The 71,784-nt window shown below is 38.3% G+C and overlaps 5 protein-coding genes across 6 annotated transcripts; 3 read left to right on the top strand and 2 right to left on the bottom strand.

The window, feature by feature from the left end:
- Positions 1–4,815: 4,815 nt before the first annotated feature.
- Positions 4,816–5,848, top strand: LOC112198971 (cytochrome P450 CYP749A22-like). The gene is made up of 2 exons (XM_024340048.2): positions 4,816–5,097; positions 5,405–5,848. The coding sequence occupies exons 1-2, from the start codon at positions 4,816–4,818 to the stop codon at positions 5,831–5,833; spliced, it is 711 nt and encodes a 236-aa protein (XP_024195816.2). The 3' UTR covers positions 5,834–5,848.
- A 3,436-nt stretch (positions 5,849–9,284) lies between these two features.
- On the bottom strand, positions 9,285–15,116 carry LOC112200076 (NADPH--cytochrome P450 reductase). Its single transcript, XM_024341087.2, has 18 exons — positions 14,980–15,116; positions 14,531–14,864; positions 14,354–14,413; positions 14,160–14,236; positions 14,005–14,062; positions 13,777–13,897; positions 13,098–13,167; positions 12,795–12,992; positions 12,617–12,709; positions 12,163–12,388; positions 11,934–12,017; positions 11,665–11,816; positions 11,190–11,286; positions 10,628–10,777; positions 10,452–10,529; positions 10,221–10,343; positions 10,007–10,120; positions 9,285–9,710 (listed from the first exon to the last, which is right to left on the bottom strand). The coding sequence occupies exons 2-18, from the start codon at positions 14,795–14,797 to the stop codon at positions 9,630–9,632; spliced, it is 2,049 nt and encodes a 682-aa protein (XP_024196855.1). The 5' UTR covers positions 14,798–14,864; positions 14,980–15,116; the 3' UTR covers positions 9,285–9,629.
- A 5,787-nt stretch (positions 15,117–20,903) lies between these two features.
- LOC112200074 (NADPH--cytochrome P450 reductase 2) lies at positions 20,904–26,764 on the bottom strand. The gene is made up of 17 exons (XM_024341086.2): positions 26,201–26,764; positions 26,024–26,083; positions 25,824–25,900; positions 25,673–25,730; positions 25,445–25,565; positions 24,718–24,787; positions 24,415–24,612; positions 24,236–24,328; positions 23,773–23,998; positions 23,548–23,631; positions 23,279–23,430; positions 22,855–22,951; positions 22,294–22,443; positions 22,120–22,197; positions 21,889–22,011; positions 21,667–21,780; positions 20,904–21,375 (listed from the first exon to the last, which is right to left on the bottom strand). Exons 1-17 carry the CDS (start codon positions 26,555–26,557, stop codon positions 21,295–21,297), a joined length of 2,139 nt encoding a protein of 712 aa, XP_024196854.1. The 5' UTR covers positions 26,558–26,764; the 3' UTR covers positions 20,904–21,294.
- A 24,109-nt stretch (positions 26,765–50,873) lies between these two features.
- LOC112195969 (afadin- and alpha-actinin-binding protein) lies at positions 50,874–56,535 on the top strand. 2 transcript variants are annotated; one of them, XM_024336212.2, is made up of 16 exons: positions 50,874–51,029; positions 51,116–51,144; positions 51,247–51,358; positions 51,469–51,566; positions 51,770–51,866; positions 51,954–52,043; positions 52,150–52,212; positions 52,342–52,416; positions 52,499–52,567; positions 52,644–52,721; positions 53,624–53,734; positions 53,809–53,886; positions 53,979–54,098; positions 55,574–55,617; positions 55,686–55,743; positions 56,251–56,535. In XM_024336212.2, exons 1-16 carry the CDS (start codon positions 50,997–50,999, stop codon positions 56,263–56,265), a joined length of 1,170 nt encoding a protein of 389 aa, XP_024191980.1. In that variant the 5' UTR covers positions 50,874–50,996; the 3' UTR covers positions 56,266–56,535. The 2 variants fall into 2 exon arrangements, with proteins under 2 accessions (XP_024191980.1, XP_024191981.1); XM_024336213.2 differs by having other exon boundaries at positions 50,876–51,029; positions 55,716–55,743.
- Positions 56,536–57,590: 1,055 nt separating this feature from the next.
- LOC112198970 lies at positions 57,591–58,272 on the top strand. The gene has a single exon (XM_024340047.2). The coding sequence runs from the start codon at positions 57,679–57,681 to the stop codon at positions 58,246–58,248; it is 570 nt and encodes a 189-aa protein (XP_024195815.1). The 5' UTR covers positions 57,591–57,678; the 3' UTR covers positions 58,249–58,272.
- The last annotated feature ends 13,512 nt before the right edge of the window (positions 58,273–71,784 follow it).

Here is a 71,784-nt window from a genome sequence, read left to right as displayed (position 1 = left end):
TTGGGTTGAGTTATTGCTGCTGACAATGAGTGCAGTTGGGGAGAAAGATAAGGGAGAAAAAAGATAGGTAGGGAAGGGAAAATGGGGAAAAAATATTAGCCAAAAAAATTTATGGGTTGTGTATGATGCAGTGCTAAGAGCAAGTTCACCCGTTGAGTCACCGGGTCACCTACTATTCATTACTTTTTAATATATATTTTCATTCTCTGGGTCACGAAATACACTATGCAGGTCACTATGGTGAACCAGAACACTGTACAGGGTGACCCATGGCACGAAATACACTGTGCTCGTGACCTAGAGGGTGAAATTAACAATAAAAATAGTGAATAGTTGGTGACCTGGTGACCCAACGGGTGAACTTGCTCTAAGAGATAGAGAATGATTTCTGGGTTTTATTTCATTGTTTGACTTAACGTGACTAGGATCTTTGATTAATAAAAGCTATAACATTTCCGGGTTTTGTTCAGTTTGCTTCTTGGAGGTGACGGGATGCGAGTTATTAGTGAAGTAATTGAAAACATTGGTACTTTGTTGGAGATGGTGTTCAATTTGCTTCGGGCATTTTAATATTTTAACCCAAGTGAATTAACTATAGGCCTCGTTTGGTTCACGGAAAGGAAAGTAATTCTTTTGTCTTTCCCATGGGAAGGGAAATGAAATTTCCCAACAACTTTCCATTATGATGTTTGGTAACATAAGGAAAGTTATCAGGAAAGTTGTTAAAAAGTTTGTAAATAATATAATAAAATAATATGTTGTGAGTAATAAATGCAAGGAAAGAAGGGGGAAAGTGATTCCTTTGAGATTTGGAAGGAACCACTTTCCCCCTTATTTTCCCTTCCTTTAGGAAACGATTTCCTTTCCTTTTGCATCCCAAACGCAGGAAAGGAACAAGTTTCCTTTCCTGATGCTTCCTTTCCGTGAACCAAACGTGGCCTCTTTGTTTTTAGAGAACAAGTTTTAATGATCTTCCACTACCAGCCCTCTTTGTTTTTAGAGGGCCTTAGAACAGAAAGGCCTCATATTTCTGGAATTCCAAGTTATGGTATCGATCAAAACATCAAAATATTCTTCGACGATTTATTCTACTCTCAAGGAAGAGAGAACCTTAAGAGAGAGAGTCCACTTGTCCGGCTGCGCCGCCATGCTTGCCTTGGCCTCTGGCCAGGTCGGCGTGTGTCGAGTGCGGCCGGACGGGATATGTGTGTAGATGATCTGAGATGGGGGTTGGGTGGCCTTCCTTTTCATTGTTTTCAGGTGGCAGTGGTGGTTGCACAGAAGAAAGGTGTGTGGCCGAGGGTGGTTTTCCGTCGTGTGGCTGAAGGGTGCAATTGGTCTGGATTCCGGGTTTGTGGATGGATCCCGCTGGATACGTCACAGATCATGTGGAGTTTGGGTGTGATGTGGTTTTGGATCGCATAACAGCAGGGGGCGGAGGGAGTCACAGCGCAGCGATCGTTCTGCTCGGGCTCTCGAGGGATGGGATTGTGGCGGTGGGTGATCTGCTGGTGTTCTACAATCATCTGGGTCCGCAAGCAACGGCACGGTGGTCTGAGAGGTGCGATGGTGGTGGATGGGCTGGATGTGAAAAATTGTCGTGGGCTGGGGTCGATGCTTGGACCCTCCCGGTTTTGTTCCAAAGGTTGTTTTTTTTCTGGTGCGGCGACGAAGATTGTCTGTCAAGGGCGGCGTTGGGATGGTGGTGGTGCATCTGGATCGGGTTTGCCTTGGTGGTGGGCTTGGCTGTCACTAGTGTTTGGTTTCTCTATTTGGTTTTCATCAATAAGTCTTTTGTAGGTTATTTAGTTGTAGCTGTCGGGTCGCACTGCAATTGTTGGTATAGACAATCTTCTCTTCGCTGGTTGAGAGGTCGTTCCTGTTCTGGAGTTGGGTCAGCAGCGGTGCCAAAAATGTCTGGCTATAGACAATCATCCTTGGCCTTTTAGTGGGTCCTTCCTGTCTGAGATCGGATCGAAGGCGATGGCGATTTGGAGCAGTGGTGGATGGATGGTGTTGACAAGAGGGTGGTGATGGTGTTGAGTTTTTTAGTCCCAGGTCTGATTGTCTGGCAACCTTTTTGGTCAGGTTTAGGTCACAATGAGTGTTGGCTTGGTCGATCAAACACTGGTTAGGCGGACTCTGGTGGGTGAGTTTAGTGTCGACACAACTAAGTTGTCTAGTTTAGAGTTCTTACTGGCTGGACGAGAGGTAAGATGTCAAGGATTCACTGCTCCTGCGCTTTTGTCTGTCATACAGTTGTAGTGCAAGTTTAGAGTCAGTCATAATAGATTTGTAGGGCAAGTTTAGAGTCAGTCATCATAGATTTCCAGTGTGAAGTCTAGAGGCCATTTCTGAGTAAGAGGTGTCGCCTATAACTCGTTGTAAGCAGTTTCATTATTAATGAAGTTCTTATTTGATAAAAAAAAAGTTATGGTATCGATCAACCATTACTAATCAGTTTTTTTTTTTTTTCAGTCGTGTTTTAAATACATGTTACTAAGTTGGAGAGAATTATCTCAAAAAAATAAGAAACTTGTCAAGAAGGGCAAAATAGTGATTTAAATTTATTTGTTTTTAAATATGGGATGTATAAGAGGGGGTGTATAGAATTTGTCAATGGATTGCTTTATACTCTTATATATATGAAATGAACCTAGTGGTCTCCATTCTGTTAGAGATATTTACATGTATACGTGTACGTAATATGTAATCTCCCATACACTTCATAAACGAAGAGAATTAAGGCCAGCTAATGAAGAGTTCAATATAAGTCGCCATTCCCATATCCATTATAAGCAGATAATGATACTATAATATCAACATTAGATGCAAGAATTAAACTCAGATAGCGCATGCCCTGAGTCGAATTGATACAGCCAAGATTAATTACGAAAAAAAGGAAGAAGAGAAGAATTATGAGTTGGTTGGGAGGCCAAGAAGGGATGATCACCCTTCCAAGCCTTGTTAGTCTATTCTTGATTCTCTTAACATTCATCATCAACATCCTTCGCAAACAATGGTGGACTCCGACTCGCTTACAGAATCTGATGGCTTTGCAGGGAATCAAAGGTCCTTCTTACAGACTTATTCATGGAAACACCAAAGAAATTTCCAACATGAAAAAGGAAAGGAGCAGCAGTACAGCCAGTAGTACTCCTTATACTACTTTATTCTCGCACAATACATTTTCTCAAGTTCAACCTCATATTCAGTCATGGACCAAGACATATGGTACCTTACGGTCTCTCTTATTAATTATACATAGGGCATGACGTTCCTAAACATCATTTCTATTCTGAAATCTGAACATTTATGCATGCAATTACTACATGCAGGGAAGAATTATCTTCAATGGAATGGTCGTCAAGCTCAGTTGGTGATTACGGAACCTGAGTTGTGCAAAGAGATACTAGAAAACAAAGCTGGAGCATTTTTGAAGCCGATGCCCCCTAGCTATATAAAGAAGCTGAAAGGAGAAGGTCTCCCAAGATCAGTAGGTGCAAAATGGGAAAAGTTGAGAAAACTAGCAAACCATGCCTACCATGGAGAGAGCTTAAGGGTAAGTCTTTACGGTTATTGGACACATATATATAATAATTAATTGGCAATGCAATTAACCATCGAAGCCGTACATTCTCTATTACTTTACAAAAATTAAACCATGCATAATGCTTCCAAGAAATCAGATTGATAATCATTTTAGCCTTCATTGAAGTATGGTATTATCAAAAATTTAAACTAGCTAAATTTGGAAATCATTTAGCTGTATACATATAATAAGTTATATTAATAATTATAAATGGTCAGTATTGAAACTTTGTGTTTATCTAGTCACACACTCACACTTATGTAATCCCTTATCCACTTGACCGCTTCAGCACTCATCAAAATTTATCATTAAAGTAAATAAAATCCTCACTAATTAAAGTACGTAAAGGAGATCTCAATCAAATACTGGAGGCCTAAAAATAGTAATTTGCATCTATCATGACTGTGTTAACATTCACTTGAATTTTCCTAACAATACTTGCACTAAAAGGAAGAAGCATATGTACTTTGGTGCATATATACAGTTCCTACGTTTTTTTCGCATGAGCTACAAAATACTTTTAAATTTTTTCTATTTTTATTAATTTTCAAAAAACAGTAAGGTATATAGTGTTTCACATTGGCGCGCGGTTTGGTTAGAATTATTTTCTAATTGCATGCTTGTTTTACCAGAGTATGATTCCAGCAATGATAGTTAGTACTGAAAAAATGCTAGAAAGGTGGGGAAATCATGAAGGCAAAGAGATTGATGTGTTTGAAGAATTTAAGTTGCTGACATCAGAAGTGTTTTCGATGGCAGCATTTGGCAGTAGCTATTTAGAAGGATTAAGCATTTTTGAGAAGACAATAAAGTTATTCTCCTATATATTCAAGAGCCCTTTCAAACTCAGGCTTCCTCGCATCAGGTACCTTCAGCTTTTGAATTCAATAGGAAATTAATGTACGTAGGAAGGATATTCGATACTGTGTTCAAAATATATGTCACATGTTACGGTGTAAGCAGACTAGTATTCAATGGTTCAAATGAAGAAGAGAGTGAAATTTTTAGGAGCAACAACGTGAAAATTAGATCTGAAACAGCAGCATGCGCGTGGCTAGAATTTAAAGGAGGCGAAGACACTCATTTGATGGTCAAATTATCTATTTTCATTGAAATTTTGCAGTAAGATTTTCAAAACCAGCGATGAGGTCAAATCAGAGAAGCTTGAAAAAGAAATATGCGAAACCCTACTAGATATTGTTAAGAAACGAAAAAAGAAGGCAATGACAACTGGAGGAGAAGATAACAACTTTGGCAATGATTTGCTTGGATTTCTGTTAAAGACTTGTCATGATTCGAGTGACAAAAACAGGATTTCACTTGAGGATTTGGTGAACGAGTGCAAGACGTTTTGCTTTGCCGGACAAGAAACCTTAGCTCTTCTTACTTGGACTATCTTCCTTCTTGCACTCCATACGGATTGGCAAGAGGAAGCCAGAAAGGAGGTCCTAGAAGTATTTGGCAAACAAGCTCCAAATCCTAATGACATTTTCAAGCTAAAAACTGTAAGTTTCTAAATGACTCGATCACTAGAATAATATTAAAGTCACTTACTTAAAGACACTCTTGGTTTTGTATCCACACGGAGCAAAGATTATCACTGCATGGTCATCGCAAATATAAAAAACTTCCTTGGTTTGTCATGTTATATTGTTATATACTTCAAAATCAATTCACTATTGTTTTCCAACACTTATTAAGAATGTAAAATGACTAATAATTGGGAGTAGAGATAACATTTTTATCAATTAATTAAGCTTGATATATGTCTTGGCTTCACTGTTTTGCATCTGATTTTTAATTCTCATGCAGATGAGCATGATCATCAACGAGTCTCTAAGATTATATCCTCCCCTTCTTTCCCTAGTAAGGAAGGTTGATAAGGAAGTTAGAGTAGGAAACCTTATTGTCCCTGCTGATGTTGAATTGCTCATCCCAAACCTAGCATTCCACCATGAGCCACAACTTTGGGGGCAAAATGTACAACTATTCAAACCGGAGAGGTTCTCAGAAGGGGTAGCTAAAGCTACAAGGAACAACAGAGCTGCATTCTTACCCTTCGGAATGGGACCTCGAACTTGTGTGGGCTTCAACTTCGCGACAACAGAGGCAAAGATTGTTGTGTCAATGATTCTACAACGTCACACCATCACCATTTCCCCGACTTATGTTCATTCGCCCCGCGAGTTTATTACAGTTCAACCAGAACATGGTGTTCAAGTAGTTCTGCACTCACTGTGAAATGTGAAGACTACAATGTAGGAAAGTATCAATTGTAATTAAATTAGGAGATTCATGTAATATATTTGTAATTGAATTAGGAGATCGATTACATAGAATTACATACCTTATATCAATTTCTAGATTGTATTAGGATCTTGTTCGTCATTATATCTCTTGTATAAATATCCTCCATATGAATTAATGAAAATCACCTTCAATCAATATTTTCTCTTTTTCATGGTATCCGAGCGGGTATCAAAATCCGATCTCTTCTCTTAAGCCTCCGCACTCTACTTCTCGTGCGTGATCTTATTTTTTCATCACGGAGAATGATAGTGTTCTTCAAGAAGGTGGCAAGTCTGACATCTCCAATCCTTAGTTCATTCACCACTCTGATCATCCAGGGTTGGTGTTGGTCACAAAACCTCTCAACGGCGACAAATATTTGACTTGGCGAAGAGCCATGTCAATCTTCTTAAATGCCAAGAATAAACTTGGTTTCGTCAATGGCACCATCATGGCCCCTTCATCAGAAACTAATCCTGACGGTTATGTAAGATGGTCTCGTTGCAATGATATGGTTCATTCTTGGATTGTGAACTCAATTACTTCATATATCTCTGACAGTGTGATTTACTGCACTACTGCTCACGAAGTTTGGAAGGATCTTCATGGCCGGTTTTATCAAACCAATGCTCCACGCATCTTCCAAAATCAACGTGAGATTGCTTATCTCAAACAAGAACAACTTTCTGTGGCAACCTACTATACCAAGTTGAAAGGTTTGTGGGATGAATTAGCCTCTTATACAGATTCAATATGCACTTGTGGAGTATAACAAGATCGTCAAAAGCTGATGCAATTTCTTATCGGACTCAATGAGTCTTATACTGCTGCTCGTGGACAGATCCTTCTAATGAATCCACACCCATCGGTGCGTCAAGCCTACTCTTCTATTTGTCAAGATGAGGGACAACATGCTCTTGGTATTGCTCAAGGGTCAATCGACGCAACCAATGCCGCCATGGAGGTTAGGAATGGAATCTATATTTCTCAACGAAAGTATGCATTGGAAATTATAAGTGATGGAGGTTTATTGGGAGCAACTCCCGTTGATACTCCTATGGAGCGTGTTTTGAAATTATCAAACAAGTGAGATCTGCTAATGGATGTTTCACGCTACAAGAGATTAGTTGGCAGATTGATCTATCTCACCATCTCAAGGCCTGATATAAGTTACTCGGTGCATGTGTTGAGCACGTTTATGCATGAGCCACGCAAACCTCATATGGAAGCAGCTTTACGAATTGTTCGCTATCTCAAGAATTTGTCCGGGCAAGGCATGTTCTTTTCTTCACAAAGTGATTTCAGACTTCTTGCCTATTATGATTCAAATTTGGCTGGTTGCCCCATGACTCGAAGATCCACTACGGGTTATTGTGTCTTTTTTGGTTCCTCACTAATTTCTTGGAGGTCAAAGAGATAAAAGCAGTTTCACTCTCTACTGCTGAGGTGGAATATAGATAAATGACATGAGCTTGTTGTGAGTTGACATGGTTGAGGAGTCTTCTCAAAGATTTAAATATACTTCATCCAAAGCATAAATGCTTTGTTGTATTGTGACAATAGGCTAGCTTTGCACATTGCAGCTAATATCGTCTTTCATGAAAGGACCCAACAAGCCGACATATAGAAATGGATTGTCACTATATTAGAGACAAGATTCAAGATGATTTAGTGGCTACAAAGTTTGTAAGTTCTTCATATCAGCTGGTGGATGTTTTCACCAAGGCCTTGGAAAATGAAGTTTTCCTTCCTTTGATTTGCAAGTTAGGAGCTCGAGACATTCACTCTCCGACTTGAGGGGGAGTCTAGGAAAGAATCAATTGTAATTAAATTAGGAGATTCATGTAATATATTTGTAATTGAATTAGGAGATTACATAGAATCACTTAGGCTTATATCAGTTCCTAGATTGTATAAATATCCTCCATATGAATCAATGAAAATCATGTTCAACCAATATTTTCTCTTTCTCAGTTATCAACAAACCTTGCCAATGGTGTGTGGTGTCTGGGGTATCCAAACATCAAGGTCTTGGATATGGTGTCAACCATAATAAAATACGCAGATACCGCTTGTAGATTAAATTATTTTGCAAACCAAATTACTCAAAAATGATAAACTCATCAAATGACAAATAACATAAAAACAAAACAAAAAATGAAAAGAAAAAAAAAAGAGAAAAAGAAACTAAACCACCCACATTCTCCGCCTCTAACTCCAGCACTCATTATATTCTATTACTATCATTAAGAGAATAGATTTGTCGGCCAATAAAACTGAAAATTTTTACTAAAATAATTTTAATTAAAAGACTTTAAAAAAAAATTATTATTATCAAAGACTATTACAACAATTATAAAATAACTACCCCACAACTTTTCTCTCAACGGTTATAGTATGCGGTGAGGTGCTAGTTAAGACTTCAGGTAACAGTTGTTGCTAGTATGAGTGTATGCCAACCAAAATTTGCTAATATTTTACACATAAAAGAAAAAAAGAAAATTGCAACTTTTTTGGGTTGGAAGAAAGTCTAAACCAATAATATTCTCCCTAGCTTGCATGTAGAGAGCACTCACTTGCCGACCCAATCCCCTTAAATAATTTCATATTTTTAATATCAAATTTGGACCGAGCACACTTTTCTTGATTTCTGTGGTTCCTTAACGGCAATTTTGGCAGCCTATACCTTACAGTCCAAGTAACAACTCCAAAGTTATCAATCGTAATCTCCTTGATTGGAAAGCCAATTATTAAAATCATTTCTTAGGTGGTAGCTGGCACATTGTGTAGGGTTAATACTAATTTATATGGAATGAGCAACTAAAAATGCATTATTGCAGTTGGAAGTACGTATATGTGATTGATAGATGTATCTATCAACTGCCTTAAACTTGTTATTTACTTCATTTTCAACCTCATCATGCTTCAATGCTATTTGTTGGCTCGAGGGTAGGTCAAAAATGGAAGAATGAATATATAAATAGCAACGGCAATTTTTAAGCATGACTCGAAATCCACATGGATAGCGACGGCAATTTTCATACATGACACGAAAAACTCAATTTGACATGACATGCTCTAAGAAAACGAGTTAAATTTGGCTAATACTTGATACAGACATAAAATGGCATGAGTTAAACATGGGAACGTTGGTAGAGAAAATAGTCGTCGTATTTTCTTGGATTCTCTCATTTCCATTACTTTCTTTGTTTTTAATACCATGTTTGTTCACTTCATATCCCTCTAACACCAACCATGCATGGCAGTGAACCAGTGATTCCACTTTAAATGCTTCTTTGATTAACACCGTTTTGCTACTGGAATTTCGACTGTGACAATACCCTATGTATATACTTCAGATACCACACTTCAACTACAATGATCCGTGTAATACAATTACAGATGGGACAAAGAAACAAAAATTTCTGTCATTTGAATCTTTTTGTAGGTTCTTACAACGAAAATTAGAGTCGATAAACTATTCCTACTTGCTATATATAACTGTATCTATAAATTACAAGAACCAAAAAGTCCTTCATATGGGTAGGTAGGGGGAAAAAGAATCACAGTACCAATTGCTTTAATCACAACAATTGCACTGTCAAGTCCGGAAAGGGAAGGCATCAGAAAAAGCCCTCACAAATGCGTGTATCCCAAACTTGGCCATGGCAGATGATATACATATTTTACGGATATACTGCAACTTCCCTCTTTTCTCTATGACGGAAGTAGAAACATAGATGAACTATTACCACACATCACGCAAATACCTGCCATTCATTTGCAGATTTTTCACCATGCTCTCAGCTTTGGAGCTGTCCAGAGATCCCTGAAATTTAAAATCAGCATAATTAATTTGAATGACTCGACAAATTTTCACACCACTAAATTAAAATTCCAGGCAGTGCATGAATTACAGTTCTGTATCTTATCTTTCTTTTATCCTCAAATGCCACGGGCTATTTCCTACCATATGGCTCTCTAAGCATTGAGTTGGTTGGTTCACTATAACCACAAATATGTGGTAGGTGGTTTTGCTTTTTGGGTGTCATCACCTTCATAATAGGTAGGTGACAACTGTGACCAAATGCCATAAATTCTAAGTAGCTGCCTATATTCACATACCTGCTCCTGCACGATTGTGTGAAGAGTCCGGTGGACATCCCTGGCCATGCCCTTAGCATCACCACAAACGTAAATATAACCTCCCTGAGATAGCATGTTCCAGATGTCTGAAGCCTGAACACAAAAGAAACAGGTCATTGGTGTTTCACATTAATGAAGAAAAACTGCAAACTGTAGATGTAGGCGGAGGTTGAGACTTGAGTAGGCGGCAAACCTTCTGCATCATTTTATGTTGCACATATTCCTTAGTGGGTCCCTGGCGGGAGAACACAACCACAAGCTCAGAAAGTGCACCTTTTTCTACAAAGTTGTTCAGCTCATCTTCATAAATGTAGTCCTGCAATAATAGCAGTAAATCAATTTCGTGCTTGAATGAGGCAAACAAACAAGCAAGCGCCCAATACTCATCCACCACAACCATATGGACCTTTCTAGGGAAACTTACCATTTGACTATTTCTGCATCCAAAGAATAATATGGAGGGTCCAAGTTCTGCTCCATCTTCTTTAAGAGCTAATCTTTCCTGGAAGAGGAGATCCATTATTAATTATAGTGTGCTAGAAATTGGGATTTATGAAGGAGATGAACAAAGTGAATGAACATTAGACAGCCAAGATATACCTGCAGGAAACCCCTGAAAGGAGCCAATCCAGTTCCAGGACCAATCATAAGAATAGGTACTTCAGTATCAACGGGAAGTCTGAAGTTTGATTGCCGAACAAAAACGGGTGCCCAACTACAATCATCACTTTTTGCGGAAGGCACAGAATTCTGCAGAAGGATTGAAAAGAAATGATTACTTTCAAACTTGTACAAAAAGTAAAAGTCATACATAGCAGTTTACACATCTTATATCCTTTTATCCAGGGGGATACTTATACATGTAAGGATATAAGATCATCGAAAACATAAGCGATGCTAAATTACAAACAGATAATATGCAAAACAAGTCCTCAGCATTGCCCTGATTTTGAAAGTTGAATACTCAGTTATGATATTCCAAAATCAGTAAAAGGTCCTCTGGTTTATAATCTAGGAAAATGCAGGTATACTGCATTCATTGCAGTATTTTTAGCTTAGAGAGGTCTTCTCATATCAGTTTTCCTCCACAGTTGTTATGCTCTTCAATATATAATCAAGCAACAAAGATTCAAATAAAAGAACATATAAACATATAAAATACCTTCATCCAGGTTGAACACACTCCTTTGTGAATCCTTCCTGTTGATGTTTTGTCATAAACTAGTGCACAAGTAACATGAATTCTAGAAGGTGCCATCCTGTGAAATATATTTGTAATAAGTACAGCAATCAAATTCCAAGAAATATGAATATAAAAGACATATAAACACAGATATAAAAATCAATTTCATCGAAACATTATTTGTTGAAGGAGATCATTAGATTTTTCTAATATACTTATTTTCTGGATAGCGCACTAAGATATGAGGTGGATCATATTTACCCTCATTCATATAATAATAAGACTAAATCTCAGCTGTAGAATGTTCTTATTGTTTATAAGAGAACTTCTATTCATGAAATATAGAAGGAAGAAGAATTTGATTAGAGAACTTCTATACAGTAGTATCTGGCTCCCTATTGAAGCTACGGATATAGAAACTTTTAAGAGAGAAGGAAGAAGAAAGAAAATTTACCTCGGGGATGACGAAATTGAATAGTATCTAGGCTGCAACCTTGGAGCAACTGCTGCAAAGAAGACTCCAAGTGGGGGCTTGGCTGATGGAAATTCAGCCATGACCTCAAGAAGGCTTCTCTGACTCACAACCATCCACTGAGCATATTCATCCTGCAGAAGTTACATGAAAAACATTAGAAACTAACACACATCTAAGAATAATAAATGTGTCAAGTAATGCTTCATTAACTTCGGGTACAATGGAATATCAAAGTACAAATTTACTACCTTCCCAGCAGGTGATGCAAGATGTCTTAATCGATCCGCTTCAGCTGGATCAGATGCATAGGCAGCTAAAGCCAGCAGGGCAGACTGGAAAATGATAAGAGCCAAAAGGTTACCCAAACTTTCCATTAGAATAGTAAAAAGAAGATAAACTATGAACCAACCACTCTAAAAGAAACGGACCAACCCTGTATAAAAAATATTAAAAAAACTACAAAAAATAGAGGCCAGCCTTTTTCGGAGAACTCAAAAGATCAACATATCGAGTTAGTGCTGTTCTTAATGTGCACGGTGGAAAGGGAGGCAACAACGAGCCTCCACTAAGTGGTGTACCATCATCCTTATCAGTGTGCATCGAGAAGTATGTTTCCGGTGCCAAGCCCAACAAACTTATTGCCTCTTCCACAGTTTCAGAAAGATTCTCACAGTACACACCGACATGATCACCAGTTTCGTATCTGAGAAGGGAAAAGAAAAGCAGAAGCATGCTCTGTAAGGACCATACATAAGCAGTGGATAAATTCATTCCTACTTTCTTTTTAAAGCCTCAAATAGCGGACATTCTCAAAACACGAGAATCTTAGAATAATCAGTACCTATTACGTTCATTCAGGGAGAAGTTGGAGAAAAAAAAGGAAATGAAAGCAAGAGAACAAAAGAAAAAAGGGCTGTGAAAATCAACTTACGCAAGTCCAGTGCCAGCAATATCAAATTCGAGATGGGTGCAAGAACGATCAGATGCAGGAGTATGAAGTTCCTTTCTCACAGCAACATTAGCCCTTCATGCAGCAAAAAGATACGTCAGATAAAAGAATAAGAAAACACACAAAAATTGCAATTTTTGAACATAGAGAGGTTTGTCACCTGCATGGATGCTGAGCATCAATAACAGCATGACCATTTGCAGTATTCCAGCTCTTATCCTCTACTGATACATCAGCAGCATCATTAAATACAACTCGATACTCCAAGACAGCAGCAGTGTAAGGTGTGCAAGCAGGTGTGGTTGCATCATCCTCATCGCGAAGCAACTGGTCCAACTCAGGCCACATCAACTCTCGCCTAGAATAGCATCAGACAATGTAGAAATGTATGAGATTTTAATAAGTAAAACGATAGTTTTCTGCACATTTTATCAATTACAATGGCTATGAAACTTCTCAATACCATGCAGTGAAATCATCCTCTATGCATTGATCATCATCTCCAAGGCCCACTGGAACAAGTCGCTTCCCACCTGAAAACATTTACATGTTTACTGGATAACTGGACGCAGGTGTAAAACTGAGCAAACGAAAACCATAAGCCTACCCTGCTTCTGCTACTAAACTGACGACATTAATTTATCACAAAAACTAAGGACGCCTACAAAGACATTTTCAGGGAAAAGTACCTGCTTGCTGATCAAGGGGTAGGGACCTATTTTTATAAACTTAAAAATATAAACAGTGAATGAAAAAAGAAAAGTAATTTTAGTAAAATCCCTGTTTGCATCATTGATTGCACTCATAAAACAGTGATCATATACTTGCTTCAAAATTAAGTGCCACAAGGGACATGATAAAAATTCACCACGCAGATAAGCAGTAACTAAAGAGATGCCCAAAATGGCAGTTATAACGGCAGTTAAAAAGCAGCACTTAAAATATTGCAATAACTAAGGACTCCATAAAAGTGAAGGTTCAAAACAAGGTGCAGCTACATTGGAAGCCACCAAATGCTCATGAGTGATATATACAAGCATCATAGAAACATGTCCCATCTCAAAATAAAAATCCACAGGGTTTGACTTTCAGCACAAACAGACAAAAGTACCCCCAAACAAAAAAAATATATGAAAGCATACCCTGAGCAGCGAGGAACTCATCCACAACCACGGCCACCTTGTTGAAATGCTCATACTGCCTGTTTCCAAGACCAAACACTCCGTAATGAAGATTTTGAAGCCATGCTTCCTTCTCTTTACCCTATAACCGTCATCACAGTTGCCATATTAGAAAAAGCACTCATATATTGGTCTAAAATATAACCGACAACCCCACCAACGCATTAACGAAATCTCAACGAAACTTACCTCTGTAAACCACTTGTAAAATCTAGCAGCATTATCCGTCGGCTCACCATCACCATATCTGCATTCACCACCAAATTCAAACATGTAATTTGTGAAACCAAAAATCAATATATTGCAATAACATCTTTAAACCACTAATTAAATTCGAAACTCACGTCGCCAAAAAGAAAATTGCCAGACTCTCATTTTTCAATTTCTCCTCATAGGCCTCGTCATCAGCCGCATAATCATCCTACCAAATACAAATCACCCAACCTCATTACTTCAAAAACTTCAAAACTCAATTTCAACATTAACCAAATCAACAACACTAACAAACAAACAAAAAAAAAAGAAAAATCAGCCATACCAAATCAACAACTTTGAATGTGACCTTCTCATAGCGAGCTTTCGCTTCTTCAGCAAAAGCCTACATTTCGAACCAAACGCCAATCCAATAAGTAAACCAAATCACACAAAATATGATCTAACAAAGCCATTGACATCGAAATTCATGCACTAATGTGAAAAACAGTACTAGCAGTACCTTGGCAAATCCCTCGGCAGTACCGGTTTGCGTGCCGAAGAAGATTGTGACCTTCTTGCTTCCATCGTCGAGCTCCGGCTCAGGCTCCGCGATGATCAACGGCTTAAGAGGCTGGACGACCCTGGGCTTCTGAGCGCTCGATCGCCGCCACACAAAAACGACGACGCAGCCGATCAAAACGGCAATCGAGGTCGTGAGGATCATAACGAAGTGGCGATTGTCGAGAATGACGGAGGTGACCTCGGCGGAGGCGTTGGAGGGGTCCATCGGATCGGCGGGCGCAATCAAATCTTTTTGCTTCTTTGAGCAGCAAAAAGATTTGATTGCTACTAGGCTAGGATAATTATATAAGATAATTCATGGGTTTAATCACATGGTTTGAATGAAGAACAATTACATTACATGAGTAGAATAGAGAGATTAAGAAAGAAAAAGATGAGCAAAATTACTTTGGTTAAAGTCTTCTATCTCATCAGGTCCTCATTGACTGAGAGAGAAAGCCTCTTTTACACATGCACCCTCCTTTTTTGACATTTCGTTTTTTAAGCCCTTTTTTAAACATATACATTTACAATTTTAACTTTCATATTTATTTTTCTCAAATCTTCTGGGTTGAGATGTGTTGGCTCCACTGTTTCTGGTGCATGGATTTGAAATTGAAGTTCTGTTTAATATATATATATATATTATTTTTCTCGCACACTCATCAGTTATCACATCCGCTTGGCATAGAATAGGTGGATTTAGCGGAAGGACGGCGATGAGGGCTGAAGATGTGATCAAGGATTGAAATATATGCTAAATCCCTGATATATCTCTTTTTAGAGTGACTGATATATCATAGAGAACCTATGTTATCTTCCACCATTTCTGCGAAATTTCTCCAATATGGTCAAATATTCCCGATATATCAAATATTTGAGATATATCCCAATAAAATGAAGAAATATCTGTAAAATCTGACAGGAGGGAAAAAAAAAAGTTACTCAATTATTCACAGAGAAACATACATTATAGAATATAGAGGTTATGTGGGGGTGTAATTTTAAGAACGGTTTCAAGTTGGGAAATGGCCTAATAAAGAGGTAGAACTGCCTATTTGGAAAAAAATGTCTCGAGGTGACACTCTGAAGGCGGATTTGGGTGAGGCGAAATCCCCTCAAGGGTAATATGGGTGAGGAGAAATCCCCTCAAGGCAATTCTAAGTGAGAAATGTGTAAGGATAAATCCCCTCAAGGAGAATATGAGTGATGAGTAATCCCCTCAAGAAGGATTTAAGTGAGGAGAAATCCCCTCTAAAGGAATCCAGGTGAGGAGAAATCCTCTTAATAAAGTGGACAAAGTGCTGTGGAAAACTTTGTGGATGAGCCATGAGGTAACTTCTTATTGATGACAACCTTAAAAATGTTTGGCACTATACATGACCAATGTTCAAATGGTCAATGCAGACTGTATGCTTTAGAGATGCAAAGGAATCATTTGGCACAACCATAGCAATTAAAACACGAGATACTAGAAAAAAAGGTTTGTGGTTTATATATAATTTCATTATTATAAAATGTTGATCTACTATATAAGTAACTCATTGTAGTTCTTACAATGTAGGTATTCTGCACCAAACATATCAAGAATTGCAATGCGTACTTTAGCACAAACGGCTTCTTCTTCTGTGTGTGAAAGAAATTGGATTACATTTGCCCTTATTCACATGAAGCAAAGGAATCTTCTTGCCTATCAAAAGTTGGAAAAACTTGTATGCTGCTACTACAATGTGAATCTATGACTGCGCGAAAAACAAGCAATAAATAATGTGATCAATGAAAACAACTATATCGACCTACTTCATGTTGCAAGTGAACACCTTAATAATGGCAGTGATTCCCTCCATGATTGGATTATGCTTGCACACCTCGATGATGAAGTTGGCAACTCTCATCCACAAGTTGTAGAAACTGCAACTAATGATGGAATCAATGTAGAGATGGTCTTATCTGAAGATGTTGTTAAAAATCCAGGAGATAATTTAGGTAGTGATGATGCGTAGGGTGGTATAGTAACTCTGGATAGTTCTGATAGTGATGACTATAGTGAAAGCGAAAAAGACGGTGGAGGTGAAGGGTATGAATATGGACAATCTTCTATGGGTGAACGATTGAACCAATTTACCTATGAAAGTAATTTTGATCTTGCCACCCAAGATGAACACTACAGAGTTAGAACAGCTGGTCATGGTGCTCAAGAGAAGATTGTTTATGAGAGAATGACTAGAGGTGCAACTGATGATCAAAATACAGATTTGATGTTGCTTCAATTGCCTTAAGTTTTGACTCTATCAGTTTAGGCAAATAGTGCAGTGAGACCTCAAATAACTATCATGAAGGCAATAATCAAGTTGGCCATAATGCTTATGGATATAATCAAGTTGGCCATAATGCTTATGGATATAATCAATATGGAGAAGTACATGACCAGTACTCCAGTTGGATTCATCCTTATTATCCCCTTATAGGAGAAACAATCGGCAACTCCAAAGAGATCTATGACTATCATGTTCATCACTTCAATTCATACTATATGGGTCATATGTCTTTGTCTGATTATTATACTTTCGTAGACTAGTAAGCATCTTTTTAGCCACCTAGAGTCTCTTTTTAGATATAGATGAAGTTGACATTTATATTTATTTATATGTAAATCCAATCAAATGTGTTTTGTTGATACAGCTTGACGTAAGGCTCCGATGGTGATTTGGGGCAAAATTGAGTGAAAATGTGTTTAGTTGATACCATTTGATACGGCTTAACATGGCGGGCCCGGGCCCCGAGTGTAATTTGAGGCAAAATTTGGTGAAAATGTGTTTTGTTGATTCAAGTTGATACAGTTTAATACAGCTATATGTGGCCGGCCCGGGCCTCGAGAATGTTGGACGAAATTGAGTGAAAATGTGTTTTATCGATACAGCTGACGTGGGCGCAGGCCCTTGTCTTAAGTTAGTTGACATGCTTTATAAAGAAAAATGATAGTTTAGGTAAGTTAAGTTTTATATAAAGAATAAAGGGTTTAAAAAGAAATGGGAGTGGTGAATCTGTTAATATATGGACAGACTGTTGGGTGCCTGGTCTTCCTAATTATAAACCAGTTGAGAATGTTGTAGTATCTAATGAGGTGCAGCAAGTTGGTGATTTGTGTCATCATGCTGGGGGGTGGAATGAAGGCTTAATTCGAAGGGTGTTTCCCTTGGAGGAGGCAGAAGCTATTTTAAGCATTCCTTTAAGTACGAGTGTTGTTGATGATAGAGTTGTTTGGCAATTGGAAAAGAATGGAAAATTTACGGTGAAGTCTGCCTACCGTTTTGGGTTTTCTCTTTCCAACTCTAGAAGTCCATTCCAACTTTTTGTGGGAATGAGCTTTTGGAAGAAAGTATGGAAGGTAGCTATTCCTAATTTTGCCAAGGTGCATATATGGAGAGTATGTCATGATATCCTACCTTCTTTGGAGAGACTGGCTTCAAAAAGGGTGGCATTCGATTCCCCGGTTTGTGTCCTTTGTTCTACTACCTTAGAGTCTACGTTACATCTTTGCCGAGATTGCCCTTTTACTAGGAAGATTATTCATTCTCATGGAGTGCTTAGCAGGTACGTTACAGTCCTCAAACTACACATCTTGGTTTGCTAGAGTGGCTCAGTTTTTGTGTTCATGAACTATCTCTCAAGGATTTGGGTGATTTGATCTATATGCTTTGGGGTATTTGGAAGGAAAGGAATTGTAGGATTTGGGAGACTAAAAGTGTTACGGCATCTGAGGTATTGTTCATGTCAATAGCTAGATTGCATGACTTTAGAGCTCATAATTTGAAAACTTCTATTGAGCTTTTTGTGAGAATACATCGTTGGTCTACTCCTCCTTTAGGATGGTGTAAGATTAACGTGGATGGGGCTTATAATCATTCTACAAAATGTGGAGGCATTGGTTTTGTGGTAAGGGACCGTTTGGGTTGTTTCATGGTTGGTGGAGGTAAGCCATTACAGGGTTTGCTTTGCCTTGAGCATGCCGAGGTTTTGGGGTGTAAGATGGCAATTCAGTTTGCGTTGGAACATGATTTTGTGCTTTGTTGGAAACTGACGCTCAGTTGGTGCAGAGGCAGTTAATGCATCCGGAGGACTTTAACACTTCTATGTTGGGTTGCATATATGATGATCTCTGTTCGGTTATTAAGGATCACTCCAATTTGAAGATTGTGAACATCCATCGAAATGCAAATAAGGCAGCTCACCTTATGGCAGCTCATGCTAGTAGTGCATCTCAAGAGTTTTTTTACTTTTCTTCTCCTTCATTTTTGCTTGCTGCATTAGCAGCTGAAGCTACAGTTTTGTAATCGCTCTCAAGTTCAATAAATTTCTGACCTCCTTTCCTTCAAAAAAAAAAAAAAAAAGAGGGCTTAAGAGGAACAATTTCATTTTAAAAGGGTCTTAAAGGAACTACTCATTTTTAGTGTTGTTATTTATACCAAGCACTCTAAAATCTTCCACGATCTACCATTTAACAAAAGGGTGCGGCTATTGCCACCCTACCATTTTCTTAGTTCACCCTACAAACATTTGAATTATTGAAAGACTATATTACCCAAGTGTAAAATGACTAATAAGTACAATAATTTTCTAAAATCCAAATATGTAAGAAAAAATAAATATATAAGTAATTAATTAAATACAAAGACTACTTAATTTCTCATTGGATAACATTAATCTTTATCTTCTCCACTCAAATTTGAATTTATTACTATTTTTTTGTCTTTTTGTCGCCTCCTCATCGTTAATTCGTTATTCAATTCACAAAATTATAACCTTTAACTTCATCAAAATCTTTGCAATATTCTTTGTGAACACCGAAAGTAAAAATTTAAAACACGAAGAAAAAAACATCAATCTCTTCTTCATTGATCATAGTTGTAAATTTACTAATCTTTTTACATAGATTGAAATAGAGAACATTGAAATTGAAAGAAAAAAATTTAAAAAATGGGAGTAAATCAGATTATGATTTTATTAGGAAACTTTAATAAATTTTAATTTATTTATGAGTATAAATTAAATGAGAGATTTTCGTTAAAAATATTTATTTTTTAATTGGATATGTCATATAAGGATATTCTTGGAAAGATAAATGGGTTCAATAAGTAAATTTAATAATTAAAATTAAAATATAGGGTGTAATGAGCAAGTAGGGTGAACAAAGAAAATAATAGGGTGGCAATAGTCGCACCCTTAACAAAATCCTTGAAAATCATTGAATTTTTTTACACTATTAAATTTGAATGGATATTTTAAATTATTGATCGAATACTACAAAATTGTTAAAGACTTTTTAAAATTTTAATTGAATACGCCCTCCCTTATATTTTTAACATCAAATTTGGACCAAGCATACTTGTTTTGACTTTATGTTTCTTAATGGCAATCTTGGGAGCCTAAATCTTACAGTCCAAGTAATCGCTCCAAAGTAATCAATCGTCATCTCCTTGATTAGAAAGCCAATTATTGAAACCATTTCTTAATTGGTAGCTGACTAGCTGGCTCATTCTGTAGAGGTAGTACTAATTTATATATAATGAGCCACTTAAAATGCATTACTGTAGTTGGAAGTTGGATGTTGGAATTGGAAGTATGTAATCTCTGACCGACGCAGGCATCTATCAACAAGACAACAACCTTAAACTTTATATTTACTTCGTTTTCAACCTCATCATGCCTCAATGCTATTCGTTGGCTCGAGGGTAGGTAAGAAAAGAAAGAAAGAATATATAAATAGCGACGGCAATTTTCAAACATGATTCGAAATCCACACAAATAGCGACGGCAAATTTCACACGCAACTTGACTCGAAAACTCAATTTGAATGGGAACGTTGGTAATTTAGAGAACATTAGAAATTGCCAACACACCATATGAATGGTGTGAGTTATGAGATCAAAATCTTCAATTATCTCACTCCCAATTTAATTAAGGTCTAAATTACATACTTGAATTCTGTAGGTAATTTAATTGGGAGGAATGGGTAAAATGATAAAACAGGCATGAAGGGTAGAATAGTAATAAACACAACATCCAGGGCACAATAATAAATCAATATGGGTGTAAGAGTTAGAGTTTTAGTATATGTAATAGTTGTCGTATTTTCTTGGATTTCTCTCATTTCCGTTTCTTTGTTTGCTTTTAATACCTTTGTTCACTTCTGGCATTTCTCTCTAGCGCCAGCCCTCCATGGTTATTCCAAGTTAAATGCTTCTTTTTTTAATACGGTTTCGCTACTGCAATTTCGACCGTGGCAGCATTGAGCCAGCAGTCACGAACAGATAATAAATTACGCTTACGTATACTTTAGATACCAAACGTTAACTACAATGATCCATGTAATACAATTACAGATGGAAAAAAGAAACAAAGATTTGTCTGTCACTTGAACCTTCTTGTAGGTTCGTACAACGAAAATTAGAGTCGATAAACTATTCCTACTTATCATATAACTGTGTCTATAAATTACAAGAACCAAAAAATCCTTCATATGGGTAGGTAGGGGAAAGAAAGAATCACAGAACCAATTGCTTTAATCACAACACGAGCTATTGTCCTGTCAAGGCTGGAAAAGGGCAGCCATCCGAAGAGGCCCTCACAAATGTGTGTATCCCAAACTTTGGCCTCGGCAGAAGATATATATATATTTCAAGGATACACTGCAACTTCCCTCTTTTCTCTAGGAGGGAATTATTACCACACATCACGCAAATACCTGCCATTCATTTGCAGATTTTTCACCATGCTCTCAGCTTTTGAGCTGTCCAGAGATCCCTGAAATTTAAAATCAGCATGATTAATTTGTATGATTAGACAAATTTTAACACTAATAAATTAAAATTCCAGGCAGTGCATGAAATTACAGTTCTGTATCCACAGATGAAATTTTATCTTTCTTTTTATCTTCAAATGCCAAGGGGCATTTCCTACCATATGGCTCTCTGAGCATTGGGTTAGTTGGTTCACTATAACCACAAATATGTGGTAGGTGGATTTGCTTTTTGGATGTCATCACCTTCATTATAGGTGGGTGACAATTGTGACCACAAACTTATATTCACATACCTGCTCCTGCACGATTGTGTGAAGAGTTCGGTGGACATCCCTGGCCATGCCCTTAGCATCACCACAAACGTAAATATAACCTCCCTCAGATAGCATATTCCAGATGTCTGACGCCTGAACACAAAAGAAACAGGTCATTGGTGTTTCACATTAATGAAGAAAAACTGTAAACTGTAGGATGTAGGCAGAGGTTGAGACTTGAGACTTGAGTAGGTGGCAAACCTTCTGCATCATTTTATGTTGCACATATTCCTTGGTGGGTCCCTGGCGGGAGAATGCAACCACAAGCTCAGAAAGTGCACCTTTTTCTACAAAGTTGCTCAGCTCATCTTCGTAAATGTAGTCCTGCAATAATAGCGGTAAATTAATTTCGCACTCGAATTAGGCAAACAAACCAGCAAGCGCCCAATACTTGTCCACCACAACCATATGCATCTTTCTAGAGAAGCTTACCATTTGACTATTTCTGCATCCAAAGAATAATACGGAGGGTCCAAGTTCTGCTCCATCTTCTTTAAGAGCTAATCTTTCCTGGAAGAGGAAATTCATTATTAATTAGTGTGCTAGAAATTGGGATTTATGAAGGTGATGAACAAAGTGAATGAACATTAAGCAGCCAATAAATACCTGCAGGAAACCCCTGAAAGGAGCCAATCCAGTTCCAGGACCAATCATAAGAATAGGTACTTTAGTATCAACGGGAAGTCTGAAGTTTGATTGCCGAACAAAAACGGGTGCCCAACTACAATCATCACTTTTTGCTGAAGGCACAGAATTCTGCAGAAGAATTGAAAAGAAATGATTACTTACTTTCAAACTTGCAAAAAAAGTAAAAATCATACATAGCAGTTACACAGCTAAGTTTGCTCCACATATATCCAGGGTGATATTAATACATGTAAGGATATAAGATCTTCGAAAAGATAAGTAATGCTAAATTACAAACAGATAAGTGCAAAACAATTCCTCCGCATTGCCCTGATTTGGAAAGTTGAACACTCAGTTATGATATTCCAAAATCAGTAACAGGTACTCTGGTTTATAATCTAGGACAATGCAGGTATAATGCACTCATTTCAGTATTTTTAGCTTGAGAGGTCTTCTCATATCAGTTCTCCTTCACAGTTGTTATGCTCTTCAATGTATAATCAAGCAACAAAGATTCAAAGAAAAGAACATATAAAATACCTTCATCCAGGTTGAACACACTCCTTTGTGAATCCTTCCTGTTGATGTTTTGTCATAAACTAGTGCACAAGTAACATGAATTCTAGATGGTGCCATCCTGTGGAATATATTTGCAATAAGTACGCAATGAAATTCCAAGAAATATGAATATAAAAGACATATATAAACAAATCAATTTCATAGAAACATTATTTGTTGAAGGAGATCATTAGATTTTTCTAATGATATACTTATTTCCTGGATAGCGTAGTAAGATATGAGGTGGATCATATTTACTCTCATTCTATAATAATAAGACAAAATCTCAGCTGTAGAATGTTCTTATTGTTTATAAGAGAAATACAGTAGTATCTGGATCCTATTGAAGCTACTGATATAGAAATTTTTAAGAGAGAAAGAAGAAGAAGAAGAAGAAGAAATTTACCTCGGGGATGACGAGATTGAATAGTATCTAGGCTGCAACCTTGGAGCAACTGCTGCAAAGAAGACTCCAAGTGGGGGCTTGGCTGATGGAAATTCAGCCATGACCTCAAGAAGGCTTCTCTGACTTGCAACCATCCATTGAGCATATTCATCCTGCAGAAGTTACATGACAAACATTATAAACTAACAAACATCTAAGAATAACAGATTCGTGAAGTAATACTTAATTAACTTAGGGTACCAAATAATGTCAAAGTACAGATTTACTACCTTCCCAGCAGGTGATGCAAGATGTCTTAATCGATCTGCTTCAGCTGGATCAGATGCATAGGCAGCTAAAGCCAGTAGGGCGGACTGGAAAATGATAAGAAACAAAAGGTTAGACAAACTTTCCATTAAAATAGTATAACAAAGGTAAACTATGAACCAACCACTAAAAGAAACGGACCAACCCTATATAAATAATATTTTAAAATACAAAAAATAGAGGCCAACCTTTTTCGGAGAACTCAAAAGATCAGCATATCGAGTTAGTGCTGTTCTTAATGTGCACGGTGGAAAGGGAGGTAACAAGGAGCCTCCGCTAAGTGGTGTACCATCATCCTTATCAGTGTGCATCGAGAAGTATGTTTCCGGAGCAAAGCCCAACAAACTTATCGCCTCTTCCACAGTTTCAGAAAGATTCTCACAGTACACACCGACATGATCACCAGTTTCATATCTGAGAAGGGAAAAGAAAAGCAGAGGCATGTTCTGTAAGCACCATACATAAGCAGTGAATAAATTCATTCCTACTTTCTTTTTAAAGCCTCAAATAGCTGACATTCTCAAAACACGAGAATCCTAGAACAATCAGTACCTATTATGTTCATTCAGGGAGAAGTTGGAAAAAAAAAAAGGAAATGAAAGCAAGAGAACAAGAGAACAAAAGAAAAAAGGGCTGTGAAAATCAACTTACATAAGTCCAGTGCCAGCAATATCAAATTCGAGATGCGTGCAAGAACGATCAGATGCAGGAGTATGAAGTTCCTTTCTCACAGCAACATCAGCCCTTCATACAGCAAAAAGATATGTCAGATAAAAGAATAAGAAAATACACAAAAAATTCCAATTTTTTAACATAGAAAGGTATGTCACCTGCATGGATGCTGAGCATCAATGACAGCATGACCGTTTGCATTATTCCAGCTCTTATCCTCTACTGGTGCATCAGCAGCATCATTAAATACAACTCGATACTCCAAGACAGCAGCAGTGTAAGGTGTGCAAGCAGGTGTGGTTGCATCATCCTCATCTCGAAGCAACTGGTCCAACTCAGGCCACATTGACTCTCGCCTAGAATAGCATCAGACAATGTAGAAATGTATGAGATTTTAATAAGTAAAACGATAGTTTTCTGCACATTTTATCAATTACAATGGCTATGAAACTTCTCAATACCATGCAGTGAAATCATCCTCTATGCATTGATCATCATCTCCAAGGCCCACTGAAACAAGTCTCTTCCCACCTGAAAACAATTACATTTTGTTGGATAACAGGACGCTGGTGTAAAACTGAGCAAACAAAAACCATAAGCCTACTCTGTTCTGCAACTAAACTCACAACATTACTTTATCACAAAAACTAGGACACCTACAAAGACATTTACAAGGAAAAGTACCTGCTTACTGATCAAGGGTTAGGGGACCTATTGTGGTGGCTTTATTAACTTAAAATATAAAAACATTAAATGAAAAAATGAAAAGTAATATTAGTAAAATCCCTGTTTGCATCATTGATTCCACTCATAAAACGGTGATCATATACTTGCCTCAAAACTAAATGCCATAAATGACGTGATGAAAATTCACCACGCAGATAAGCAATAAGTAAAGAAATGACCAAAATGGCAGTTATAACAGCAGTTAAAAAGTAGACCTTAAAATATTGTAATAACTGAGGACTCCGTAAAAGTTAAGGTTCACAACAAGGTGCAGCTACATTGGAAGCCACCAAATGCTCATGAGTGATATATACTAGCATCGTAGAAACATGTCCCGTCTCAAAATCAAAACCCACAGGGTTTGACATTCACATGACTTTCAGCACAAACAGACAAAAGTACCCCCAAAAAAAAAAATATATATATATATATATATATATATATATATATATGAAAGCATACCCTGAGCAGCAAGGATCTCATCCACAACCACAGCCACCTTATTGAAATGCTCATACTGCCTGTTTCCAAGACCAAACACTCCGTAATGAAGATTTTGAAGCCATGCTTCTTTCTCTTTACCCTATAACCGTCATCACAATTGCCATATTAGAAAAAGCAATCATATATTGGTCTAAAATATAACCCACAACCACACCAATGCATTAACGAAATTTCAATGAAATTTACCTCTGTAAACCACTTGTAAAATCTAGCAGCATTATCCGTCGGCTCACCATCACCATATCTGCATCCAACGCCAAAATTAAGCATGTTATTGATGAAACCAAAAACAAAAATCTAAATGATCTTTGAACCACTAATTAAATTTGAAACTCACGTGGCCAAGAAGAAAATTGCCAAACTCTCATTTTTCAATTTCTCCTCATACTCCTCGTCATCAGCTGCGTAATCATCCTACCAAATACAAAATTACCCAATCTCATTATTTCAAAAACTTAAAAAGTCAATTTCAACATTAACCAAATCAACAACACTAACAAACAAATAAAAAATAGAAAAAAGAAAAATCAGCCATACCAAATCAACAACTTTGAATGTGACCTTTTCATAGCGAGCTTTCGCTTCCTCAGCCAAAGCCTACATTTCGAACCAAACACCAATCCAATAAGTAAACCAAATCACACAAAATATGATCTAACAAAGCCATTGACATGGAAATTCATGCATGAATGTAAAAAACCGTACTAGTAGTACCTTGGCAAATCCCTCAGCAGTACCGGTTTGCGTGCCGAAGAAGATTGTGACCTTCTTACTTCCATCGTCGAGCTCCGGCTCAGGCTCCGTGATGACCAACGGCTTAAGAGGCTGGACAACCTTGGGCTTCTGAGCACTCGAGCGCCGCCACACAAAAACGACGACGCAGCCAATCAAAATGGCAATCGAGGTCGTCAGGATCATAACGAACTCACGATTCTCGAGAATGACGGAGGCGACCTCGGCGCCGGCGGAGGAGGCAGCGGAGGCGTTGGAGGGGTCCATCTTGCCCTTGAAGATCGCCGCCATCAGATCCAACGGCGAGATTTTCATCGAGCTATCGGAAGTCGACTCCATCGCCTGATCCTGAGTCAAAAACAGTCTCCGGAATCCGGTGCGTTGAAAACAATAGCTGCCGGCGGGAACAGAATGACCGGATTCCGGCGAGAATGAGCGAAGCGCGTAGAAGAAGAAGAAGAAGAAGTGTGGGAGAGAATTAAGAGAGGTAGTAATGGGAGTTTGTGGTGGGTGGAGTAGTTGGAAGAGTTCTTGAAGGATGGAGAAGGAGGGAAGGGGAGTTATATATTTTTGAGAGGAAGAAAAGGAGCGTGCGTGTATAGGAGCCAAACCAAACGCCTACCAAACCAGACTAGTCAAATCCACCTAACACACGGTTAACCAGGGTTAAGACTCATGGTCACTGCTGTATGCCCATTTCTGTCTTTTCCATTTTCCTTTTTTGTAGGGGGTGAAATGAAATAAAAAAATGAGTGAATTCCTTTTTGTGTCAGTTTCCTTTGATTGGGAAATAATAATAATATAATTAGGGAAAATCGTAGATGCCCTCGTGCGTCGTATGGGAAGGAAATATAATGAAGAAAATAGAAATTATGCATTTAATTATTATTACATGATTGTAATTAGGGTCCGTAAAAAAATTTTCCCCCTGTGGGGCCCACGGTATAAATTTTGTGCTGACGACTGTGCTGTGCTGTGCTATGCTTTTTGTTCGACTGCGACTACTTGATTTGAAAACTATTTCAACGAAAAATAACAGCATGTATTTCTATTTGATTTGTACACTATTTCAACGAAGAATAACATCATGTATTTAATTTGTACACTATTTCAACGAATTTGAGTTGCAATTAAATTTTCAGTACAATAGAGGTTATTGCCTAAAAGAAAATACGATAATTAAGTAGTCAGAATGGCTATTACAATTTTTTTAAGCTTAATTACACCTAAAATGTAAAAATAACGCTTTGAGCAACTAGTTTGAAGGAGTATTCAAAATAAACAATATCATAATGAAGCACACTCTATTTGGCAAGAAGATCAGCCATCATATTGCTTGATTTGCCCGAGCAAGCTTGCAATTTAGTAGGAGAAGATTGCCAAGAGGATGCACCTCCACATTCTCAATTTTGTAAGTATTAATGAAGCAAAACATTTGAAAATTCTAGACCAAAAATATGATTTGATAAATCAAATTAATAGCAGTATGGAGTAAAATATGTAATTTTTCTTTGTAGGGTGTAATGGTGTTGTTGTTTTCTTCTTTTGCAATCGAAAAAAATATGGAGTAAAATTGAAAAATTGGCATGGCCATGTAGCCAAAGGAAGCAAAATGCTAGTATTTGGAACACAGACCAGCTATGGTGATTGGCCAAGAGAAGAAAACAAGGTAGCACAACTCGAAGATTGCAGTCCAGAGTGGAATACTTGAGATTTGAGATTGACGCGTATCGAGCAAAGTACGTGGAGAAGATCCAGTCACTAGAATCCATTACCTTAAGGTGCATATTATAAGGTGTCTCGTCCACAATAGGGACACTTTTGGCCTCTTGCGATTTAAAGCCACTGGTTAGAATGGGAACCGGGATGGGCGGGGGAGTTGGCCTTAAAAGCTTCCGCGGTCGTGTGGTTGGTTGGTAGGTATTACTCGTTGTACCGGTCATTATTGTTTCTCAAATTAATATCAAAAAGTTTAACCTAATTATTTGGTGTGGTTTGATTAATTCCAATTCCAACGTGAATGTGTTTATCTCTAGTTTGACAAGATCTGTTCTTCCACATTGCATAGAGATGATAGAGCTAGAGACTGTATTGTTTGTTTGTCCCCCCCCCCCCTTCTTATAGCTTATTTACTCGTTTAAGATATTAAGGACGATGATCTCGTGACAGCAATTCAAAATTACTAAGAATTAATTACATATTAAAAAATAATTAATATCTTTGCGGTTTGGTTTTGCTTGGCTTTTACAATTTTTCTTCAATTAAATCGAAACCGCACTATTCGATTCAATTAAATTCATATCAGTTCGATGTGATTTATTACTTTTCGGTTTTAAAAAGTCTCACCTATTGATTGTCTTTTTTGATGGCCAAAAAAAAATTCCTCGTTGCCATATTATATTTGATGCGCTAATACACAGGAAGAAGGGACAAAACATATCCCATCAACAAAAGTATATGAAAGAGAAGCAATTAAGCAATAGGCCAATAGCACAAGGAAATTAGGGATTCGAGAAAGAAGAAAAATGTGCAAAAAGTCCTATAAAATATTTGTCCATGAAGAATCACCCACAGAATAAATTCGCGTATCATCACTTTATATTACATTATTCTTTGGTAGCATAGTCTACACAGTTTTATATTACATACTTGTTGGAAACCGAATCACCCAATAGGTCAATTTCGGCGTAGACCATCAAGTTGGATTTGACCAGCTGCATAATATATTGACAGTCCAAGCTGAACAGCGGAGGGATCAGTCAGTGATCACAGGATACAGGGCGCCTGCCCACTAAGGTCAATTCCATCGGAAACTAGGTTTTTCTTTGATTCTTTCAGATATTCATATTGTAATAGACACCGGAGAAAATAAATATATAAAAAACAAGAACAAAAAGAATTAATTTTCATAGTAGCAGGAAGTCCCTTCACAGCCTCCCTTGAGTTGGCATTGTCTTGGTCTCAAACCAGTGTGATCGAGCTGCGCGCCCACAGCACGTGAACAAGTCCCCGGCCATTCTCCTTGATTCCACCACAAGGATAAGAGATAGAGGTCAAAACCTATTTTGTTGTGAGGTAAAGACCGCGTAAAGTGTGCTCAAAGAGTTGAGACGCCGCATTGAAAAAGACTCTGTTGCCGGCCTCAAGGTGCTGAGCATTTGCAAGGTGTAGGACTCAAGAGGTTAGGGTTCATCTCCATGGGGTGAGGTGTTGCAACTTGCAAACCTGCAGGCCCGAGCGTTAGGGTTTTCCGAGAAACGCATGATGCAGAGCATGTGCAAGGTGTAGGACGCCTATAAAAGCCAATTCCTAAATTAATGTCGGTGAAAGTTTTGTTGTTGTTGTGCGGTTGTGCCTATGGTTTTGCAATGAAGGAAGGAAAAAACAGTGGGACGTCCAAAAGCTTGTGGTCAGTATTTAATAAAACAAAGCTAGTATAAAATAATAAGAGAATACAAAAAAAAAAAATCAAAATAAAAATTAAAAAGCATAGCCACTTCTCTTAGATTTTTCGACATGTCAATTTTTGTTTTTTTAATAGTGTCAGGGTATCCAAAAAAGCTTTTTAAGCTCAATAACGAATCACTCGACACATGTGAAATGCTCTAAATGTGTATTGCATCACAGTGTCTGGACACTTGGACAATTTCGTGAGTCAAACTCAAGTATGAGAGATTCCCAACCAAGACGTTCAACCACTAGACCTCTTGCAAGCCAATTTTAATCTATAACAAAAGAAAGCTGGTATAAAATTATTAGAGAATAGACTACCAAAAAAAAAACCTTATAGCAACCTCCCTTAGGTTTTTGGCGAGCTAATTTTAAACTACACCGTGTTTGTTGTTGTTGCCATGATTGTACGTTTTGCCTCTTGCCTCACATTGGCAGACGGTCAATGAGTGGTAGATCTGTACCAATTAACTTTTTTTCTTTTACTAAATAATGGTTGAAAATTTAGAGCAATTCCAACAGTTTTCCATTTTCTTTATTTTAGGGGCATTTAGTTGGACTCTTTAATTTATGGGATGAGGACATCTTGAGTTTTTGTCTATATATAAGCAGGAGTTGGTTCCTACCTCTACTACACTTCTACGTTGAGTTCATTTCCCATTAGTGAGGTTAAACAGTATTAGAAGGCAGAAGACTACTCCTTCTCATCTCTTGTTGCTGGTTGGTGCTTTGCTGTTGAAGATGTCTTCGCTTGACCAAACCATTGCTGCTGGGATCGATCATGATGTTGATGCATGTAACACTCCTAATCCTGTTAGTACTCGTGTGTGTGTGTGTATTCATCATGTAATATATATATATATATATATATATGTATGTATATGTTCTTATAAATTGATCTATGATGATTTAGCGTGTTGCATCATGTTTTAACAACAATTTCTCAGAAACACAACTCTTATGAAATGCTACTGTATTTAGTTAAAAACACTCTAGCATTGTTACAGCGCAGCGATCAACAAGACAGCAACCAACACAGCTCACATATATTAATCTATGCATGGAAACATGTTAGTTAATTATTAAGCTGTTGCATGATCCCATCAGGCCATCACATGTGACCGTATCTCGAAAGAATGAAATCTTCTGAGATGCATGTTGTATAGAGTAATATTTCCATCATATTTTTTCTGTTTTTTGTAAGTCTCATCTTTATAAATAAGAAATCGTGAGTTCGACACACAATAAATTAGTTGTTGTATATGAACAGTTTATTTAATAAAAAAATAAAAATAAAAATCCACATATATATTGTATTAAAAATAGCAAGTCATAGCCCTTGAGGTTAGCCAAGTAATTGGAGGTGGAAACAAGCTAGAAAACACAATAAACATTATTACTTGAGCCATCACGCATGACAACGCACTTGGTCTTGTGGTCTTGAAATGATCTATATGTTGTTGTCAATTTGTCATGTGAGATGGAATTTATGAAAACGACCAAAAAACCAAACAAGAAGTATTGGAGGCAAACGAGCCACATTTTAGAACAAGAAGTCAAGAACTCTATAGGCTACAAGGAATAGATCTCAATAATATAATTAATATTGGATCTCCCGGACCCGGACAACCCAATTAGGCAATTACGACTTTCAGCCATACATTTATTTGAGTGAGGCAGGAGCTTGCGTGTGGCACCACAGGGCACGCACCTACAAGGCTACAAATATCTTATATCAAAATTTTCTTTTCTCTCATTAATTGCATATAATTGGAATTGGGTTTCTTATCCAGCGAGAGGACACGAAATTGATAGAGAAATATTTTCTGAAAATATCATATACAATTTCTGATCTTTTTGAACTCAAGAAAATTCATTAAAGAAACCAAAGTACAGAATACAACAAACAAACTGAAAAGAAAGAAACTAACCCCTCCCAAAACAAGCAGGGAAGAGAAGCAAGACAACCCAAAAACTAAGTCGGAGCATGTCCGGCATCATACAAGAGAATGTGAGAGAAGGAGGAAGGTGGAAACTGAACCCATTCAGCTGGACACTGCCTCCTGCGAACTAACCAAGCAATGTGGTCTGCTGCCTGATTAGCCATTTTGCTGGTCCAAACCCAGCTGTGAGAAACAAGATCAACTGTCAAATCTCTAATATGATCCACAAGAGGCAACACAGCCCAATCTGTAGATGTAGTGGAATGCGAAAGGAGATTGACAAGTTGGAGAGAATCAACTTCAAACAGAAAATGAGAAGCTCGCAATGAAAGGGCCAAGAGTACACCCAATCGCATTGCCAAAGCCTCTGCAACTAGTGGTGAAGCAGCAAAAGTGAACATAGCCAGCCCAGAAACAAGACAACCAAAGGAATTTCTAGCCACAACAGCTAAACCAGAACCCTCCTTTGTCCAAGAAGCGTCAATATTTATCTTAATCTGAGTAGGAAGGGGAGGAAGCCATTTCGGTTTAGGGGGAGGACGCACAGGTCGATGCAAATTGGCATTTGGAATGGAACTAGCAGAAACAAGACCCAAGAACTCAGAAGATGCAGCAAAAGATAGAGAGGCTACCAATGCAGAGTTAGGTTGGGCGTCATTAAACACACAATGGCATCTATGTTTCCAAATATTCCAAAGCAAGAAACTGATATGTGTAAAAGTACTACACCTGGTTGTAAGTGAAATAGAAGAAGGGAAAGATAAGTGGAGAAACCATTTAGCTAAAGTAGTGAGCTGATGAAGGGGAGGGCGATAACCTAGAGGATGAAGGAACCATGTTTTAAGAGTCCAAGGGCAAGATAAAAGGAGATGCTCAATTGTTTCAGGAAAGAGATGACAGAGAGGACACAGAGGATCTTTTGATAATTTCCTACGAAACAGATTGGCCTTAGTGGCTACAAAGTTAGAAACCGCTCTCCAAATGAAATGCTTAATTTTTGGCAGAGATTTAAGGGACCAAACGAGCTTCCAAAGAAGGGGGTTGATAGTAGAAGATGAAGAAGGATGAGGAGTAGCGAGGACTAGATGTGTTGAGTGAGCTAAATGATAACCCGAGCGGACCGTATAAATCCCTGTCTTTTCCATAGGCCAGATCAATCTATTTTGACTATTTGGAGATGTTAAAGGAATGGACAGAATTGCTTTCCTTTGAGTGAATGTAGTAGCCCCCACAATAGCTGAGAGATTCCAAGAGTGTGATGTCCAGTTAATCAAAGATGATACTTGCAACATGTGATCAAAGGGAGATGATGTTGTAAGATGCATACCAGGAAGCTGAGGAATCCAGTTCGAGTCCCAAACTGGAATATTAATGCCATTTCCTATCTGCCACACCACATTAGGCTTAAGAAGATCTCTTCCATGAAGCATACTGGACCAAAGCCAAGAAGGAGAGGATCCTTTTCTAGCAGTGAAGAAAGTATCCATAGGAAAATACCGTGCCTTAAGAACACGAACCCATAGAGCTGTAGGATTAGTAAGAATACGCCATCCTTGCTTGGCTAGGAGAGCTTGATTAAAGTCTTGAAGATCACGAAATCCCATGCCTCCTTTAGATTTAGGAAGGCCTAGCCGAGACCAATTCAGCCAATGGATACCAGAGTCGCCTCTGTTGCCCCACCAGAATCGAGCAACCATAGAATTAATCTGATTACACAGAGTTTTGGGAAATTGAAAGCACATCATAGGGTAAGCTGGAACTGCCATAGCTATGGATTTGATTAAAATCTCCTTGCCAGCTTGAGTTAAGCATCCACACTTCCAGTTCTGAAGTTTACGATTAATGGCATCTCTGACATAGGCCAAAGCAGAGACTTTCGATCTCCCCCAAATAGTTGGGAGACCAAGGTACTTCCCAGGGTTTGTAACAGAAGTAACTCCCAAAGCAGCTGAAATAGTATGGATCAGAGAAGTATCTGTGTTTGGACTAAAAAACAAAGAAGACTTCGAGTAGTTAATTTGCTGTCCTGATGCATTGCCATAAGTTTGTAGGAGAAACAGAAGATGAGAGGCAGTAGCAGAAGTTGCTTCAAAAAAGAACAAAGAATCATCTGCAAATAACAGGTGACTGATCTTCGGTGCAGAGGGTGTGATTTGCAAAGGGATAAGCCATTGAATATCACAAGCTTTCTGAACCAAAGTAGATAACACATCACTGACAAACAGGAATAGATACGGGGATAAGGGATCCCCCTGTCGTAACCCACGAGAAGGAGTGAAGAAAGCAGACGGTTTTCCATTGACCAAAACAGAGAACGTAACTGAACGAACACAGTTCATAATAAGCATAACCCAATGAACATGGAAACCCAACTTGAGAAGCACAGCACGAAGAAAATCCCATTCCACAGAGTCATAAGCCTTTGTAATGTCCAATTTCAATCCAAGAGCTCCCAATCCAGAATTTCGAAGAAGCTTCAGATGATGAAACATTTCATGTGCAATGACCACATTATCTTGAATCTGTCGACCGGATACAAAGGCAGCTTGGTTTTCCGAAACTAAATCCTGCATAAAGGGCTTCAAGCGATTGGCCATTACCTTAGACAAAATTTTGTAGGAGTAGTTGCACAACCCAATTGGTCTAAACTGAAAAGCATGCTCTGGATGAGGAACCTTCGGAACCAGCACCAGATAAGTCTTGTTTAACTCTGATAAAAGATTCCCTGTTTGAAAGAAAGAAGTGGTAGCTTGATGAATCACCGAGTTCACAATACTCCAATAAGTTTGGTAGAAGATGCCAGGAAAGCCATCTGGTCCAGGAGCCTTAAGAGCCCCCAATCCAAAAATGGCTTGTTTGACTTCGTCCAATGTTACAGGAGCCAACAGATTATCATTCATTACAGGGGTAACAACCGGGTCAACAAGCAAAAGAATGTCAGCCAAATTTCTTGGTCCTGAGGTAGAGAACAGTTGCTTGTAGTATTGAAGAAAAGTATCAGCTATAGACATGTCAGAGTCTAGCCACAAACCATTGGCATTGCGAAGACGAAGAATCCGGTTACGCTGTCTCCGTTGAGTAGCAGATTGATGAAAAAACTTGGTATTGTTATCACCAAGTTTTAACCAAGAAATTCTTGAACGTTGATGCCAAAATTTTTCTTCCAGCACCCATAAATCTTGAATCTGTTGTGTAACATCCCGAATTTGAGAGCCTGCATCAGGGACTGAGCTATTATGTAAATGATTGAGTTGGATGAACAGAGTATCGACCTGTTTATGAGAGTTGGGGAAAGTCTTCAAGCACCAACTAGATAAGGATTTCTGACAAGCTTTAAGATTGGCCACCCAGATAGGCATTGCAAGGTTAGTTGGAGCAGATACCCAGGCAGCAGCAATGATCTGTTCACAAGAGACTACTGAGGTCCAAATATGTTCAAAACGAAAAAGTTTGGGGGTGTGAGTTTCCTTGGGATGAGAATCAAACAGTAGCGGTCGGTGATCAGAGCCGACAATCGGTAAATGGAAAACCTGAGACTGAGGCAAAGCAGCGCACCACTCAGCATTACCTAAACATCGATCCAATCTTTCCTTCAGAACCAGTTGGTTATGCTGAAAACGAAACCATGTATAACAAGGGCCCTGAAAATGTAAATCACGGAGACCAGTGTGATTTAGGAAAGTACGAAAAAGAGCCATTCTCCATTGTTGAGGGGGACAACCTCCCCATTTTTCATCAGACCAAAGAATATCATTAAAATCCCCAAACAAAGCCAAGGTAGAGAACGAGCTGAAAAGTATCTACACATGTAACACCAAAACAACTTCTTTTTATTTTCATTAGGGTTGCCATACACCCAAGATATGTTACAACGGAAATCCTCATTAACAAAGTACACCATAGTGTCAATGACATTAGGGGTATTATGCAAAATAGACAGTTGAACAGAGGAATTCCACAAAATGGCTAAGCCCCCAGAGCTAGTATTTACAGGGTCAACTACAACGTAGTTGTCAAACTGAAGCTGAGTTTTCCAAGAAGAGACTATCTGCTCCTTCTGGTGAGTTTCCATAAGGAAGATAATCTCAGGGTCATACTTACGCCATAACCGTCGAAGTGCCTTTGCTGTCAAAGATGACCCGAGTCCTTGACAGTTCCAAGAGATGAGCCTCATTCCGCACCCGTAGCTGCACCAGGCCAGCTACCTATGCCTTTATCAGCAGTGGATGAAACAAGAGAAGCTGAAATGCTTGGTGGTGCAACAGTAGAAGTACCCATGACCATTGAAGAAACAGCCTGCCCATTACCAAACCCAGAGTGGAGAGGAGGTGCCGGAATAGTTGTAAGTGATGAAGAGATGCCACCACTAACCTGGAAATCAGTAATAGAGGATGGTGGGATAGCTTGTGTAGATGCAGCTTTGCGAGGACGGCCCCGACGACCGCTGCCCCGACCCGAAACTGAAAGAGTTGATTTGCCCCGTGTGGCTTTGGAAGCAGGGATTTTGTGAGAGGTGGGTGGGAGGGTCTCTGGTTCCTGTAATTCCATGGCCTTGTATTTTTTCAACTGCCTAGTTGTCTCAGCCAAAGCATCCTCCAGACGCTTACGAACACGAAGATGTTGGAATTGATGAGCTAAGGTAGCCAAGGATCCCAAGGGAGGAAGTGATTGGGAAGGTCTCCATAAAACCCTGGGTGAAGAGGATCTGGGGTTGGGACGAAAGTGGGAACAGCAGTTGGTGGAAGGGGATCATAAAAAGGAACAGGGTGAGTGAAATTAGGGATTAAGGTTGGGAGGGTCGGATCAAGTAGCATCGGATTGGCATGGGCCGCAGGAATAGAAGGTGGGGTTGGGTAAAGAAGATTTGGATCCAAAAGCAATTCTTGATGGACCAAAGCTGACTGGAGCAAATCAGGAGCTATAGTTGGGCCCATATGCTGCATGACGTTAGAACCTGAATCAGCAGGATGAGGACCGAAGTGTTGAGAAGGATTCACCACGTCAGCTAGTGAGAGAGATATAGCCAACTGCATGTCCTCCACGTCAGGAGACATAGGGTGATCAGGCGAAGGTGGTGTGAGTGGTTGGAGCCAATCTTCAACAATCGCTTTGCCCTTATCAACAAAATTGGAGTGGGAAGGACCTGCTGCTGCTGAGGTGGCCACAGGGACAGTAGATATTGGTGGATTAATTGGCACATCTTGCCACCTGCCCTGTTGGGGGTGGGCAAGAACTAGGGCTCCCGTCACAGGCAAAGGGTTCAATGGCCGGGAACGGTAATTTCCAGCTTGATTATTACGGCGCTCAACATATCGATTCCGGCGGCCCTCAAAGTATTGATTCGGAGGCTGAACCCAGCCTCGGGGGTTGTCAGCAAGAAGGCGACGAAGGGGTGGAGCAGCCATCCAGGGTCCCAGCTTATCCGAAGAAGGGTGACAACCGAAAGTACAGGTATGGATAGTATGTCCCAGTCGACCACAACGAAAGCAGAAATCAGAGAGCCGCTCATATCGAAATTCTGCCCAGATTGCCTCCGTTGCATTACGGCTAAACCAAAAACCTGGAGAAAGAGGTGATCTAGAATCAAACTGAACACGAATTCTAAGAAAACCTTTGCTACCTGTAGGAGAGTCAGGATCTTCAACAGCCAAGACCTGACCCACACTCTCACCAATCATTATGGCAGTGGCTTCCGTCATATGACCACGATGGAGCCCATGAACCTGAATCCAAAAGGTGATCATATGAATGGGAATATCATCAAGGCGGCAGTTGAGTGGCCAAGGATGCAGAGAGAAACTACAGCCCATAACTGACCAAGGACCCCGATCAAGAAGTTGATCCGCAGCCGCTGCAGAAGGTGCCGTGATGGAGAACACAGAGGAACCACTGATGAGAGCCATATGAAAGCGTCCTATCTCCATCCAGGCATTAGTGAGAATACGGATGAGAGAAGGGGCATGCAGTGTACGGTCAGAGATGACCGCACCAACTAAGTGAATACCTTGATCCTGGGCTGGTACAGGGGTAGGGAGGTGGAGGTATAATTCTGCGCCAATCACCTCCTCCTCAGTAGGGATTGGAGGAGATGATACAGAGTAAGACTTTGGGGGTGAGGGGAGGGATTTGGACTTTGGGGGGGAGAGAGATTACAGGGGTGATGGAACTGACTGAGTCGAGGAAATAGCCATGGTGATCATATGAAACTGAAAGTGTGAAAGGTGAGGATGGTGAGGGTGGAAAGAATTCGTACATGGATTTATACGCATGCAAGGCAAATCCATGCAGACCATGCACGAAGGGAGGAAAGGACACGCATAATCGTAGGGAGATAAAGATTAGGGGGAGGTGTTACAGATGGAATTAGCGGGGAGAACAGGTGTTAAGAGACTAAAGAACAAAAAACAAAGATGAAGTGCATGAAGAACAGGTGTTAAGGAAGATGATAGGGGGCTGCCAAGTAACCTAAGGAATGATTACAGGGAAAAAATTAATCAAGAAGTGAGTGAAAGTAGAGTGTAATAATAGGTACTAAACCAAGTTGCATGAGAAAAGGTGGGGTGAAAAAAGGAGGAGCGAAATAAGCTATCCAAGTAAAAAAAGAGAAGGAATTAGCCAAGAATTAGGTAATAGGAGGAGTTGATAGGGGAACAGAAGGGAAAGTTCAGAGGGAAACTGATGAACTAAGGACAAGGAGCACTAACTACAGTGCGGGTATGCACTAGCTACAGTGCGGGTTGCTCAGTAGGGGCAAGGTGCTCTCATGCTAGAGAGAGAATTTTTTCGGGAGCCTTTTGCTTCCAAATACTTGATTTTAAATATGTACATTGATTTTATTGATTTTTGAAGTAGCCAATAACAAGTGTTGCATCTCTCGAGGCTAGGGCTCTTCTTAGTTGTTAGGATTTGAAAGACTTCATGGGGCAGCTGGCAATGGCGTAAGCAGATGGGCTATCGAAAGCTCCGTGATATTTTAATATCTAAGAAACTCATAGGATTTATACACAAACTATATCAATTATAAATAAAATATTTTTGTTCATAATTTTATATTTCTATATATTTGTTTAGAAGTTTCATAATGTCACCTGGGCTATAGCTAAGGTTTCAAATTTCTCCGAAACTGTCGAAATTTTCGTAATTTTGAAGTACTGAAATGAAATTCATAAACTATATCATTTCGGTAAGGAGTTTCCTGAAATTTTCCTTACATTTCCATTAAATTCTTAATTTCCAAAATATCTACACACACAAAATATATTTAAAAATTCACATTGTAATTTTGTCTGAAATTTCTTTGAAATTTTTATGTCACTAACAATGAATTTTTTACTTCATACTTTCATAAAGAAAATATGAATTTTTTTTCGCAATCAAGTTGAATACAATAAAAAAACATTTTTGCTGTTATCTGCTACAAAGTTGAATGCTCCAACCACAACATGATTCCATTTTTGCTTCGTCTCAAATGTCGTATGCTTCATACAATGAAACACCATATTGGGTAATTCCATAATATCTAATAAATGGATTGCATGTTGAAAGAGATCAACACACATACAATACCCATGTGATGAAATACCAGAATCATTTTCAAAATTCATGTACTTGCGAGCAGTATTGTATGATACTAAATGGAAGCAGTTCAACCAACTAGATCGAACCACATCGTAATAGCTTTTATATTCCTTTTGTTGTACTTGTTCATTTTTATTCATTGAGTTTTGGTATTATGTCCCCCAACCCGCCCCGTTTTAGGTTTCTAATTATTAGTAAAAAAAAAGGTGATGGGCCTTCCACTGGGTTCCAACCATAAAAAAAAAAAAAAAAAAAAAAGTAAATAACATTTACATTATCAATATATAGCACATATATAATTACACATTGATAAAAATACTAGTCTAGCAACTTACTACAGTACTAGTTAATTACTCATCCATATTAAATATCACAATTATATTATAAATGTATAATTTTAGGGAGGTTACATTGTAAATAAGTCTATTATAGGTTAATTAGTTTAGTTTATGTAAAAGTTTTATTCAAAAATATCATTTTATAAATGCAATTAATGTGATTTCTGTTTAATGACACATAATTTGTTTGTTTGGTCCAAACTCTGATTACTTGTCTGAGTTGTAATAGACTTAGTCTTACCGATATCTATGGAGATATTTCAATCATTGTATGATTCAATTACCTTGTAAGATGCATATTCTTTGCTTGTAATCCTCTATATAAAGAGATCTCTATTATCAATGAAAGTACAACTCAATTATCTCCCAAATTCTGATTCTCTAAAACATGTTATTAGCACGAAACCCTAACCCTGAAACCATAAAACCTTTAAACCCTAGCTATCTCTGCCGCACACCTTAAAGCCCTTGATCTCAAGAGTCCAGAATCGACGGCAGAACAGGCCAGAAAAGCACCGAACCGGGCACCAAAGTCTCTGAACCTGTCCAGTTAGCCTCGCTTGCCTCCGCTCGCGCCCCTACGCCTCCTGCCGAGCACGTTAGCCTCTCTCTACACACACCCATGCTTTAGCCTCGCCTCTGCCCAGTGCTAGCCTCGCTCAGCATCTGCGCTATTAGCCTCGCCAACCCTAATTGCCTACCCCGCGCACGCCTCGACCTGCACTACAGCACCCCGCGCCACCTGTTCAGTAGATTAGCCTCACTCGCCAAGGCTCCCGCGCAGCTCCCGTGCAGCCCTCGCACACCCCGTCGACAGCCTGCTTGCACACATAGCCTCAGCACTTCCTACGCGCACCCCTGCAGCACCCTAGGCGCCCATTGCATAGCAGCCTCTGCTTTCTGTTAGCCTCTTTATCAGCAACCTCCAACCAAGTTCCGGCCAGCAACCAGTCATCGCTGGCCACTGGCAACTTTTTCAGTCAGATTCCGGCAACCCTATTTCGAGGTATTTTTTAAGGTGTAAACAGTTCAGTCCTTACTATCCTAATTTCAGCAAATTACTCTTTAAACATTCAAATCTCACATAATGTGGTCTAAAATGACTATTTTACCCCTTACTTCCACTTATTCCAGAGTCTAATTATAGTTGTGCCCTAAAGGGAGGGCACCAAGAGCGAAACTGACAGGACCCGCCCTGAATTTCACCATGAAATCCAAAGTGGCCCTGCGGGGCCCACCTTAGAAGAAATTCTACCAAAAATTTGGCGGAACTTCCCCTAAAATGGGCTACCCAAAACCTGTAGAAAGCATTTACACTTCTAAATCAAATCATCTTTATACTCCTGGAGCCACCCTGCTCCCCAACTCAACATCAATATCCAATTCACAAAACACAAACCTCAACTTGAAAAAAACATAAATCCCTTAGGTAATCAGAGCAATTCTAATAGAAAGGTAAATAAGGACAACCTAACTCAAAGGTAAACGCGGAAGCCATGCTGTTGACTATGCCTCAACTCCGTGTACGCCCGACCCCAACTAATTCGCCTGCAAACTGGGCATTTGAAACTGAAGGGCCCAGGGGAAAGTATTGAAAACACGTTAGTGTGAGTGGACAATAAAAAGCAATTTTAAACAAAAGACATTTTATACTTTCCCACATTTAATTCATTAAAAATCTCCAGATGCATGCAATAATTAAGAAAACGAACCACGAGAAGCTCCGCTCAAGAAAAACCGACTGAAAGGAAAGATCGAAATTCCGATACTCAACAGAATAAGACCAGCCCCGCTGGTTAAACGGAAATCGGACTAGGCCACGCTAGTGAAGTAATGATAGGACATGGGGAAGAGATATCACCATACGGGCAATGGAGCCTCCCAGGCTCTACCTACCCTCGACTGCCACTCACACATAGATTGTGCGAGGAGGAGAACTAATAACCTCAACTTCCATTCACACATAGATTGTGTGAGGAGGAGAATATGACCTCGACTGCCACCCACGTGAGGAGGAGAATAAATCACCTCGACTGCCACTCACATACACAAAGTAAGTGAGGAGGAGAATAAATCACCTCGACTACCATTCACATACACAAAGTAAGTGAGGAGGAGAATAAGCTACCTCAACTGCCACTCACCAACACAAAGTCGGTGAGGAGGAGACCTAATCACATGACCTGCGTATGGTGAGGAGAAACCATCGAAAACCAGTAAATCCGTAAATCCATAAGGCTTCTCCAAAATCTCTCAAGATAAAATCCATGTATTCAACGACGTGACCCCGCACGCCAAAATAGTCTCGAAATCATAAACAAATGGGCGAGAATTAATAAATCATCATAATTTCTTTAGGAAATCCCATTTCCGATAATCTCTCAAAATCTCCAAGAAACCAACCAAATCCAAAATCCTTAATTAGGCATTCCCGATGCCAAAACCGAAGTCAATAAATAAATGAGAAAATCCAACTCCATCGAAACTCATCTCGAGAATCTTCCAGGAACTTTAATCAGCAATTAGAAATATACTTAATTCCGGAAAATTACCTCGGAAATAAGCAATTTGTCAAATAATATTATAAATCATAATCAACCTTTGAAACTCATTATTGAAAGCAAATCCACAAGATAAGCCGAAATCAAATTCCGAAAATCAATTCATTTGCTCAAAATGTAATATGATTAATATCTAGAGCGTGATTTTAAGAAATAAATGCATGCATCAATATTTAAAAATAAAAGTCCACTCACAGTACTATTCCGACGATCACGCATTCGTGTCCCGTCAACGAGCAATAGCTCGGTACGTCGTCCTGTACACAATTATATTCCGTGAATAATTCTTCAATAATTTAATACGATTCCTAAAATCAAATCCTCATAGTCACATCTCCACTTCTTCTCGGATTCAACCCAAATTATACATCTAAGACCAATTCGTTAATTTAAAGGTTCCAAGGCAGAACTGAGAGATATCCGACGGTCGGATTCTCGTAAATCGATAACCGAAACTCATAATCTTTGAAAATTCCTAATAAATTCAAAAGCTCACCAATCTTCACCAAACTTCATATATAAGCTCTACAATATTTGTAGAATTTAATGAGCTAAAAGCTGAAGTCAAATAGCAGCCGGAGGCGCCGCCACGCGCCTGCTACAGTGACGGCGCGTGGGATTCACGAGCCACCGTCGGCAGCTCCGATGGCCACCAAATTTTGGTAGCACAATCATCTCATCATTCCAAACACTTTTCTCCACTACCACAAACCGAGAAAACAACTAGAACTAGGTCAACAATTATGGAAACAGTAACCCGGTTTGAGTTTCAAAGATCAAAGTACTAGGGATGGCAATGGGGCGGGTTGGGGATGGGGATCACAATACCATCCCCATCCCCAGGGTCATTCTCTACCCCATCCCCGCCCCAATCCCCAATAAAAATATATTGGGGATTCCCCGTCCCCATCCCCACTGGGGACTAAGCTTCCAAACCCGCCCCAAATCCCCAATAAGAATTTAATAAATAAAATATTTTTTTCTCATATTGCCTTTTTTAAAATCAAAATCTACAACAAATAAATTTAAAACATGATTAAATTCATAAATCATAATTTAGTTAGTACAAAAGTCAAAACACCGTTAAAGTAAAGTAGTAAATGTATATATTTATTATTTATATTATAAAAAATAAATTCAAATATAATATATTGGGGCGGGTTTGGGGATGGGGATCACAATACCATCCCCGCTCCATCCCCAATCTTAGATAGCGGGGATTGGGGATCCCCATCCCCATTCCCCATTTGTCCCCGAATTCTCCCCCCATTAGGGGCGGGTATCCAATGGAGCTCCACCCCGCTGGGGATTTTTGCCATCCCTAGATCAAACCTTCGATCCGTCGTTTTCTTTGTGTTTTCCGGAAGAAAGCTTGGAGGGATGTGGTCTACGGCTCAAGGCTTGCAAAATAGGCCAAGAAACTCCGCCTGGGTTGGCCGGAATCTGGAAAATTTTCCAGAAAACTCGAGCTGCTACAGTAAACTTCACGGCCTCGGTTCTTCCTTTTCCGGCCACGTCGTGACGACCGACGACCACCAGCGTGATGAGAAGGAGGAGACGCGTCGGTGAAGCTTCGTTTCACGTCATTTGGTGGCCTGAGTTGAGAGAACAGAAGAGTTGCAGAGAAGAGAGAAACCGAGAGAACTCGGGGAAGAGAGAGAGAAAAATATGCGCAGGGGAGGGGGGAAAAAAATTACCCAGCCACAGTAGAAATTCGAATATATATTATCTACTTGCTACAGTAACTTTCGTATTTCCCTTATAACTCTCGCATACGAACTTCGATTTTTACATACCACATATGCACGAGCTCGGTTTAACGTCCTCTACAACTTTCATGAAGAACATTTTCTCAAATTTTAACCCGAACAAAAAGTCAACTATTTAGGGCCACTAAAGTTACCGAAAAAAAAGAGTAAAGGTAAAACAAATTGTCGTTTACTATCCAACGACTAGTAAACCGGTGAATTTAGGTTCGGGACGTTATAGAAACCCTAATCTTAGGGATACTTTTGGACGTTCTGGTCCATATAATCGCTCTATTTGATAAGGTAGCTACCAAAATAGAAGGACACAGAACCGAAGAGGTCAACGTGAAAAGAGGGAGGGAGGCAACGCCTCTAGCCATGTTGTGGCGCCACCAACACTAAGAGTCATCCTGATGAAGCTTTCAAAGCGCCTTAATCATGGGAGTCTGAGCATAGAGATGTATGTTCTCAATGTGGAGCATCCGGTCATTAAGCACACATTTGTAGAGCTCATGAGAATGTTGTCATTGCCTACAAAACATATTGTGAAGCAAGAGAAGCTCACTTTGTGGAACAAGAAGATCAAGAAGGTGATCTCGAACTAAGGGTAGAAGACTTCAAATCAGGCCTTGATCAAGAAACTGGCGATTTTGAATAAAGTCTTTATTGTTTCAAGAGATGTCATAGGCAATTGCTATATGTTTTTGTAGTAAATGTCATTAGTTTAGTTTTTCTTCAACTAGGCTCATCCAAAGTAAGTGTGAAGTCTAGGAAGATTTTAAGATAAGTGGTACTTAAGCGAGCCTTGCTCTACAGACATCTCTCTACTTAGCTGGTCACATTTATTTTGGAGTTATCAAAAGAAGTCAAAAGACTACCATTGTTTTGCATTAGCTAGTGTTTGGATTAGATTTTCTTTTGGTCAAAGAAACAATGATGTACACAGTTGGCTTGTGAATAAAACGATGGCCATTATTGTACTTAGCTCAATGTACAAGACCGGACATCTCATTTGTAGTGAACTTGTTAGCTAGGTATTGCTCTGTGCCAATGCAACACCATTAAACTGGTGTAAAAGATATATTTCAATGCTTAAGATGCACGATTGACATAGACTTATTTTATCCTTGCAGAGAGATGATAGATTCGAACCCATCACACACTAGGAACGCCACCAACTAGCCTGCGTCCTCTATCTCCATCCCAAAATGACATTTGTGTTTTAGAAGGTTTTGCTGATATTGGGTACCTCTCTGACCCACACATGGGTAAGACCACGATATCTTGGAGGTCTATAAAACAGACCATAGTCTCTATATCTTCGAACCTTGTAGAGATTATTGTTCTTCACAAAGTGGTTTGTGAATGTATATGGATTGGATCCATAATTACGCATGTTCGAAGCAATTGTGGTTTGAAGCCTATAGCAAAGGGCAGCCACTTCTGGCTCCACCCTTGCCACCGGCGATGTGTATCTTCTTGTCGTAACTAGCTAGCACATGTTGGTTATGGATGTCCAATAAACTTCCAATGTCAAAGATGTTCATCTCAGCATGCTTAACCATTTTCATAACTAGCACGAGTCAAAAACTAAGCATAAAGGGTTGAAAACTACCTCACAAGCCGTGAATTACTGTTCAATCTGAGTTGAACCAAGTTTCACGTAAATCGATCCAAACAACCACCAAAGATCGATCCAGGAGGCTGTTGCGAGCTCCTCGATCAAGCTTGATTTGAAGCTTCACTGACGTTGAAGATCGATCCAAAATACTCAGATTTTCGCCGCCTTGCTGCGCCGTCACCACTGCGAATCACCGCTAGAGGATGCCAGAGCGAGGATTGCACTGAGGAGATGAGCTGATCTGGAAAGTTTCGCCGCCGGAGACCCCCGGAGTTCAACTGAAAAGTCGGGTCGGGTTGGCCGGGTCCGGGTCGGGTCAGATGGATATCTTCGATACTGAAGGTATCAATCGAGAGAGAAGAGAGAGAAAGAAACCTTCCGGAAATGGAAATATGAATTTATGAAGATATTTTCGGATTTTCTCTATTCATACTAAAACAACAACTTCTTCCGAAAGCCATAACTTCGTCATACGAACTCCGATTGACACATTCAGCATGTCCACGAACTCGTATCGATGCGCTCCACAACTTTTGTGAAGGAAGTTTTCCCAGAATCCTAACATATAAAAAGTCAAACTACGCACAACACCCTAAACTGTAAAATTCGAATAATTATACGTACGAACACCATTCCACTTCACATACAACTTACAAATAAAGCACAATAACAATTATTCGTACAATTGGTCCATTATTAATTACCAAAATTAAATAATGGAAATCCAGGTCATCACATTTTTATTAGTCAGGCTTGGCGGGCTTTTGGCCGGCCGGGCCTATGAGTCAGGCTTGAGACTCTTAAACCAAGCCTGGCCCTTTACTCACTAGGCTTTCGTGGGCTTTTATGTGGGTCTGGCTGGACTTTTACCCATCGGACTTGCGGGCCTCTATCGACCCATTTGATCCGCGGGCCAAATGATGAGGGTACGTGGCTAGGGATGACAATGGAGAGGGTAGGATAAGGGGATTAAATTACCATCCTCATACCCGACTTCATTCCCCATCCCCTTACCCGCCCCAATCCCCATAATAAGATACTGGAGATTCCTCGTCCTTGTCCCCATTGGGGATTAGGTCCCTGTACCCGCCCCAATCCCGGTTAACAATATTACTAATTTACTATATAAAAATTCATATAAATAATTTTGGATTGTATAATATGAAGTTAAAATCAAACGTCAAAATAAAATAAATTTTTTATTTCAATCAAGGAAAATTGACATGTTTTTTTTTTTTGATCAATGGAAAATTGACATGTTGATAAAGATCTTTTATTAAAAGAATTTTCCTTTTTTTGAACATCTTTATTAATTAAGCCAATTCTCAGGTAGAATGGTTAAATTTTTGAAGTACCTATAATGCCCACGATTTATTAAAACTCCAAAAATATATAAATATTGTCCAAAGAATATGATGGTAATCTTGACAATAAAAGGCAAACAAAAATTACGGGAAGAGGATTCTGCTGTGGCAGAGGAGAAGAAAAACAAAAAAATTCCCGAGAATTTGGCGGAGAGAGAGAGAGAGAGGCGTAATCGCACACGATCTTCAGACTAGAGAAGAACTGCTAGGCCACGATCTCAACACAGACGAATGCTCAAGACGACGTGGGAGAAAATCGTTGTACAAATGGATGCATCAGGACTCATCCTTCTTCCAATTTACAGTTCATACGACAATAGAAAACAGAGAAAGAAAGAAGAGCAGAGCAGGTTTGAAGGAAGAGAAAGAGAAAGAAACAAATCGGATAAAATTATTATCAACTCGGTTGACAGTGTTGCAGATTCACTTGAAGTCAGACTTGATATTGTTATTGGGTAATTTTCAAATTTCAAATTCTATGTATTTGGGTTTTCGTTTTCGATTGAAGTTTCATATGTTAATTGCTGCATCGGGTTATTTTCAAGTTTTCACTTATTTAAGCAAACGGAGAAAGCCAGATAACCAACGTGGAATGAAGAAACGAGGAAAAGAGGAAATCAAAACCTGTTCTCTTTGAAGATTTTGCAATTCTGTGTGAGTCTAGGTGCCTTATATTTCTTATCAGTCGTGTGTTAACTGATTTCACCCACACCTCTTTCTTCACTTGCATTGAATAATGCTTTTAGTCCTCTTAATGTTGTTATTGTATCAATTGTTGCCCTTTTGCTTTTCCAAATTTAAATGTGTTTTGGGTTTTTGTTTGGTTTTCAAATCCTCATTGTTGTTAGATGCATTCAATTCCTTCTCACTTCGTTAGTCTTTTCCAAATTTTGTTTACCAAGTCAATTGTTTTTGATGGGATTGATTGTAAGGCATGCATAATTATTTACCAGAGGGGTAAAAGATGGGGCTTAGTTTAGAGATACATGCAATTGAGGTTGTTGGGTATCAGAAAGTAGGGAACTTTGTTTCTGGGGAATGGCATATGTGCTTTGCTGAGTTAGGTACAGAAGAATTGCATTCTTTGGTTTTTGGTTATTGGGTTATCAACAAGTAGCAAATTGGTTTTGATTTTTTGATTGAGATTCTATTGATCTGGACAGGTCGTTAAAAGAGCTTTTATGTTTTTCTTTTTTTGGCAGGCAATGGGTTGGGTTGGTTTTATTTTAAGAATGACAATTAGTATCGCAATAGTGGTGTAACTTTGAATAATATCAAGTTATGAACATATATAAAATGGAACATAAGCAGAGCAAATGAACTGTAAAGACATTTTGGTTTAGTTTTTTACTTTATACTGTCTAGTACTTTGGTTTAGTATGCAACTGATTTGCTATGAATGGAGAAAATGATGGATTACTTTCATGATTTTGTTCATCAGCGTTTGCAGGGGTCCATTCAGATGCAGTTGTCATGACCGAAACAGAAAGAGGAAGACTTTGAGAAATACAAAGGTAAGGCATGCTTATGCAAATTGCCAATTAAAGTTTGAGTCCTTGAATTGAAGGTTTAGTAATTTTCATTTTCAGGTCTGGAAGATTTGGAATTTATATAAAGGGTTCAAACCAAGTGAATCTTCGTTGACCTGTATCTTTGGTTTAATTTGGTTTGTTCGATAAGTTGCCGGAATCGATGCAGAGACAATGAGTTTGTGTACAAGAACAATGGCCAGCATTGACTAAGTGAGTTTCTCATCTTTGATATTTCTCTTCTTCATGATTGATATAACAATTAGTTATCTTTTGAACATCTTGATTTGTTTCATCAAAATTGGTTGGGTTTGCTGTGACCTTTACTTTGTTTTGTCTCAATCCCGTAACTATTGAATACTCATATCAAAATTTGTTGGTGTGTGTTGCAGATTGTGTGTTGCAACTTGCAAGGTATGCTAATCAATTTTCAAGTAACCTAATAGTTGCTTGGGGAAGAGGGAGAGGGAGAGGGAGAGATTTGGCTGGATATATGCTGTAGAGGTTTTTGTATTTCCACCTTTTGATTGTTAGTTCTGTTGCCATAACTGATAAATTTATCATGGGATGAGTTTATCCAAACCATGAGTAGTATCCAAAACTTTGCAAGTTATAGTTACAATCAGTCATGTTTATGATTTAAATATCTTTTAAGAGATTATGAATAATCAGCGTTGGATTGCAGGGATACTTTGTTAGCGTTCTTTTCTTACATGCTTGCTGATATTGTTTAGTTTTTAAGAAATTAAGTCAACCATATATATATATATTTTTAAATAATAATAAGGGATCAGGCGATATTAGTTCATCGGAGGCAGACAGTGTAGGGAACAAGTCCCACTCTCAATCCCTAAGGAGAAGGGTCTGCCACACTCTGAGAACCCACTCTCAATCCCAGTTGAGGCGATATTAGTTCATCGGAGGCGGACAATATAGATGAAAAGAAGCAAATACAAAACAGTTGGGGGGACCAAACCAAAACCCAACCTGAAATAAACAAGGAAGAGGCAAACCCTCTTGCCATAAACAATCAAAGGAAGAAAAAAAAAAAACAAATGAAAAAACAAAAGAAACCATCAACAAAACCTATAATAAAACATAGAAGACTGATCTCGCCCATAAGGACCAGCAATAAAAGATGGAAGATCATCCCACCATCTATAACCCGCATTGAGCGCCCCATGATTAGCAAGAGCATCAGCTACAGTGTTCCCCTCCCGAAAAGTGTGAGAAACTCTAAAATGAATCGTATGGGTGAAAAACAAACAGTTAGACCATGCAATCCGTAGTCTCCACGGAACCATATAGTTATCTTTGTAATCAGTAAATAATAGAGAGCTAGGGAGGCCAAATAAAAAACCAATCTCTTTTTTTGTTTTTTCCTTCTTTTAAGTAAATTGGTTTCAAATCTTCTGTTTCCTTATTCTTTTTCCCCTCCTTCCATTTGGATGCAGGACTGGCTGTTGATATCATAATTTTGGTGGAAGCTTGAAGCCTTGAAGTGACTTCAAGAAACATGTATTCACATAAATGGCATGCATGTTGCTATAATTATTCCATAGCAGGAAGGCTGATGGGGAATTGTAGTGACATGAAATCTAAAAAGCAGAGGACCGCTTTTTTTTTGTTTACAAGTTTGAGAGTTGAATACATCTGTTTCAAGTTGTAAATATTTACAATTTGTAGAATTTAGAAAAGAAAGACGACGAGGAAGAGAGAAGTATGTTTAAACAGACGCCATAATGCTTTTTTTGACCAACTCTTCTATGTGAATGTTCCTAACTAGGAAAAAGATTTAGAAATTCACACAGCAAAGGTTAATACAATGTCAATTTAAAGAAAAACAATACATAAAGATATTGCATAAATGCACGCGGCCCTTTCGCACGTGCAATAAGGCCAAAAAAAAAATACAGTAAAAAGAAAAAAGAAAAAATAACAAACTGCACGTGCATAGGAAGAGAGGAAGAACAATACGCACGCGCAAGCGTGGCCCTTCCGCACGCGCATCGCACGTGCAGGAAGGCTAGTATATATTTATTTCAGATAATTCTTATTGGGTGGGTATGAGAATGAGAATTAAAATACCATCCTTGCCCCGTATCCTATTTCAAAATTCAAATACTGAGGATCTCTATTCCCATTACCCTATTTTCCCCGAATTTCTCCCCGTTAAATTCGAATACCCGATGGAGATTTTTGCCACCCCTAGATGAGGCCCAAGAAATCTATCATTTCATCAAAATCGTGTTGTTGGTTTCCTGCATAACCAAAAATATAGAAACGTACATTATAACGGTGGGATCCACAACAGTCACTTTAGTCACTCCTTTTTTGGCATCTGGCGCCATTTACTTCAAATGCTCTACTTCCCACAAAACCACTTTACTCACCACTTCCCCAATCACACTGAACCACGCCACTGAACCACATTGACCAAACTCAAATCCCACTAATACCATTCGCTCCCTCACCAAACCTCAGTGCAACTTCACACAGGAGAACACCACTTGTCGAAGCCTAACCACCCGAGTCTCGCCCGGTCCAAAAAAATTTGAAAGCCTCCGAGTCTGGCCACCGCCTCAGATCTATCGACTCTCTCTCTCTCTCACTGTGATAGCTTGAAGAAGAAGAAGGCTCTTAACAATGCCAGCGACTGATGCAGACTTCGATCTCAGAGTACTGTTTCTCTCTCTAACGCTTAACTCTTACAATGGCGCTTTCCGTTTTCTCTCTCCTAACATCTCTTTCTCTATCTGTGACAGCCTTCTCCTCAGTCCGCGTTCGCAATCGGGTCAGTTGCGCACTATTTTTAGGGTTTGTGGTTTGATTATATACCTCGCATTGTGTATTTGTGTGCGTGTGTTGATTTCTAGGGCTTTGATTTTGGTTTCAGAGAGTACGCATTTGCCGATGTGGGGAATTTGGAGCACTGTATCAAGTATTTGAACCAGACGCTCGTTACTTTCGGATTCCCGGCTTCGCTTGATCTCTTCGCCAATGATCCGGTGCGTTTTGTTACATTTTGGTTGTTTTGAACTTTTGATTGAGGAAATTTCAATCTTTTTGTTGTTTTTGAGTTTGTTCAGTGAAGAGATTTATCTGTTGCAATTTGTAGGTTTCGGTAGCTCGGACTTGCAATTGTATGTATTCTTTGATTCAGCAGAGACAACGCGATGTAGAATTTCGAGAGTCTGCTAACGAACAGAGACAGCGGTATGATTCTCTCCTAGAGTTAATGCAGTAGTTTAAGTTTTCGTTGGGGTTTCGTGTTTCATTTTGGGTTAATTTACTATTTTTTATGTGTTCACTGAGCACATTGTCACTATGGTTATGTTTGCCCAGTCTGCCTTGACTTCGAGTTGATTTTAGGGAGATAGTTATGGTTTTTTCTTTATTTGCATTTTTCATGTTACAAGGCTATTGTCAGACATATCAAGGTTAGAAGCTAAAGTTGAGCGGCTTGAGGGGCATATTCAAGCCAAAGATAGGGAAATAGCAACAATGACACGAACGGTTAGAAACTTACATTTCTTTTTAGAAAGTGGATTCTGTATGGATTTCTTAGTTTTGCTGATTCTTCTGGAAGTTCTCTGTCATTAGGAAGCTAAAGCTACAGCGGCTTTTAAGTCTCAAATTGAGAAGCTGCAGAAAGAGCGAGATGAGTTTCAGAGAATGGTCATTGGGAATCAGGTTGGACATTTGGATTTAATGTAGTGTCTTTACTGAATTTTGGGTGCTACTATGTGAACTGGACAAATCCTGACAAGTATTAGTGATATGTTGATGCTGTCCAAAGCAAGTTAAGACTCAACAAATGCATGAGATGAAGAAAAAAGAAAAGGAGTACATAAAGCTGCAGGTACTTTATATTCTAAATCTGTTCTCTACTATTAGGACAACATTTGGGTAATTATGTTTCAAAATAAGATTTCATACATGACTGCTGACATTGATTTAAAAAGTAAGAGTCATGCTTTTATAATCTCAGGAGAGACTAAACCAAGTGTTGATGGAGAAAAAGAAGGAATCTAGATCTGGCATGGAGATAATGAACTTGCTTCAGGTACTAATCAGCTGAATTTCATACTGGCCTATACAATTTCATATTCATCCACCTAATTTTTCCTAATTATGCATGAAAACAGAAAGAAGGGAGGCAGCAGCGTGGAACATGGAACGGAAAGAAGACTGATAATGATTTTTATAAAAAGATTGTACGCAGCTTGGTCGATTTATTTAGCCTTCTATAACCACTTCCTGTCCAATGTGTGACTATTTCATTTTTGGCAGGTGGATGCTTATGAGGCCAAAAATCAAGACTTGATGGCGGAGAATTCCGATCTGAAGGCATTATTACGATCAATGCAGGTAACTCCAATCCCTGTGTACACCATGATTGCCAATCCGGGTGGGGCGGGTGGTGGTGGTTCATGATGTCCAATTTATGAGACAGCATCCTTGATTCTTGAAGCATTTTTATCGACTGCTGTGGCTTTTTATGTCCCTCCTCCTTTCTGTTTCTCTTCCAGTCAAGTCACTTTTTATTACACAGCAAGTATTATTAAAGATATGTGTTCTTGTTTCTCAGTGACACTATTGAAACTTGTCTAATATTCCTGTTCTGTGGATGAAGGGAAAACATCATAAGTTTTGCTAAAAACATAGATGGTTTTGTTTACCTACTTGATGGTTATGTTTACCTATTTTGCGAGTAAAGATCAACAGAGGACACTTCTCTAAGGATCATCAATTCATCTTCATGTACTGATATTGCTCACATATTGCGACGCTCATCTATGCTTTCTTGATATGTTATTATTTTGTTCTCTACTCACTGATGCTTCAGTTGTCATGTTTCAAAGTAGTTAGAAATAAGTAATTTAGTGGATGTCATGTCCAGCCTGACAGTTTAACCATACTAGAAAATTTGTTTCTGTAAAGCTTTGATTTGGTGCAATACCCTATGATGCTGGAGATAGTAATAAAGGCTTAAAGTTGAAAACTGCCTGTGAAACTCTTTGTTTTTCGGCATTTATCCTTGTGTCTCTGCATTTTGTGATTTGCTTTTCCTGATGTAGTTGCATATGTGCATGTGAAGTAGTACTTCAAATTAGTGAGCACCTAGGAATTCCTCCGCTTTCCAGTGTTTTCGAACCAGATTTTTTGTTGTTGTTATTTCATACTCTCAGTCATTTTAATTATGCGATGATTTTAGTTCTTGTTTCTTTGTTTGGCAATGGGTTTAAAATTGTAGACCGGTTTCCTTACAGATGGATATGCGTGATTTCATAAATCATCCAAATGGGCAGTCTAAGCAGTCTCTAGCTGCCAATGAACGGGTTGAAACTGACCACACACAATCTCCATTGGGTGGAAGAACGGTATGTTTTTCTTTATAAGTGACGTTCCTTCCATTCAAGTGCTATTTTTATCACCATCTTTATACTCCTTGCAGGATGTCTTTGATCTGCCCTTTCACATGGCCAGAAATCAAATAGAAGAAAGTCTCCGAAATAAGATGGCTTCGATAAAGGTAATTTGTTTTCCATTTACCACATGTTCATGATGTGACTGTTGTAAAAGGTGAATTATTGAAGTGTTCTGCTGATTTCATGAAATTTGAAGGAGCGTATGGGTCAATTGCAAGATGCACAAAAAGAAGCGGAGGTTACTTCTGAAGCAACTGAGAGGGAGCTTGAGCTTGAAGCTCAACTTGTTGAGGCGAGGAGCATAATCCAAGAGCAGGTCTTGCTCTCTTACTTGGATACAAGATAGATGATGACTTTAAATTTAATGCACTACATGCTTTATATATTAAGGCATCTCTGTGTGTATAATGCATCTCTTATGATGATGTCTTCATTTTAACAAAAATAATGACTGTTGTCGGACCACCCACAACGAGGTTTAGTTATCCAAGCTGCCCATTTCTTAACTTCCTTCAAGCACCAATGCAAAAGACCAACAAACTCTGAAATTGGATTTTCTTTTTTAATTTAGCAACTGTTTTCTTAAGGATGATCGTTGAACGGACATTTCATATGAATGGACCACATTGATTGTTGGACATCCATAGTGTGGTCTTTATGCTTTCAATTTCCGGGCATCCTCATTTGAGCAAGACCATATTTGTTATATATCTTAATGCTGTACCTAATGTCATGTTACCAGATTATAAATCCGGACTAGACATACATTCAAAGAAGAACCTGTTATATGATTCAACATTTCTGTAACATAATATGCCTGGCTGCTACAATAGTTTGGCACTCATTGCTTTATATCATGTAATGGTGCCTTTAAGTGATGTTAGATTGTGTTGATGTGATTTGCATGTTTGTTATCAGTTCAGTGTATTTAATTTCTGCCTGTCGATGGATAGCTGAATAACTTTTCATTTTCCTAGCCATAAATTGTTTGTTATTGATCAAGGCCATAACTTATTTGGTTTGGTACTTCTTGGACTAATCAACTTAATGTTATATAGGCATCCTGCGTTGTAAAATATGAGTACTTCAGACAGTGCAAGTTGATTTTGGTTGTGCTTAGGATTGAGTTATAGGATACAGTTGTTACATACTTCTTTCAGTTCACAACTATTGCGTAGATTGTTGCCTGTGTTTGGAGTGGTTTGGGTTGCAAGAAAACTGTATACTGGCCCCGGGTTGTCTGTGTGGTGGGGGTGGCAAACATAAGTACATTACTCTTTCCTGTTGGGCAGTGATGGCACTATTAGTGGTTGTTTAGTTGGAGAGGAATGAAACAATTTTCGCAATGGGGTGGAGGAATTTAGACTTTTAACGTCTCTTTTGTGTCAATCTTTAAATCATTTGAGGGACATTCCCTATAATGTTATCATCTTGATTGGATGGATGCTTTGTAGGTCTTTTAAACGTTTGTAGGAGACTATGCTCTGACGGATTACTTGTCCATCTTTCTTCTGCTCATTTACTTCTTCTCATTGGATGCCTCTTCATCTCTGTTTTTATCTCTTTAGAAAAAAGTCACTTGAAAAGTAATTTTAAAACAGTTGATGTGCTTAGGCATTCTGTTCTTCAAATAATTTCTTTGAAAATCTATGTCAGTTTGTAAGGGGAGTGCATTTATACTGAAAGAAAGAAAAAAAGTGGAGTGTGTTATATTGAGCAGTGCACGGGTAGAAAATTTTCCATTATTTTGATTTGGTTCAACTATAAATATGGTGATTGGTTTTATTGCAGGCGTCCATAATGTCCAAACAATTTACCAAGCCTGAGAGGCAAAGGTATTCCACTTGTTCCTTCTAATCTTTTAATGAAGTAGATATTTATATGGTTATACCAATGCATGCAGGAGTCTGAATGGCTATTTTAATTCTGGCAGGGAATCTATCATTTCGTCACCTGCGGAGGTATGAATGACATATTATATATCATTTTGTCATCTCTAGAGTTTATAATATCAAGCAAGCATACCCTTGCATCATGACTTGAATTATCATGAAAATCTCCAACTGTGATGTTGATTTGAAAATGGTGATTTGGGTATTTCATATTCAAATGTATCTTGGACAATTTCTCCAAATAATTTTCCTACCAATTCTGCACTCTTTAGAATCTTGATGAACTTATTACTTATGTATGAATAAAAAACTATTTGTTAACAATCAACATTTTAATGGTTTGGATGAGCTTGAGCTGCAAAATCTGAGGACTTTCTATCAGTAGATAATTAGACAGTAGGGTCACAAGTCACAACCATGTTTTTGTTGTGCTATCATGGAAGTGTTTTTGTGGGTGTCTTTCATACATAGAACTTTCAATTCCTTTGAATAAACAATGCAATTAAGACCTGATAAAAGTCACTTTGTTCCACAGCAAAATGCGCTTTTCTGATTTGCTTCTTGGTTGATGTTCAGGGGGTAAGAAACTAACAAGCTTGACGACATCTGAATTGTTTGGCAAATGTCTATGATTATTTGAAGTTGGTTGTATGCTGAGAATCTGAGATGAATGGCAGCTTGTATTTAAGCTATTGTATGATTTATTCTGACCAAGAGTATTCTGAACGACGTGTTCAGTTTGTAAAACCTAGAAGGCATTTAGTCTGTCTTGTCAATGTAATTATGAACTAGCTATTCTTATGAACCATGCTTCAAGTTTAGTTAATTTCTTTCCTCGGGTTGAGTTTATTTTATCCTTCATCTTTTCAATTCTTTGCTTTGTGGATGTGCTGTAGATCTCCTTGCTTCCCTAGATTTTCCAACCTATTTTTGTTCTTCTCTTATGCACCTCACTGCTTGCTCACAAGCTTTGCATACAGCATTGTTGCAGATTGTCTTGTTGAGATGATTCATTTGTTGGTTACGAATTCTATTCTCAACTTATGAATGTCTAGTATTATTTGGTTTCGTCATACTTCAGTTTCAATATCAACTTGTAGTTTTTTATTGTCATGATTAATGCTTAATACGCTTGAAGCAATTAAGTTTGGACATCACCTTCATCAGTGGAGAGGTTTATGGGATGACAGAGGTTTACACTGCTTTTGTGTAGTCCATAAGTTTTATCAATGGAGGTCGGTTCGTATATGATTCTAGTCTATTGATACTCAACTGCTTCATCCCTCTATAATCTCTTTTAATAGTATGTATGATTGATCATATATAATGTCTGGAAAACAAAACAAGATGAAAGTCAACTTGATACGTTGGATTCATTGAATCTGAACCCTCCAAAATGTCCCCTTATTTCTTTTTAAAAGAGTACAGACATGCACTTCTGATCATTTAACCAAACTAGAATATGGTACTGTTCTAACCTTCCAGCCTTCTAGGCTTTCCAACATGGCGGTGTGGCAATTTCTGACCCCAATGGCTGGTTGGTTTTATTTTTAGTCTTAGGATTTGGTAAATAAGAAGCAAAGGTGCACTACTTGTCTTAAGGATTTGGTAATTTGCACATGCGACAGAGGCGGCACCCAGAATTAATGAATGCTTAACGTAAGCTTAAGAAAAAAGATAATAATACTCCTTTTTCCTCATCATTTACTTGCCTATTATAAGATATATATGAAATTATAAATGCAAGTCACTCAAAGGAGAAGTAACAAAATCACAAGTAAATCAATTCTACTTTACAAAACAGCAGGATCATGCACCCCAAGACACCATCACATGCCTTTGAACCCGGGATTTTAAATCCTTCTGTGCATGTATAAAGAGTACCTCCCATAGACTTGAGACTCCCATATCTGACCTTCATATCATTTCCTCAAAGCTCAAATACCCAGAAAACCAAACTGTGAAACACATCGATACCGAGGATCCAAATCAGTAACAATTGAAATGGATGGGTTTTCGTTCAACAGAAGTCTGTCAAGAAACTCTTCAGTGGGTTGCTCTTCTCGGATTTATTATTGCAGGACCAACGAAGGGGTTCCATTCAATTGGGAAATGCAGCCAGGGACACCCAGGAATCCACCTAAAGAAGAAGCAATTGCACCACTAACACCTCCTCCAGCAGTGATCAGCTTAGGACTACCCAAGCCATGCATTGATGTTCGACACTCGAAGCCTCCAACAAGGCCAAGGCTTGGGTTTTGGAGAAAAAGCAAGAAAAACAAAGAAAGTAAAAATGTTACTACTGTTAACAATGTCGCCAGAGGATCAGATAAGTTTGATATGTTCGACTTCTGTAGCTCAGATTCTGAATTCATGGCATCAACTTCACCTCGGAACTCAAGCTCTTCATCCTCATCGTCGCTTTCGTTCTCGAAAGGTCGACTTTCTAGGGAGTGTTCAAGTTTGCGGAGTACTCCAGCAAGGGATTCCTTCAGTAGTAACGCTGCTGCTCATTTCAGCTGCAGTCCTTGGAATTTTAGCTCTGTTCTGATTAGCATTGCAAGGCGGGTTTGATATGTACGCTAGAAATTTATGTTTTAGGTTAAATTCCTTATGGTAACTTCTGTACGTATTATATATATATTCGTTGATACAATCATTCTTTTGCAATAAGCAGGTACTCAAATAAAATTGAACTTTTCTTCTTTTAAAAAGACGGACATAATTCATTGATTGTCAAAGAGAACGACGCATATAATAATTCCTAAGGCTCGAACCAAAACCTCTAATGTTTAAGTCAAACTAAGATTAGTATCAAGTGCCACTCAGTCTTATGAATCAAGCATGCAAGCGAATCCAAGTCTCAAAAACAGCTAATAAAAAGCTGTGGAACTTCCAATCCGCAATGCAGTTCATTGTGGTGCAGTCGAAAGTTGATAGACTAAATGTCTAAATGAATACATGAAACATGATCGCATCTGTAGTACGTATGCTAGTATGCTTAGAGAAGCGACACCACACATCTGCAATAACTTAATTTGGAAGCTCAGAGTGGTTCTCAAGGCCTCGGATGGTAGACTGATAGTGATCAACCTCCAAATCATGAGCTGGCACCATTATTGCAAACTTTTGCATCTGGGTAAAGAAAGAGCTGGGCTGAACCTGGGACTTAGGTCAATGTAGACTCAACCTCGTCAGCAACTTTTTTGTGTTGTTGGTGATATATGAGAAGAAAGCAAATACAAAAAAAATCATTGCCATGCCCAAACTCTTAAAAATATATAGAACTGTGGAAGACGAGGTTTACTACAGCTGGCTGCAAAGTGCACACTGGATATATGTTAGAACTTCGAAGTTCAACTTGGTGAATGAAATTATTCTAAAGAGACTTTTTTGACAAGCAGAAAAGAATACCAACAGAGATGCAAAAGATCAGCTACTGCAGATGGATAACAAATCATGCTTATAAAATACTCTAGCATAACTGTTAGGATTCCTTGTTTGAAAAAACAAATGCAATCATAACATTATGGACTACAAAAAGTAACCATCGACAGTAGGGTTCTTTTGCAGCTAGCATTGACGATTGTTGGAAGCTCGATCATAAGTAATTTTGGTCCACTGCCAAGGAGATCTACTCAGAGTTCTCATCTTCTGCTTCAGAAGACTTCTCAGACACCTCATCCTCCAATTCCACAAACTTCTCAAATGACTCACCATCCGAATCCGCAGACTTCTCAGATGTCTCAGCCTCAACATCATGTTCAGGAAGGTTGTTCGTCTTAGATTCTTTTAACTCATTTTCATTATAAAGATCCCTTTGTGCCGGGACACTCATTTGCTGCTGGGATGATATATCATTTATAATGGCTCTTGTTTCTACTGGTTTCTCCGGTGTAGCCTGACAGAATGCGGTACCCGCAGTTGGGTGAAAGGATAGCTCCTCGTACCTGTTAAAGCAAATACATAACCTCAGAGGGACAGACGGAGCTGGTCGGTCTATACATCTCCGATGCTTGAGTAATGTTATATATATATGTAATTTGACAGAGTAACAGTAAGAGACAAGAATTTATTACCCTTAATGGAGGTGGTTGGACTTAACTTATATACTCTTGACAAGGGAAGAGGTTTCCCTTTTCTTCGAAGTGGGATGCAATCCCTCAGTTTGTAAGCTCTGATGCAGGTTCTGGTGCATACTTTAGAAAGCCCTTCCGGGCTCAGTGTTGTTCCCTATGACCTCAGGTGTCGTCCATTGTGGACACCACCGTATAGGGTATCGGACCCTGGCCAGGTGATGGTATTTCAGTGATCCATCGTGGCACAGCTGCGGTATAAAAACTGTGTGGCAGGTCCGGAAATGTGCTTATTGTATGTACAACTCTAAATGTTGATGCATGATTATTATCTATTAGTGTTTCGTTTTCTACTTCATTGGCAGCAGGCTCCTCTGATGACAATTCTCTTTGTGAAGGAGGCACAAAAAATTGTATCTATAAGTATATTGGCAAGTTCCCATTCAACATGAATTCTCCTAAGAGCATTAGGAGATTGCGAGATCAAAGGATTAGGAGAACTCCTCCTCCAACTTTCCCGGTTGCTCTAGGAGATTGAAGATCCAGCAAAGCAGTAGCAGTAGCTGACCTGAAGACTGGTGCATTCAAGGTAGCGTCAATCAAGGGTCTGAACAACTCAACAATCTTGATCTAAGATAGTATGCATATCATATCATATTGCATGTGATTGTTGCTTAAATTGTGGGTCTAAACTGTTTGCAATCTTATCAGAATTTTAGGAAAGAGTTTTCGAAAAATCTTATCTGCATTTAGAGCTAATTAGAATGCATATCAGATAACTATCCTTAGAGATATCAATTGCATGCTATTAGCTAGGATTGATTGAGTCTCTTAATCTGTTTGAGAAATCTTTCCAAAGTTTATCTCAATCTGTGATCAATGTGATCGGATTGAGTGGGAGTCTTTTTCTTCTATAAAAGGTTTTGAAACTGCATTTCTAAAGTTAGAGTTTTAATTGAGAGAAATTGCTTTGTGTTGTGTGGTCTGCATAAACTGTTTTATAAAACTCTCTTTGGCTATTGATTGTGCTTATTACTTGTCCACTGCATCTTTCACTTGCAAAGTGCTCGAGATCAGTGAGGCTTCAAGACCATGTTGTATCAGAAGGCTTGTTTAGTTTCTTCTATCAACAAAGATCGATTATTAATTTGTGTAAGATTGTTCAGTCAGTTGTAAACAAGTTAGCTTTGTTGCTAGTCAATGTGGTTGTGTTGAATACCACTACTTGTGAACTGTAATCTCTTTGATTCATATTGGATTTGATCCTCATGTAGGCTACATTACAAGCGTCGTAGTGAAGTTTCCTCAGTGGTGAGGTTTACACTGGGTCAGGAAACAATTGTGTCAAAATTGTGTGTGTGATTGTTGCTATAAGACTGCATCTGTTGATCAGCACTTCATATTTGTTCAATTTGGTGTTTACAGTATCTTACCCCTCTGCTAATCATGGAGGATCATCTTTGCCGCTGTCATCAGGTCAGGTTCGCCACCCTTCAAAAGCTTGCTGGACGATTTTTTGCAAAGCTAAACTAGAAAGTCATTATCATCCTCCCAGTCCTATTTTATATGCTCTTTGCAAGTGCAGTTTTTAACTCGTTTCAAAACTTCTCCTATGTGTTCTGAATTCAAAGAATCTTGCAAGTTTGTGACACGTACCATGCCCTTCATGATTGGTTTGATAGACAACTTTGGGGCAGTTTGATTACACGCATTTTTATGCCAGTAATTGCATTAGAAATGCTAAAATTAAGATGATCTCCAAACTGTTTAAGGAAAAGAATGCAAAGAAGATTATAGAGAGAATTGAGAGAATAGTTGTGTCTTTCATTGATAATAGGAGCCCTTATATATAGGGAGTACAAGTACATAATCTTTGAGTACAAGGAATCCTACTCTAATTAGAGCTAGGAATGTAGAACATTGTTTCCTATTACAACTATAGAAAGTAATCCTAGTTTGGTAAGGCATACGCAATCCTGATATCCTTCAACACTCCCCCTTGTGTCATCCAAACATAATGTCATCATGACACCATGGCACTTCAAACGTTGCCTCATTAAAAACCTTGCTCGAGTAATAAAAACATGTGGGACAAAAACAACATCGAGGAGGAGAAAAAGAGTACAACACGCCCTTCAATCCTCGAGATCAAACATGTAGACATCATGCCTCTCCTTGATGTCAAGATCTCCCCTTGATTGCTACAATCATGGAAGTTCGGATATTTTCCTCATTCCGACATTCTTCACATGTTTCTCGAAAGTGGATTTAGGTAACGACTTAGTAAATAAGTCCGCTAAATTATTCTCTGATCGGATTTGATTCACTTTAATTTTTAGAAGTGTTTGTTGTTGCTGATTATAAAAGAACTTAGGCGATATATGCTTGGTGTTGTTGCCCTTGATGAAATGATAACGCTTAAAGCAAGCGCGCAATTTAACCCTGCAAAATATAGTTGTCAGTATAGAATAAGTAGGGATCGTTCTAGTCGGGGATTGAGGGTACACTTGTAATTGCAAAAACAAACAAATAATTAATTTAAGTTATTATTTACAAAAATAAAACAAAGAAAGAAATATATACAAGTAAACACAAATAGAGGGTTTTAGAATTAGAAAATAAAAAATTAAAATAAATAAAATAAAGAAAAAATAAAAACATACATATAAGGGTGGAACGCAATGCAAGTAGGGATGGCAAAAATTCCCAGCGGGGCGGAGCTCCATTGGATACCCGCCCCTAATGGGGGGAGAATTCGGGGACAAATGGGGAATGGGGATGAGGATCCCCAATCCCCTCTATATAAGATTGGGGATGGGGCGGGGATGGTATTGTGATGCCCATTCCCAAACCTGCCCCAATAAGTAGGGATGACAAAAATCTCCTGCGGGGCGGAGCTCCATTGGATACCTGCCCCTAATGGGGGGAGAATTCAGGGACAAATGCTATATAAAATTGGGGATGGGGCGGGAATGATATTGGGATGCCCATTCCCAAACCTGCCCCAATAATATGTACATATATTTAACTTATATATATTTTAATTTATTTTTTATAATATAAATCACAAATATACATTTACTACTTTACTTTAATGACTACACTTTTACTTTAATGGTGTTTTGACTTTGCACTCAATTATGATTTATAAATTTAATCATGTTTTAAATTTATTTGTTGTAGATTTTGATTTAAAAAAAAGGCAACATGAGATAAAATTATTTTATTTATTAAATTCTTATTGGGGATGTGGGTGGGTTTGAAGGCTTAATCCCTAGTGGAGATGGGAACGTGGAATCCCCAATATATTTTTATTGGGGATTGGGGCGGGGATGGGGGTAGATAATGATCCCGGGGATGGGGATGGTATTGTGATCCTCATCCCCAACCCGCCCCATTGCCATTCCTAAACGCAAGGAACAAAGATCAAAACCACATACATATGCAAAAAATCCAATTATAATTCCTATAGTTGATTATCTATGTCATGAGAAAGAAGTTGACCACGTGAAACGTTAGAAAGCAAATGATTTCCCATATTTTACTTTCCTTCAATATTTAATCTAAGTGAAAGCACCTAAATTAAACCTATTGAATATGCAATCATGGTCTAGAAAGCTAGCAAATCAAGAACACATTCAACGCATGAAGAACAAAGAAAGGATGTCAACCAAAGTGCACAACCTAGTATGAAAAAGTTCATCTATTTGCAATCCTTCTTAATTAATTTCAACTTTTGTCCAAAGCCTTTACTACTTATGAAATAAGTTCACAAAACTATTAGGTGAATTGTTTACCTAAATCTAGCACCAATTACATGCATATATCCTAAGTTGGCCACCAAAGAACACATACATATAAAAGTTTTCTGTAATTCAAAATCAATCAAGCAATCTCACATAAGCAACATAGATATTAACATATAGAAATCACAACTTTATTTCAAAACATATAAATGGGCTTTAAACTTTGCCTTTAACGTAATGTTAAGTAGAATTCATAACTATAAGAATCAAACAAAGGAAAACAAAAGAAAGTATGAAATACACCGTGAAAGATGGATGACAAGCCTTGAGATGAAGAACTTGAAGATCCTTGAAAGCAAGCAATCTTCTAGGGACGACACAAGAGTGGATGACGGTTAGGATTTTGATGTATTGCATGACTTCTCCTCTTTGCTTGAAGACGCAGTGCTTCTGAACACTAGAGAATGGAGAGAATATTTGTGTGTAGAATTGTGGGAGAAGTGGTGTGTTTTTGGCTTCAAGAATTGGTGCTATTTATTGTGGAATCTTCCTCCTTTGTGATGCAGTCATGGCTAATCATCTAGAGGTGATTTCTTATCCAAATTTCCTTGATTTTCTCATGATAGAGTCTTGAATTTTCTGATCTCTTTCCCCTTAATGACTCATGGTATAATCCTTGAATAGTGACCAGATACATCCCTTATTCCTCTCCTTTGAATTGCACTAATTTCTTGCAAGATTTGTGCTCACAATGAACTCCTATAATAAAAAAAAATCAGAAATTAATTGGAGTCTATAATCAATAAGAATTAAGATAATTAGGAATAAATATTGACTATGAACACTCCCCTTTTATCTCCACGAAATAAGAAGAATTTATGTGAATGAAAACTCCTTGATTTTCTCCTTATTTTTGTGCTTCATCTTATCCTTCATGTTTCCTTGATTTCATCACTCAAGAGTTCTCAATGGGATGGACTCCTAAATTCCCTCTTTAAAACAAGAAAATTAGAAATAGAAAAGTTCAAAGGAAGAAAGTTCCCTAAAACAAAATAGGAAATATTTCCTAAAATGGAAGAGGAAAGTTTATTAAGTGACTTACCATTCATTTACGCTCATTTCTGCTCTTTTTACCTCTTCTCTCCGATGTACCTAGAAAATAAAAACTAAATTTAAAATGATTAAGTAAAGCAAATAAATAAGCAAAATATAGGGAGTTAAATATTAAAATGTCGCATTAAAATGCTCCTCTCATGAAACCTTACTTCATTTGTTCAATGCAAGCTACATTATCCTCATAAATGCACATAGGTTCATCTGTGGTACACTTCAAACCACATGTTCTTTGAATTGTGCAACTATGGACCTTAACCATACATATTCACGAACTACTTCATGTAGAGCAATAATCTCTTGATGATTCAAAGGATTAGCGACAAGGGTCTGCTTTGTAGACCTCCAAGATATCATGGTGTTTCTCATGGTAAAGACACAACCAGTTTGAGAACAATCTTTGTGCGGGTCAGAGAGGTACCCTGCATCAGCAAAATCCATCAAAACATCACCAACGTTTTGATAGAGAGAGGGAGGACGCCAGCCACCCTTGGTGGTAGCGGCGGCGGTGATGAGAACCTTCGGGCCTATGAGGTCTAATTCTATCTTATCGTCCATTATTTTCTCTCTGTAGGGATAGAACAAGCCCATATCTATTGTATCTTTTTAAGTATCGAAAGATTGTCTTTATACCAGTCCAATGGAGTTGCGTTGGCGTAGGGCTACATCTAGCCAACAAGTTCACAACAAATGAGGTGTCCGGTTTTGCACTGTGCTAAGTACAATAATGTGCCTATTGCACTTAGGTAGGTCAATTATGCCACTAGCAAGTCTTCGACATCATCCCTGGGATGAAATGGATCCCTCTTAGGGTCAAGACTACCGACGACAATGGAAGTGCTTCTTGATTTTATCAAAACGCCTAAGCATCCATCGACATGGTACTCAAGCTCTAAACAGAGACAAAACTATGTTCTCCCAAGATCCTTCATCTCAAATTCGAATTTCAGGTGTTCAGCGGTTTCCCTTAACTCATCAAGGGTTCCAATTATGTTCATCAACATAAACCGTGTCAATTACAAGTCCAGAACTTGCCATGGAAACCCGTGGACATAGTTTAACATATCCCTTCTCAATGAAGTAGTCACTTTAGTGAGCGTTTCAACCTCATTACAAAAGCGCTCCGTGTTCTAGAACCACTTGATTCGCGTAAATGAAATCTATCAGGGACATTCATGTATATTTTCGTATCTAGATCCACATAAAGATATGTAATAACCACATTCATAAGCTGCATGTTTAGTTATTCGGAAACTATCAAAATGAAAAGTTAGTAGAGTGCAATGACATCCATTACGGAAGGATATGTCTCCTCGTTGTCGATTCCAGGGTGTTGTGAGAAGCCTTGCGCTATGATGCAAGTCTATAATCTCTTTTTTCTCATTGAGCTTTCTAATGAAGATCTATTTATGTCAACAGGTTTTATGTTAAGAGGTGTCAGCATCTCAGGCCCGAAATCCTTCCTCTTTGTTAGTGAATCCAATTCAACCTGGATCGCATCTTTCTATTTAGGCCAATTTTCTAGCATTCTTCAATGGAGCAAGGTTCGATTTCATTGGTCTCAATAATCCCACATCCTCATGTACACTAGTGTAGTTTGTAGAGATCTTTATATTCTTAGGAATTAGTTATAACATTGAGGCGCCCCCCAACGAGGTCTCTTTGACATAACCATAATCCAGAATATTCTCATGAGATGCATTTTGAGGATCAATGATCAATGGATCAGGTTGTGCCAAACTCGCTCTCTTCCTAGGGCGAGAATCCATCGAACCTATAGGTCTCATAAGCTCTCTAGCAGAACCCACGGCCTGTGACCCCATTATGCCACCATGTGGCGTCACCATGCCGCCATCCATGGTGGCGGCGCAGTGCTCAGCTCTTCTGGGTGGGGCCATGTCCTCTTGAGGGGATATTAATCCTTGCAGGCATGTTTGCAGTAGGTATATGTGATCTCGTCACTTTTAAGGGATTGAGATGAGACATAGTAGGGACAGACGACGACAATACATGTCATTAGTTGTGAACGTTATGTTCTTTTTAGCATTACTCCTAAGTCCTAACATTGACAAATTTTTGTAATACTCCTGTTTAATCGTTTTTATAGTTCAAATATAACTTGCATGCAGTGCAGCCATGAGGAAATTGATGGAGATAGGAACTTTTAGGAATTTTGTGTTTGGTTTCATTCAAACAATACTTTGATCAATAATATATAATTTTGGTTTCATTCAATATATATATATATATATTTTTGTTTCATATGGAAGTTTTAAGGCCGTTTTTTTTCATATATGTTGACACTTTTTAGTAATACATACAAGGACATCTTTTTTAGATTTAAAGACACTTATCTAGTGTCATAGTAAATGTTAGACGACATTTTTTGAACGTCCTAATAGATATTAGAGGATGCTTGTTCGAGTTTTAAGGACGTTTTTTTAAAGGTCCTAGAAGACATTAGATTCTGTTTTTCTAGAGATATAAGGACACTTTTCACGCATCATAGTAGACATTTTAGGATGTTTTTCCAATGTCCTTAAAAAGACACTTACAATGACTCCTTGATAGATGACACTTTCTCTGCGTGTCATCTAAAGTTTTTAAAGACGTTTTTCGAATGTCCTTAAATGCTTTTTTTTATAATAGTGTTTCCCTATTTTTGTCACAGATCCTTCTAGCTTAGTGTCCTCATCATCATTCTTTGATAATGCCAATGCCTGCAAAGGAACAGGACAAAGATCAGTTTTGAAAAGCTGCTTGATAGGATATATGCAGAATATTTTGCATTAAGAGATATTCATTAGTGAAGAGAAAAGTTTATAGTGTTGTAGCAATATACCTGTAACCCACTCTCAACTGTTTCCTCAAACCGCTCCATCACAGTTTTTCTTCTTCTTTTTGGTCAAATATACCGACTTCGAATCACAGTCTGACTCATTCTCAATGCTAGGAACATGTAAAAGTACAGAATGAATATCAGTGTTGAAAACCTGCCCGAAAGTATTTAGCATTGGGAGATAATCATTAGTCAATAGAAAAACTTACTATGTTGTAGCAATCTATTGTCTTCATAACCTCAGCATAAGAGCAATCTAACATCTCCATAACATCAGCACAATCAGCAGGGGTGGGACGATCGTAGTCATACTCCTCAACGATGATATGTTTGCAGTAATTGCAGAGGTTTTCTTTTCCGTTCGTTGATCCTACTACAATATATCGGGCATCTGGGCTAAATTTTACGCAAGTTTGTTCACCTAAAACCAGACAAAGTTGTCAGTCCAAACAAAACACAGAGCAAATAAAAAGAACATACGACTAATTCCAATTTAAGGCATAACAGAACATTGATTGGTAAGCACAGAAGAGATAACCTGTCCGGGAAGTTATGAAATTACTGATGATCTTCCATTTTGACTCCAGACTAGAAGCTCGGAAAACTCTGCGAAAGTGCAAAACCAAAATCATTGTTCCACGGCACTAGAAGATAAGGTACATTGTGACAAAGATACATGCTGACGAACTTACAATCTCCGGTTTACAAAGAATTCCAAAAATGTATATACCAGATTTCTCAGATTCATCCATAGAGACATTGCTATTTGAACTTGAGAAATCAACAACGAATTACATCTAATTCCAGTTTTGCTAAAGAAAAACACAACTACATGCTATTTTGTTGTTGTTTTTTTTTTTTTTTTTGGTATAGTCGCAACTATATGCTTAGACAAAAAAAGGGGGAAAGAAGAAGGAATGTAATGAGTAGGGCAGTTGGACTCTTTGCAGATACCATAAGTTGTATGCTAAAACTACCATAATTGTAAGGCTTTTTATGTTATAAACATATACAGAAATGCAACTAGAAAAAATAGAACTCCTGTAGTTCCTAAAATCAATTTCTGCCAAGAATTAAAAAAAAAAAAACTTGCATCTTCGTCAAACTGACCTCGTTTTATAAAAGCATGCAGCTGCAAGGTAACTTCCACTGAAGTCGAATTCAACTGCAAGAGAAAGCTTCCATTATACTCCATTTCACTGGGTCAGATACTTTTACGATAATAAAAGCAATGCTAAACTAAGAAACATTTTCCAATTCATCCAATTCACTATCACTATTAAAAATAGATGGAAAATAAGAAAATTCAAGAAGTTAACTGTTGAAGGATTTACTTTACGCAGTGAGGACTATCGATGAAATGCATATCATTGCTTGATTCCTAAAAGAAACTTATGTGAATAATGGTATGGAGAAATACATACCACAGCTCGTTCGAGTACCAAAATCACTCAATGTGCAATTACTTAAGTTGCGCTTATCCCAACATCTAACACCATCACTAGCGGCAGTCTGATCCAACTCAAATGTTAGACAACAAAATAAGAATCCAATTCTCTATCTAACTTTTTGCAGTGAACACCTACCGCGAAAAAGTTGCTATCGATGGAAGTTATTTTGCTTACATGCTCACCAAGACTTCTCACCATGTTCTGTTAATCAATAGAAGTCATGAAATCAAAATCAGACGAATTAAAAAGTCAAGTACTCTCAAGCAGAAAACGATTGATACACACCTGACTTTTTACATCCCAAATTTTGACAAGACCATCCGAGGTGCCTACTTCGAGTAAGATACCATCTGGATGAAAGGCCGCAGATGTATAGCCTTGAGACACTGAATCATCCTAGACCTTAAGGGCAATTTAATCAAAAACATGTACATAGATAATGACTTGTAATTTTTGTTGAATCTCTTTAACTGCATAGTATCATCTTGAAAAAGTTTTGACTCCTCATCTATTTATGAATAGCAAGGAGCTCCATATTGCGCTACCTCATAATGGAAGATGATTTAAAAATGAAAACAGATATAAAATAAAAAGATATGTGATATAGTGCATGATTTTGAAAGCACGAGGGACAGAGAGATAGAGATAATTATAACCTGTCTCAGACATTCTCCATTGGAAATATCACAAAAACACCATGTGTTATCAAGAGAAGTAGTCACCATGTAGTTATTTGTGGGATGTACAGTAACGGCTTATACCTGAAAATTTTGAGTCATTGGTTAAATTCATATCATCACTATAGCACATAAATAATACAACTCCCGAATATATATATATATCTGTGTGTAATGAACACAATTTTCAGATAATTCTTTTATTTCAATTATTCATTGTACCAGATATTAACATAAAACAACAATTGCCAACATTGTACATGAGAATATCAGCTCAAAGAAAGAAAAAACCCAACCAAGAAAAAAAAGAGTCATGGTTATAGAAGTTAAACAGATCAATTAGATGACGAGTACATCTGCAAATTCTTCTTCTCCTCCCTACCTCTCTTAGGAGAACAACATGACATTTCAAGTGATAAAATTTAATTAGGAAAACTGCACTCTTCATTTACAATAAAAACTGAATATGTTAACATGGATAACAAGTACCTTAATAAATCAATGGATTCACCTTTAACTATATATAAGATAAACAAGATTTACTTCACAGTCAATCCTAAGAAATTATGAAACTCGAGAAGAAAATGACTACAAAATTTAACAAAGTGATGATAAAGCCATCAATATTTAAGTGATGATAAAGCCATCAGCAATTGCATGATCCTTTAAAATGCATCTATCCTTTTCTAGATTCGTTGCTCCCTATATTTACGTGCAGTTGAAGAGCTTTAACTTGGGACATTTTCCAGTGTGGTTAAGTCAAGTCAAAACTGATTTACCTCAGCTATATGATTCGCCAAAGTCTTGACATAGCCATAATCCCCATCATTAAAGCGTATCCCTAACAAAGCCTTCTGCAACGTCAAGGAGAAAAATGTTAGGACTGAAAGATAAGAGTATACTAAATAAAATATTTTATGCTCACTAAATATATTGTGTTGAATGCCACTTTTTCTTAATTGTTTCCTTGTTTTCCTACCCTTTGTGTTTTGTTAGAGTAGGTTGATGGCCAACCAAGTTAACTTGCACAAAACTATATAACAAAATATGGCCTATCTACTTAAATCCTTGTTGATCTTTATGTTAATCAACCACCCTATTTTTAAGCTCTCAATCTTGAAGTATATGCAGAATAATCAGCGGCCAGGTGAATGAGCACACTGAATGAGATGCAAAGCTAATAAAAGCACTAAAGAAATAAATGTATTACAGATGTATGAAAACAAAAGAGAACAAAATAAATGCAGCTCACCCTATCAGCTGACCCTGATATGATATGATCAGATCATGGCGACCCACAAATCTAACACTGGTGACCCTGCCGAAATGACTAGTTAGAGTGGATATGACTTTGTTTGACTTTAGATCGAAGATCACAACTTTTCTATCAATCCCACTAGCTACAATGATATCCTGACAAGAAAAGAAGAACTTTGATTGACAGGACCCGCCCCGGATTTCACCATGAAATCCGAAGAGGCCCTGCGGGGCCCACCTTAGAAGAAATTCTACCAAAAATTTGACAGAACTTCCCCTAAAAATGGACAACCCAAAACCTGTAGAAAAACAATTACACTTCTAAATCATCCATCCTTATTCTCCTGGAGCCACCCTGCTCCCTATATCACAACATCTCTCATATCACAAAACAATTCTGAAACTTAAGAATATTAATCTCAAGAGATATCAGAGCAATCTATTTCTCAGGCGTACAAGAAAGTAGAATACAAGATAAACGACCAATACTTTTATAATGCGGAAGCTATGACAGCTATGCCTCAACCCCAAGTATGCTCGACCTCAAGCTAAACTGGCCTGCAAACTGGGCATTTAAAACCGAAGGGCCCAGGGGAAAACATTTAAAATCCGTTAGAGTGAGTGGACGAAAAATAAGTAATTTCAAATGAATAAGTAAAACTTAATGCTTTCCCAAGTTATTCTCTAAAACCTCGCATGCAGTAACAATCTTGAAAACACTCTTAATCATCCTCTTTACTGAAATCTCAATCACATAACAAGAACATCTTGAAACCTCTTAAAATCGCATCCTCAATCCTTATAAAAACATCCTTTTCATGAGGCTCGTTTGATGACTAGAAAGGACTGCTGTCTAGTCATCTCATGCCATCTAGGAGGGACTGCCACCCAGATGACGCATCGGAAGGGACTGCCAACCGGGATAGGAGGCGGTGGATAGACGGGACTGCC

This window comes from Rosa chinensis, chromosome 4, assembly GCF_002994745.2.
Source record: "Rosa chinensis cultivar Old Blush chromosome 4, RchiOBHm-V2, whole genome shotgun sequence".
NCBI lineage: Eukaryota > Viridiplantae > Streptophyta > Magnoliopsida > Rosales > Rosaceae > Rosa > Rosa chinensis.
This window is presented reverse-complemented; position numbering and strand designations above follow the sequence as displayed.

Coding starts and splice junctions, on each gene's coding strand:
- LOC112198971 (XM_024340048.2), top strand. CDS start 4,816: ATGACAACTGGAGGAGAAGATAACAACTTTGGCAATGATTTGCTTGGA. Junction 5,098..5,404: donor ACATTTTCAAGCTAAAAACT/GTAAGTTTCTAA, acceptor ATTCTCATGCAG/ATGAGCATGATCATCAACGA.
- LOC112198970 (XM_024340047.2), top strand. CDS start 57,679: ATGGATGGGTTTTCGTTCAACAGAAGTCTGTCAAGAAACTCTTCAGTG.
- LOC112200076 (XM_024341087.2), bottom strand. CDS start 14,797: ATGGACCCCTCCAACGCCTCCGCCGAGGTCACCTCCGTCATTCTCGAC. Junction 11,287..11,664: donor TCAATTTCGTCATCCCCGAG/GTAAATTTTCTT, acceptor TATATTTCACAG/GATGGCACCTTCTAGAATTC. Junction 10,778..11,189: donor TGTGTTCAACCTGGATGAAG/GTATTTTATATG, acceptor ATCCTTCTGCAG/AATTCTGTGCCTTCCGCAAA.
- LOC112200074 (XM_024341086.2), bottom strand. CDS start 26,557: ATGGAGTCGACTTCCGATAGCTCGATGAAAATCTCGCCGTTGGATCTG. Junction 22,952..23,278: donor TCAATCTCGTCATCCCCGAG/GTAAATTTCTTC, acceptor TATATTCCACAG/GATGGCACCATCTAGAATTC. Junction 21,781..21,888: donor AACATAAAATGATGCAGAAG/GTTTGCCACCTA, acceptor TTTTGTGTTCAG/GCGTCAGACATCTGGAATAT.
- LOC112195969 (XM_024336212.2), top strand. CDS start 50,997: ATGCCAGCGACTGATGCAGACTTCGATCTCAGA. Junction 51,145..51,246: donor CAGTCCGCGTTCGCAATCGG/GTCAGTTGCGCA, acceptor TTTTGGTTTCAG/AGAGTACGCATTTGCCGATG. Junction 55,618..55,685: donor ACCAAGCCTGAGAGGCAAAG/GTATTCCACTTG, acceptor CAATGCATGCAG/GAGTCTGAATGGCTATTTTA.